The sequence below is a fragment of the Lithobates pipiens genome, unplaced genomic scaffold (genome assembly GCF_037356315.1).
Source record: "Lithobates pipiens isolate NorthernLeopardFrog02 unplaced genomic scaffold, aLitPip1_a1.2 Scaffold_71, whole genome shotgun sequence".
Lineage (NCBI taxonomy): Eukaryota > Metazoa > Chordata > Amphibia > Anura > Ranidae > Lithobates > Lithobates pipiens.
The window spans coordinates 1,795,823-1,865,622 of record NW_027507894.1 but is presented as its reverse complement, the minus strand read 5'-3'; the positions used below and the strand labels follow the sequence as shown (position 1 = coordinate 1,865,622).

At 48.7% G+C, this 69,800-nt stretch overlaps 1 protein-coding gene, 1 non-coding gene and 24 pseudogenes across 4 annotated transcripts; all 26 read right to left on the bottom strand.

Moving 5' to 3' along the window:
• Window positions 1-17,658: 17,658 nt before the first annotated feature.
• Window positions 17,659-17,777, bottom strand: LOC143959368 (5S ribosomal RNA; annotated as a pseudogene).
• A 721-nt stretch (window positions 17,778-18,498) lies between these two features.
• LOC143959369 (5S ribosomal RNA) lies at window positions 18,499-18,618 on the bottom strand (annotated as a pseudogene).
• A 107-nt stretch (window positions 18,619-18,725) lies between these two features.
• LOC143959373 (5S ribosomal RNA) lies at window positions 18,726-18,834 on the bottom strand (annotated as a pseudogene).
• A 108-nt stretch (window positions 18,835-18,942) lies between these two features.
• Window positions 18,943-19,061, bottom strand: LOC143959360 (5S ribosomal RNA; annotated as a pseudogene).
• Window positions 19,062-19,169: 108 nt separating this feature from the next.
• On the bottom strand, window positions 19,170-19,288 carry LOC143959363 (5S ribosomal RNA; annotated as a pseudogene).
• A 109-nt stretch (window positions 19,289-19,397) lies between these two features.
• Window positions 19,398-19,516, bottom strand: LOC143959375 (5S ribosomal RNA; annotated as a pseudogene).
• Window positions 19,517-19,623: 107 nt separating this feature from the next.
• LOC143959362 (5S ribosomal RNA) lies at window positions 19,624-19,743 on the bottom strand (annotated as a pseudogene).
• A 635-nt stretch (window positions 19,744-20,378) lies between these two features.
• LOC143959371 (5S ribosomal RNA) lies at window positions 20,379-20,496 on the bottom strand (annotated as a pseudogene).
• A 108-nt stretch (window positions 20,497-20,604) lies between these two features.
• Window positions 20,605-20,723, bottom strand: LOC143959366 (5S ribosomal RNA; annotated as a pseudogene).
• A 7,121-nt stretch (window positions 20,724-27,844) lies between these two features.
• Window positions 27,845-27,963, bottom strand: LOC143959378 (5S ribosomal RNA; annotated as a pseudogene).
• Window positions 27,964-28,070: 107 nt separating this feature from the next.
• Window positions 28,071-28,189, bottom strand: LOC143959380 (5S ribosomal RNA; annotated as a pseudogene).
• Window positions 28,190-28,297: 108 nt separating this feature from the next.
• Window positions 28,298-28,416, bottom strand: LOC143959374 (5S ribosomal RNA; annotated as a pseudogene).
• Window positions 28,417-28,524: 108 nt separating this feature from the next.
• Window positions 28,525-28,643, bottom strand: LOC143959361 (5S ribosomal RNA; annotated as a pseudogene).
• Window positions 28,644-28,756: 113 nt separating this feature from the next.
• Window positions 28,757-28,875, bottom strand: LOC143959359 (5S ribosomal RNA; annotated as a pseudogene).
• A 287-nt stretch (window positions 28,876-29,162) lies between these two features.
• Window positions 29,163-29,281, bottom strand: LOC143959365 (5S ribosomal RNA; annotated as a pseudogene).
• A 108-nt stretch (window positions 29,282-29,389) lies between these two features.
• On the bottom strand, window positions 29,390-29,508 carry LOC143959377 (5S ribosomal RNA; annotated as a pseudogene).
• A 559-nt stretch (window positions 29,509-30,067) lies between these two features.
• On the bottom strand, window positions 30,068-30,185 carry LOC143959364 (5S ribosomal RNA; annotated as a pseudogene).
• A 108-nt stretch (window positions 30,186-30,293) lies between these two features.
• Window positions 30,294-30,412, bottom strand: LOC143959357 (5S ribosomal RNA; annotated as a pseudogene).
• Window positions 30,413-30,521: 109 nt separating this feature from the next.
• Window positions 30,522-30,640, bottom strand: LOC143959376 (5S ribosomal RNA; annotated as a pseudogene).
• Window positions 30,641-30,748: 108 nt separating this feature from the next.
• Window positions 30,749-30,867, bottom strand: LOC143959356 (5S ribosomal RNA). The gene has a single exon (XR_013270212.1). It is a non-coding gene; the product is annotated as a 5S ribosomal RNA (ribosomal RNA).
• Window positions 30,868-31,384: 517 nt separating this feature from the next.
• LOC143959370 (5S ribosomal RNA) lies at window positions 31,385-31,503 on the bottom strand (annotated as a pseudogene).
• Window positions 31,504-31,612: 109 nt separating this feature from the next.
• LOC143959367 (5S ribosomal RNA) lies at window positions 31,613-31,730 on the bottom strand (annotated as a pseudogene).
• An 86-nt stretch (window positions 31,731-31,816) lies between these two features.
• LOC143959379 (5S ribosomal RNA) lies at window positions 31,817-31,935 on the bottom strand (annotated as a pseudogene).
• Window positions 31,936-32,043: 108 nt separating this feature from the next.
• On the bottom strand, window positions 32,044-32,162 carry LOC143959372 (5S ribosomal RNA; annotated as a pseudogene).
• Window positions 32,163-32,271: 109 nt separating this feature from the next.
• On the bottom strand, window positions 32,272-32,390 carry LOC143959381 (5S ribosomal RNA; annotated as a pseudogene).
• Window positions 32,391-38,624: 6,234 nt separating this feature from the next.
• LOC143959355 (uncharacterized) lies at window positions 38,625-44,618 on the bottom strand. Of its 3 annotated transcripts, XM_077468018.1 has the most exons (3): window positions 43,602-44,618; window positions 40,940-41,045; window positions 38,635-39,864 (listed from the first exon to the last, which is right to left on the bottom strand). In XM_077468018.1, exons 1-3 carry the CDS (start codon window positions 44,380-44,382, stop codon window positions 39,690-39,692), a joined length of 1,062 nt encoding a protein of 353 aa, XP_077324144.1. In that variant the 5' UTR covers window positions 44,383-44,618; the 3' UTR covers window positions 38,635-39,689. The 3 variants fall into 3 exon arrangements, with proteins under 3 accessions (XP_077324142.1, XP_077324144.1, XP_077324143.1); XM_077468016.1 differs by lacking the exon at window positions 43,602-44,618 and having other exon boundaries at window positions 38,625-39,864; window positions 40,940-43,581; XM_077468017.1 differs by lacking the exon at window positions 40,940-41,045 and having other exon boundaries at window positions 38,743-39,864; window positions 43,602-44,615.
• Window positions 44,619-69,800: the final 25,182 nt, after the last annotated feature.

Sequence of the window (69,800 nt, the reverse complement as noted above, 5' to 3'; positions counted from 1 at the left end):
ACAAAACCATCTTTTTAAAACCTTTTACACACTGCACATTAAGAATAATGCAACCATCTCTTGCTACCTCTATGCAATAGGATTCTCTTTCTGACTCTATTTTGTGTATTACTTCTTCTCCACATTAACTGTCACACTGATAACCATTTGTAACACATAACACTGGCAACACATTTTTTAACAGCAGCAAAATGTGAGAAAAGCAGTGGGACGGTTTACTTGATTGAGAAGTGGTTGCAGTAGCAAAGGATAGCAATAAAGTTTTATTACATTAATAACACATAATGCAACTATTTTACATTCACATCAAGCATACATCCTAATGTAAACTGTCTATCACTATTAATGTTCAGGGTTACTGATACATTATGCCGATAACCAGTGGAAACGGAAAACAGTCAGTGTAAGCTGTCTTCGTGCGTAACAAAATTAATGGAACGATTTACACGTTGGAATTTTCAAGCTACGTCAATTTACTCTTAAATAATGTATACCCTTTAGCTGCTTAGCTCCCACTTTGCTGTATGTAGCCACGTTAACTGTATTAATGGTTACATGTAAGTAACCAATGGGGATTGACATTTCATGTCTATCTCACATCTCTAATGCAATTTGTCTCTTTGCCATGTCATACTTTGCCAGTTATTATATTTTCTCATCCTTAAAGACACGTAAGGATCCTGAAAAACGACAGAAACCTAGTCACGTCGTTGCTGATATTTCATGATTACAGCAATCATCTCATCTAATTGCTATTCCGACATTCTGCCTTGGTATTACTTTGCAACACTCTATTGAACAATGTAAAGGTAATCTAGATATTTTGTGTATTTCCACTTAAACTCGACCTGTATATACTGTCTCAATATTATCCTTTCTAATTTTGCTAAATTAGATTATAGAGTTTGCTGTGTCTAAATCCAGGTTACCTACTCACCTTTTATTACGTATACTGCTAATTTTAGGATAATACAAAACCATCTTATTGCTTCTTTACACGCTGCACATATTAAGAGTAATACAATGCTACCGATGTGAACAGTTTAATTGCTCTTCTCACATTTAGCTGGTATCTCTCTGCTACAGGAAACTGAATTTGTACTACAATGATCACTCATCTAATATCAGTCCACTCAGTGCTACCGGGATAACTTTTACATTTAGAGTAATGAAATGATTTCTCAGTCATTTTGAAGCTACTGCAACTAACGTTCCAATCTCTTTTCAACTGCAATTCTTAATCTCTGCAATATTAAGTAATATTTAGCTGCTTAGCTCACACTTTGCTGTACGTAGCCGTGTTAACTGTATTAATGGTTACCTGTAAGTAACCAATGGGGATTGACATTTCATCTCTAATTCACATTCACATTTCTAATGCAGTTTGTCTTTTTGCCATGTCATCCTCTGCCAGTTATTATTCTTTCTCATCCTTATGCTATATTTGGGGTATATTCACTACATGATTAAAGACACACGTAATGAACCTGATTGATAAAAACCTACACGCGTCGTTGCTGTTATTTTGTGTATTTTCACTTAAACCCGACCTGTATATACTGTCTCAATATTAATCTGAGTTATTTTGCTATATTTATTATTAGAATAAACAAATTACTATCTCTAAATCCTGGTTAACCAACTCACACAAAACCATCTTATTTCTACCTTACACGCAGCACATATTAAGATATTAAAATTTAGCCGGTATCTCTCTGCAATAGTAAACAAAATGTGTAGATCACTCATCTAATATCAGTCTTCTCAGTGCTACCAGAACAAAATAAACCATGTACTGCCAAACCAATAACGGCCAATTACTTAACGTCTATCAGTCAATGACTTAACAAAATAAACTTAGCACTCTTTTGTTCTATTTTGTATATTTGTAGCTCTCCACATTAACTGTCACATTGATATCACCACTGACAACACACCACTGACCTTTTAACAGCACCAAAGAATGAAAAAAGCACTGTAACTCTTTACATGATTCAGAAGTAGTTGCATTATCAAAAAATAAAGTCCTGTCTTCTGTACACGCTAGCCTTTCTGTATACATTAATCTCTCTGTGTACACCAGCCTCTCTATATAGACTAGCCTCTCTGTCTTCTGTATACACGTGCCCATAATCTATATACACTAGCCTGCCTTCTTTTTACAATAGTCTCGGTGTCCCAGCCTCTCTGCATACACTAGCCTCACTGAATTCCCCAGACTGTCTTCTGTATACACAAGCCTATCTGTACACACTAGCCTCTCTGTATACACTAGCCATTCTTCTGTATACACTAGGCTCAGGGGAATAACATTAGCGTATCTGTATTACCTTGTTTGACTTTTCTGTTTTCTGTTTCTTTTCTAGGGTGTACCTCGCCGTATACCCGATCCAATCTTATTACCCCAGTCTCATTCCAATTATAATAGCCTCACTGTATACCCCAGGCGGTCTTATGTATACCCTAGCTTGTCTTTTATACAACTAGTCTCTCGGTATACCCCAGCCTTTCTGTATACATCTTTATACACTAGCCTCTCTGTGTACCCTAGCCTCTCTGTATAATCTTGCCTCTCATTATACCCCAGCCTGTATTCTGTTTACCTAATTTTGTCTTTTATATAAACTAGCCTGTCTACTGTATAACCTAGCTTCTCTTTATACCCCAGCCTCACTGTCAGCTTGTCTCTGTACACTAGCCTCTCTGTTTTCCCTAGTCTCTCTGCATACACTAGCCTCTCTGTGTAAAACGGCCTCCATCACTGCATACCCAGGACGTTCTTCTGTATAATCTAGCCTGTCTTTTGTACACATTAGCCTCTCTGTATAAACTAGCCAGTCTTCTGTATACACTATTCCGTCTGTATACACTAGCAAGTCTGTGTAACCCAGCCTCTCTCTCTGTATATCATAGCCTCCATCTCTGCATAACCAGGAAGTTTTTCTGTATAATCTAGCTTATCTGTATACACTAGCCTGTCTTTTCTACTCATTAGCCTCTCTGTATAAAGTAGCCGGTCTTCTGTGTACACGAGCCTCTCTGTATACCCTTGGTTGTCTTTTGTATACACTAGCTTCTCTTTATACATTAGCTCTCTGTATACCCAAGCATCTCTGTATACACTAGTCCGTCTGCATACACTAGCAAGTCTGCAAACTCTAGCCTCTCTGTGTAACAGTCTCTCTCTGTGTACCCTAGCCTCCATCTTTGCATACCCAGGACCTTCCTCTCTATGATCTAGCCTATCTGTATACACTAGCCTGTCTTTTGTACAAATTAGCCTCTCTGTAGCCGGTCTTCTGTATACACGAGCCTCACTGTATACCCTTGGTTGTCTTTTGTATACACTAGCATCTCTTTATACATTATCTCTCTGTATACCCAAGCCTCTCTGTATACACTAGTCCGCCTGTATACACTAGCAAGTCTGCATACACTAGCCTCTCTTTGTAACCCAGCCTCTCTCTCTGTATACCCTAGCCTCCATCTCTGCATACCCAGGACGTTCTTCTCTATAATCTAGCCTATCTGTATACACTAGCCGGTCTTCTGTAGACATTAGCCTCCCTGTATAAACTAGCCGGTCTACTGTATACACTAGTCCGTCTTTATACACTAGCAAGTCTGCATACACTAGCCTCTCTGTGTAACCCAGCCTCTCTCTGTATACCCTAGCCTCCATCTCTTTATACCCAGGACGTTCTTCTCTATAATCTAGCCTATTTGTATACACTAGCCTGTCTTTTGTACACATTAGCCTCTCTGTATAAACTAGAAAGGTCTTCTGTATACACAAGTCCGTCTGTATACACTAGCAAGTATGCATACTCTAGCCTCTCTCTCTCTGTATACCCTAGCCTCCATCTCTGCATACCCAGGATGTTCTTCTGTATAATATAGCCTATCTGTATACACTAGCCTGTCTTTTGTACACAATAGCCTCTCTGTATAAACTAGCCGGTCTACTGTATACACTAGTCCATCTGTATACACTAGCAAGTCTGCATACTCCTGCCTCTCTGTGTAACCCAGCCTCTCTCTCTGTATACCCTAGCCTCCATCTCTGCATACCCAGGACGTTCTTCTGTATAATCTAGTCTATCTGTATACACTAGCCTGTCTTTTGTACAAATTAGCCTCTCTGTATAAACTAGCCGGTCTTCTGTATACCCTCCTTCCCTTCCCTCCCACCTTTCCCTCCCCTTTCCCTCCCCTTTCCCCCCTCTCCCCTTTTCCCCCACTTTCCCCCCCTCCCCTTTTCCCCCCTTTTCCCCCCTTTCCCCCTCCCCCCCTTTCCCCCTTTTCCCCCTTCCCTCCCCCTTTTCCCCCCGGGGCGTGGATGGGGGAGAGGGGGTAAGGAGAGGACAATCTGCCAAAGGGAGAAATGCATTTGTTCGGGGACTGCATGTACTTTTGGGGTATGGGGCGGGGGGTGGTGGATCCCATTCTGTGATGCCTTTTCTGTTGTGACGGGCTCCCTCATGCATGCCTACGTTTAGGGCGAGCCGAGGAGACCCCTCAGTGCTGATAGTTATATGCTCTACCTCTGTTTTGATTATACTATTGTTTTTTGGTTCTATGATGTTACTGATTGTCTTTTATTTGCATACCGGTATCAGACGTGACATTTACCACTGCCGGGACTGGGGGGACTGGGATCCGGGGGCTCTCTCTCCGACCTGTCTACCCACCAACCCAAGTAGGACGGCGCTTTAAACCCAGTGTACATCTGGTAAGTGCTATAGCATAATTGTGCTGTTTTGGTATACCCTTTCTGTACTGTTGAGTGCGGACAACCCTTAATTTCCCTCTCCCCCTGGGGTTGAGGTGCCCGGCCTCTTTTTCCCCTTACCATTTGCCCTTCCTTTCTCCCCCTTAGTTCCCGCCATCCATTACCTACCCAATACCTACCTTGGTTCAACTTTCTTTGCTTTTCTCTGACGTCCCCCTCCCCCTCCCCAAGGAGCGATGGCAGACTCAGTCAAGGTCACCTCTCTAAACGTTAAGGGACTGAACTCCCCTGAAAAACGGAGGATCCTCCTGTGAGAACTGAAGACTTCCTGTACTGATGTGGCCTTTATACAAGAAACACATTTTAAAACTACTAGCCTGCCCTTTCTATGGTCGAGATCCTTCCCTAAGGTCTACCCCTCTACTAACCCCTCCTCTAAGACCAAGAGAGTCTCCATTCTGATTTCTAGCAGGCTCCGCTGGGTTCTCCAGGATTCTCTGGTGGACCCTGGGGGTCAATATCTTTTTCTTAGGGGCCACATTGGAGAGCTCCTTTTTACATTTGCCACTGTGTACGCTCTCAATGATCACCAAGACACGTTTCTCAGAACTACCCTGCACAGATTATGTGACTTTCGGGAGGGCCAGTTGATATTAGGTGGGGACTTTAATGTCCCCTTTCGCCATCAGTTGACACTTCTGCCTCTTGCTCCTCGCTCCCCATTTCCTCTAGAAAGCAGATTACTAAGTGTTTACTGAATGACCAATTAGTTGATGTCTGGCGTCTGCAACACTCCGGGGAAAGGGACTACTCTTTTTGCTCTTCCCCTCACAAACCATACTTGAGGATAGACTTCTTCTTGATTCCACATGACTAACTGCACTTGGTGAGCTCTTCCTCCATCGGCCTATTACTTGGTCCGACCACGCTCCTGTAGCCCCTACCTGCACCCTCTCTAGGTCTCTATTCTGGCACCTTAATGAGAGCCTCCTCCAAATACCGGAAGTTTTAGCAGATGTGACCAGGGAATTGGATCTTTATTTCCAAGAAAACTAAACGCAGGACTGCAACCCGGGGATAATTTGGGAGGCTCACAAGTCAGTACTCCGCAGGGTACTTATCAGGCATGGGGCGCACATCAAACGAACATGGAAGGAACAGCTTGTTAATCTGTTTCGTGAACTTGCCTCTGTGGAAGGGAAACATAAACATGCCCCCTCATGGCCCTTAGCCCTTGTACACATGGTCAGAGATTCCGACAACCAAATCCGTTGTGTATACAGAGAGTCTAGTGGATACAGAAGACAGGCTGGTGTATTCTAGCTAGTTTTTACAGTCTAGTGCATACAGAAGACAGGCTGTGCTATACAGAGGGTTTTTTTTTTAATTGAAAAACAAACTTTATTGAAAGGAGCAGAAAACAGGGTAAAAAGCAGACATAGCAAACATGCCATCGGTACAGAGGGTAACATAGGCCAACATGGCCAAGGCAGTATTGCCTATATGAGTACATTAGATTAGCTGTGCTGTAGAAAAATAAACACTCATCATTGGCAAAATCATTATAGAGCCATTGTGTATCAGCTGGGGAAGGGGGAGTAAGCAGAGAAAAAAAAAAAAAAAAGAGAAAATTAATACAAAAGTAACTGAAAAGGGGGGGGGGGGAAGGAGGAGGAGGGGAAAATAATAAGAGGAGGCCCAATGGGTGGAAGATACACAGAAAGGGAGAGGCAGAGGGGGGAGGGGGGTAAGGGATCAATATAGCAGCAAATCAGGTACATGTCTCCCAATCTTCCAACCATCTACCCCAGATCTGCTCATATTTAAGTGGACATCCTCTATGTGCATAAATCAATTTCTTATATGGAAGGGTATCGTTAATCTCCTTCTTCCAGCACTGGACAGTGGGGGGGAGGGCCTGCATCCAGCCACGAGCAATCCCTTTTCTCGCCAGGAACAGCGTTTCATGTAAAAAGGTGCGAAGAGGTTTGTCAGCGTCTAACTCCGGCAACAGACCAAGCAGGCACATCTTCGGGTCAAGGCTAGCAGGAGAGCCCATCTGATCATGGAGAAAGCGAATCACCTGTATCCAGTATGTTTGGATAACCGGACAGGACCATATGAGGTGATAGAAGGTGCCTGGGGTGTGGTCGCATAAGCGGCATCCCGGATTATACATTGTTTTAAACCGTGCTATCCTCTGGGGAGTCAAGTATGTCCTATGAATGATGTACAACTGCGTAAGGCGGTCCGACAGCTTGGGGGAAACTCTCTTCACATCCCCCAAGACTTCATCCCACTCCTCATCCTCAATTATTCCAACATCCACCTCCCATCGGGTCTTAGCAGCATATGCCAATTTCAAGGTGCCTGGGAGACGGATGGTGGAGTAGAGGGCGGAAATCAACCTGGTTGGCTCATCACCTTTAATTATATCAACTATAGGAGGGACTGTCAGGGTTGGGTTGGAGCCGGCGAATTGAGTCTGTAAAGCATGTCGGAGCTGTAAGTACCTGAAAAGGACATGGTTAGGGAGTGAGAATTCTTCCTTTAACGTTTGAAATGATTTGAGCCCAGCGTTAGTCATAGTTTGGTGCACGTATAGGATCCCATAACGTATCCAGACTGCGGGATCTGGAACGGACAACAGTTCGGGCAAATGAGTGTTAAACCAGAGAGGTGTATAGGAATGGACCTGCGGGGTCCCGATTTTTTTCAGGGCCTTCCGCCAGATCCTCCGGTGATGTGTGAGCATGTCTACTTTGTGATGGGGGGAATGTCCTGACAATGGGGCCCGAAGGACCGACTGAAGTGGGGTATGGGCTGGGTCGCCCGGACGTTGGCAAAGTAGTGTCTGGTATCTTGGTAGCTCGCTCTTGTCAAAATGATAAAAGTGGGACAATTGGGAGGCAAGATAGTAATCCTGGAAATCTGGAAGAGCAGCCCCTCCCAATGTCGTTGGATTCTTCAGAATGTTCCAAGACAATTTGTGTCTGCTGTGACCCCATACGAATGAATTAAGAATTGACTCGATTGTTTTGAAAAACTTTTGTGGTATGTATAGGGGTGCATGCCACACCAAATAAAGTATCTTAGGTAGAAGTATCATTTTGACCAGACTGATGCGTCCCATAACACCTAGAGGTAGTCTGGCCCAGGTTTGTGTCTTGTTCTTGATCAGGGTATACAGGGGTTCAATGTTTAGAGGCACGTAGTCTGTCAGTGATCTAGTGACCTGCACTCCTAGATACTTGATCACAGAGACTCTAGGGAGATTCAGAGGAGGGGAAGTGGGTACAGGGGGGAAATGATCGAGTGGGAGGATCTGCGATTTGGACCAGTTGATACTCAGACCCGAGTGACTACCAATACTGTCAATGGTGTGAGGGGCTGCAAGAAGGGAGGGACCCGAATCGGCTAAGTAGAGGAGTGTATCGTCAGCATACATCCCGATCTTTTCCTCCAGACTCCCTATCTTAAGGCCACGGATTCTGGTGTCTGCGTGAACCATAATAGCAAGTGGTTCCACAGCCAAAGCATATAGCATGGGAGAGAGGGGGCAGCCTTGTCTGGTCCCTCTCTCCAGCGGGAACTGGTCAGAGAGCCAGCCATTTACTGTTGAGTGCGGACAACCCTTAATTTCCCTCTCCCCCTGGGGTTGAGGTGCCCGGCCTCTTTTTCCCCTTACCATTTGCCCTTCCTTTCTCCCCCTTAGTTCCCGCCATCCATTACCTACCCAATACCTACCTTGGTTCAACTTTCTTTTCTTTTCTCTGACGTCCCCCTCCCCCTCCCCAAGGAGCGATGGCAGACTCAGTCAAGGTCACCTCTCTAAACGTTAAGGGACTGAACTCCCCTGAAAAACGGAGGATCCTCCTGTGAGAACTGAAGACTTCCTGTACTGATGTGGCCTTTATACAAGAAACACATTTTAAAACTACTAGCCTGCCCTTTCTATGGTCGAGATCCTTCCCTAAGGTCTACCCCTCTACTAACCCCTCCTCTAAGACCAAGAGAGTCTCCATTCTGATTTCTAGCAGGCTCCGCTGGGTTCTCCAGGATTCTCTGGTGGACCCTGGGGGCCAATATCTTTTTCTTAGGGGCCACATTGGAGAGCTCCTTTTTACATTTGCCACTGTGTACGCTCTCAATGATCACCAAGACACGTTTCTCAGAACTACCCTGCACAGATTATGTGACTTTCGGGAGGGCCAGTTGATATTAGGTGGGGACTTTAATGTCCCCTTTCGCCATCAGTTGACACTTCTGCCTCTTGCTCCTCGCTCCCCATTTCCTCTAGAAAGCAGATTACTAAGTGTTTACTGAATGACCAATTAGTTGATGTCTGGCGTCTGCAACACTCCGGGGAAAGGGACTACTCTTTTTGCTCTTCCCCTCACAAACCATACTTGAGGATAGACTTCTTCTTGATTCCACATGACTAACTGCACTTGGTGAGCTCTTCCTCCATCGGCCTATTACTTGGTCCGACCACGCTCCTGTAGCCCCTACCTGCACCCTCTCTAGGTCTCTATTCTGGCACCTTAATGAGAGCCTCCTCCAAATACCGGAAGTTTTAGTAGATGTGACCAGGGAATTGGATCTTTATTTCCAAGAAAACTAAACGCAGGACTGCAACCCGGGGATAATTTGGGAGGCTCACAAGTCAGTACTCCGCAGGGTACTTATCAGGCATGGGGCACACATCAAACGAACATGGAAGGAACAGCTTGTTAATCTGTTTCGTGAACTTGCCTCTGTGGAAGGGAAACATAAACATGCCCCCTCATGGCCCTTAGCCCTTGTACACATGGTCAGAGATTCCGACAACCAAATCCGTTGTGTATACAGAGAGTCTAGTGGATACAGAAGACAGGCTGGTGTATTCTAGCTAGTTTTTACAGTCTAGTGCATACAGAAGACAGGCTGTGCTATACAGAGGGTTTTTTTTTTAATTGAAAAACAAACTTTATTGAAAGGAGCAGAAAACAGGGTAAAAAGCAGACATAGCAAACATGCCATCGGTACAGAGGGTAACATAGGCCAACATGGCCAAGGCAGTATTGCCTATATGAGTACATTAGATTAGCTGTGCTGTAGAAAAATAAACACTCATCATTGGCAAAATCATTATAGAGCCATTGTGTATCAGCTGGGGTAGGGGGAGTAAGCAGAGAGAAAAAAAAAAAAAAGAGAAAATTAATACAAAAGTAACTGAAAAGGGGGGGGGGGGGGAGGAGGAGGGGAAAATAATAAGAGGAGGCCCAATGGGTGGAAGATACACAGAAAGGGAGAGGCAGAGGGGGGAGGGGGGTAAGGGATCAATATAGCAGCAAATCAGGTACATGTCTCCCAATCTTCCAACCATCTACCCCAGATCTGCTCATATTTAAGTGGACATCCTCTATGTGCATAAATCAATTTCTTATATGGAAGGGTATCGTTAATCTCCTTCTTCCAGCACTGGACAGTGGGGGGGAGGGCCTGCATCCAGCCACAAGCAATCCCTTTTCTCGCCAGGAACAGCGTTTCATGTAAAAAGGTGCGAAGAGGTTTGTCAGCGTCTAACTCCGGCAACAGACCAAGCAGGCACATCTTCGGGTCAAGGCTAGCAGGAGAGCCCATCTGATCATGGAGAAAGCGAATCACCTGTATCCAGTATGTTTGGATAACCAGACAGGACCATATGAGGTGATAGAAGGTGCCTGGGGTGTGGTCGCATAAGCGGCATCCCGGATTATACATTGTTTTAAACCGTGCTATTCTCTGGGGAGTCAAGTATGTCCTATGAATGATGTACAACTGCGTAAGGCGGTCCGACAGCTTGGGGGAAACTCTCTTCACATCCCCCAAGACTTCATCCCACTCCTCATCCTCAATTATTCCAACATCCACCTCCCATCGGGTCTTAGCAGCATATGCCAATTTCAAGGTGCCTGGGAGACGGATGGTGGAGTAGAGGGCGGAAATCAACCTGGTTGGCTCATCACCTTTAATTATATCAACTATAGGAGGGACTGTCAGGGTTGGGTTGGAGCCGGCGAATTGAGTCTGTAAAGCATGTCGGAGCTGTAAGTACCTGAAAAGGACATGGTTAGGGAGTGAGAATTCTTCCTTTAACGTTTGAAATGATTTGAGCCCAGCGTTAGTCATAGTTTGGTGCACGTATAGGATCCCATAACGTATCCAGACTGCGGGATCTGGAACGGACAACAGTTCGGGCAAATGAGTGTTAAACCAGAGAGGTGTATAGGAATGGACCTGCGGGGTCCCGATTTTTTTCAGGGCCTTCCGCCAGATCCTCCGGTGATGTGTGAGCATGTCTACTTTGTGATGGGGGGAATGTCCTGACAATGGGGCCCGAAGGACCGACTGAAGTGGGGTATGGGCTGGGTCGCCCGGACGTTGGCAAAGTAGTGTCTGGTATCTTGGTAGCTCGTTCTTGTCAAAATGATAAAAGTGGGACAATTGGGAGGCAAGATAGTAATCCTGGAAATCTGGAAGAGCAGCCCCTCCCAATGTCGTTGGATTCTTCAGAATGTTCCAAGACAATTTGTGTCTGCTGTGACCCCATACGAATGAATTAAGAATTGACTCGATTGTTTTGAAAAACTTTTGTGGTATGTATAGGGGTGCATGCCACACCAAATAAAGTATCTTAGGTAGAAGTATCATTTTGACCAGACTGATGCGTCCCATAACACCTAGAGGTAGTCTGGCCCAGGTTTGTGTCTTGTTCTTGATCAGGGTATACAGGGGTTCAATGTTTAGAGGCACGTAGTCTGTCAGTGATCTAGTGACCTGCACTCCTAGATACTTGATCACAGAGACTCTAGGGAGATTCAGAGGAGGGGAAGTGGGTACAGGGGGGAAATGATCGAGTGGGAGGATCTGCGATTTGGACCAGTTGATACTCAGACCCGAGTGACTACCAATACTGTCAATGGTGTGAGGGGCTGCAAGAAGGGAGGGACCCGAATTGGCTAAGTAGAGGAGTGTATCGTCAGCATACATCCCGATCTTTCTTCTCCAGACTCCCTATCTTAAGGCCACGGATTCTGGTGTCTGCGCGAACCATAATAGCAAGTGGTTCCACAGCCAAAGCATATAGCATGGGAGAGAGGGGGCAGCCTTGTCTGGTCCCTCTCTCCAGCGGGAACTGGTCAGAGAGCCAGCCATTTACTATCACCTTGGCCTTAGGGGATTGATACAGGAGTTGGACCCATCGAATAAAATTGGGGCCAAGTCCAAATCCCGAAAGGCACTCCCACAGGTAGTTCCACTCCACGGAGTCGAAGGCCTTGGCAGCATCTAGAGCCACCACGACCCGCGAGCCGACTTCATCATGGGATCCCTGAATATTCATGAGTAAACGGCGGATATTCATGGTGGTGTTTTTTCCTGGCATAAAGCCAGTCTGGTCTGGGTGGATCAGTGAAAGGATGACCTGGTTAAGGCGGGAGGCAAGAATCTTAGCCAATATTTTAATGTCGACCTGTAGTAGGGAGATGGGTCTATATGATTCCGGATAGTGTGGGTCCTTCCCGGGCTTGGGAATTACTACTATTTGAGCTTCTCTCATAGAGGGGGGTAGGAATCCCGTGTCAAATATCGATTCATATAGATTGCGAAGTTTAGGGGTCAAAATTTCAGAGTAGGTGGCATAAAATTCAAGCGGTAGACCATCCAGTCCAGGTGCTTTAGAGGTGGCCAGAGAGGAGATAGCCCCGGAAATATCCTCCTCAGTAATGGGGGCCTCTAAGAGCTCGCGTTGGGCATCTGTCAGTTTGGGAAATGTAATTCTCGCTAAGTAGTCTATGGTGTCTTGGGGGGTATGAGTGACCCGGGTGGCGTAGAGTGCGCGATAAAATCTCGCAAACTCCTCCGCCACTTGTTGTGGATCAGTAACATCATTCCCCTGGATGTCTTTCAGTGATACCACAACTGGGGGACGGGAATCTAAGTGGGCGAGGTAAGCGAGTAGTTTGCCCGATCTTTCTCCGTACTCAAATATCCTTTGCCTACAGAAAAAAATGCGCTGCTTGGCCTTCTCCGTATGCAGTTGGGAGACCTGCCGTAACTGAATCTTAAGATTATTGGCTGTGTCATGTGAGGGGTCTCGATGAAACGCCTCCTCTAGTCTTTGTAGGTGATCCGTAGCCTGTTGGACAAGAAGGGTGGACGACCGCTTAAGTCTGTTAATGCGCGTGGTGAGCAGGGAGCGGGCGTAAAGCTTAAACATCTCCCACACTATGTCGTGCGTAGCGGAGTCCCTGTTAACGGTAAAATAGTGTTGCAACTCCGTCGGGATGTCTTCCTGCTCCCGCAGGGTGGTCAACCAAAATGGGTTAAGCCGCCAAGCAGGAGGGGGAGAGGCCTTCAGGAGCCGCATCGTGATCCAGTAGGGGGCATGGTCCGAGAGGATTCTTGGAGCGAAGCCCAAATCTCCCAGTCTGGGTGTCAAGGTCTGTGAAATAAGGATGAAGTCGATCCGGGACATCGTGTTATGGCTAGCAGAGAAGCACGAATATGCTTTAGCATGCGGATACCTGTGTCGCCAAGTATCCACAAGGGCAAAGTCGGTCCATATACGATGTAGTCTAGTATGGGCTGGCGGGTCAGTAGGGGAGTCCGGTGTGCCCATTCGGTCCAGAGCGGGAGTGAGGGTCATATTAAAGTCCCCCATCCACACTGCCGGCACCAAGGGGTATTGTGCCATAAATGCGAGGCCCTCCTTAATTACAACCGTATTATAGGGAGGGGGGACATAGCAGGCTAGTATCAAAATAGGGGATCCGTTAATGGTGGCGTGTAGAAACACATATCTGCCCTGCCGATCCGTCTGGAGCAGCACTAGGTCAAACGGCACCCTTTTAGCAATTAGGACCGAAACCCCCCTGGAGTATGAGGTGTGGGTGGCATGGTATGCCCAACCTATCCATGGCTTTTTGAGAGAGGATTGAAGATGGCCAGTAACATGGGTCTCAACGAGCGCAATTATGTCAGCACGCTGGGACTTAAGGAATGCCAGGGCGGCGGTTCATTTTATCTTATTCCGCATACCTCTGACATTCCACGTAAAGAACTTTAGAGAGCTCATGGCGGATGCAGGGCGCATACAATAAACCAGAGGTGTACTAGAGTCAGCAGAGCAGTCACGGCTATATCAGTTAGCATAAAACACAATAGCAGCCAATACCCATAGTGCATGTAAAATTTTAACATAGTACCTTCAGCATAAACAAACGTTTGTAAACATAATGGTGTAAGAAAAATAGAAACCACAACATTCCCTCCCCCACCCAGTCCAGCGCCACCCCAACACGGCTTGGACATCAAACCCCATAACCGGGTACCAACAGGGGACATCCAATGCGTAGGACCCATTGGAGGCATGGAACTTGATTGCAGGGGGGCATAGATACCCATGGCAACAAAGAAAAAAACAAAGGGGGGAAAAAAAGAGTCAAACGGGGGAGGAAGAAGTACACAAAAATCCCAAAAATCCTAGGGGGGCGACTTCTTCTCTGAAGGGTGCTTGGGGAGTAGGAGCCAAAAAGGTGTAACACCATCATGGCTGAGCAGGGGGTAGCTCCGCCCGCCATAGGGATGATTGCTTAAAGTATAGTAGAAAAGGTGTGGACGTCGTGTAGCCCACGGTCCTCCCCAGGCGCTCCGCAGGTATAAAGGAGGCAGGGAGCGCATGTCGGCAAGGTCGCCTGGAGTCGATAAGCATGCTGTAAGAGCCGGAACTAGTGTTAAAGGAATTTCCGGGTTAGCCCCCAGCTTCCGCAAAGGGCCGTCAGTTGTAATGGGCCCATCAACGGCTTAATCAAAAAGTCGTGGGCGCCCAGGTAGGGTAGCATGTTCAGTCTCGATGTTCCCTCTGGTCAATCCAGGTGGACGCCAGTGCAGGATCTTCAAAAAAGATGGTTCGGCCTTCGTATTCCACGCGAAGTTTCGCAGGATACAACATTGCGTATTTAAGGTGTAGAACCCGAAGGCGTCGTTTAACATCCTGAAACCTGGAGCGCTGCCGCTGTACCTCGCTGGAGAAGTCTGGAAATACTGCCACATGCGTATTGGTATGAGGGATATTACCCCTTTCTCTGGTCAGGCGGAGGATTTTGTCGCGATCCCGGAAATTAAGAAATTTCGCTATCAAGGTGCGCGGTGGGGCTCCCTGGGGAGGAGGACGAGCAGGAATGCGATGGGCCCTCTCCACCGCGAACATCACCGAAAATGCCTCTCTGCCGAAGGTGGAGGTCAGGAGATTTTCAAGGAAACCCGCCGGGTCGCTGCCCTCAGCCGACTCAGGGAGGCCAATAAAGCGGAGATTGCACCTCCGAAGGTGGTTCTCCATGTCGTCCTGTTTTGCGCTAAGCTGTTGCAGCTGGCGGTGTACCTCATCAGTGGTGTGTTGCAGGGGGTGTATGATGTCCTCAGCTCTACTGATGCTGGTCTCTGTCTCCGCCACGCGGTCCCGGAGGGTGGAGAGGTCTTGCCGGATGAGGGACACATCAATTTTAACCTCCTCAATTTTGGAGGTGAGCGTGCTCTGGCACAGGGCGATGGCATCGAGGACTTGGTTAGTGGCTGACGCAGAGTGGTCTGCGTCAGAGGGAGCTCCGGCGCCATCCCTGACCCGGTGCTCCTCCTCATGGCAGCGGTACCTGGCAAGCTTGTCAGCGGCCTCGGCTGACTTTTTAGGTGGGGACATGGTCCGGAAGTGGTCCGAGGTGTGCCAAGATGGCTGCTGTGTATTAGGCCAACCTCTTAAATTCCCCGCTCACAACAGCTGTACAGTGCCGCAATTAAGGTTATGGACCGTGTTCAAGAGGATCAGCGGCTGCAGCGGGAATTAACCGGGGACAGGACAGTCAGGGGGTTACAGATCACCGGGCACAGTACCTCAGCGGGTATAGCAAGATGGCCACTGCTCCTAGGCCCAGGCCGGTCCCACAGGCTGTCCCACCGGTCGCAGGGGGATAAAGGGGCACTTCACAGGTGGTAGAAAGCAATCGGTGGCCACAGCAGAGAGATGTAAGTTTGCAGGCAGTCATAAAGGTCTGTGGAGGCCGCCTCGGGTGTAGCAAGATGGCCGCCGGCAGAGGGACCAGGCCGAAGCCGCGGACTGTCCCACCAGTCTTCGTCCGAAAAATAGGTCCCACACCCGCGGCCGAGGGCGATCCGGCAGCCGGGGGTGCTGCGGGGCAGCTCCGGAGTAGTCTAGAGGGCTGGGGAGGCCCAAGAGCCGCCGCCGGGTGTAGCAAGATGTAGCCTAGGCCGAAGCCGCAGACTTTCCTACAGGCCGTCCCCGAATGGGGAAATCCCACCAGAACGGCCCCGCACAGCGCCCGAGCGGGCGGATGGCTCCAGGAGTATTGCGGGGGAGAAGGCAGGGACGTCCAGGCACAGCACCAAGGCAGGATGTTGCAGGATGGAGGTTGCAGGAGTGTGGACGAGCGGAGCTCCTACTGCAGACGTCCTACTCCATTGCACCTCAGGCCACGCCCCCCTATACAGAGGGTTTAGTGTATTCAGAGAGTCTAGTGTATACAGTCGGCGAGTGTATACATAAGACTGGCGCATGGAACATGCCTTTCTGCCCAGATAAGTATGCGATTCACCTCTTTTTGCGCAACCAGACTCCTGGTACCGCCCTGGTGATTGATATAGGCCACTGCTGTGGCATTGTCGGACTGAACCCGAACAGGGAGACCCCGTAGTCTGAAAGACCAGTTTATGAGAGCCATATAAACTGCCCGGATCTCCAAGACATTTATGGGCAATAGCTTCTCGATTGCAGACCATTTCCCCTGCGAGCACCTCTCCTCCAACACTGCTCCCCAGCCTGTCAGGCTGGCATCTGTCGTAATTATCTTCCATGGAAGAGAAAGAAAAGTTTTGCCTTTCAGCAAATTCTCGGTTTGTAACCACCAGACGAGACTCTTGCGTGTCCCTGGGGATAGACGCATAGGAAGATCCAAGGACTGGGGCTTCCTGTTCCAAGCCGCAAGGATGCATCTTTGCAGAGGCCTTGAGTGGAACTGTGTAAATGGAACGGCCTCGAAGGAGGCGACCATTTTTCCTAACAGTCTCATGCACAACCGAATGGGGAAAGATCTTCTGCCCAGAATTAGGCGCACCAGATCCCCAATGGCCAAGGCTTTTGGCCTTGGTAGAAACACCTTGCCCTGAGCGGTGTTGATAACCATACCCAGGTATTCCAACCTGGTAGCAGGCTGTAGGGATGACTTTTCTAGGTTTATAATCCAACCTAGGCGTTCCAGGTGTTCTAGCATTCTGGTAACACTGTAGTTCAGGAGCGCTACTGTTTTCTCTATGAGAAGCAAATCGCCTAGATAAGCCATGACGGCTATACCCTGAGCTCTTAGGTTTACCAAGAGAGGGTCCAGAAACTTTGTGAAGACTCGAGGGGCCGTAGCGAGCCCGAACGGCAAGGCCACAAATTGAAAATGGCGCTGCTCTACCGCCAACCTTAGATACTTTTGGTGTGCGGGAAAAATTGGCACATGGAGATATGCATCCTTGATGTCTATTGATGCCATAAACGCTCCCCCTTGCAGGGAGGAGACCACAGTGTGAATTGACTGCATTCGGAAGGACCGAATGCGTAAAAACCGGTTCAGATCCTTCAGATCCAGGATAGGTCTGACACTTCCATTTGGCTTTGGAACGGTGAAGAGATTTGAGTAAAACCCTGAACCCTGTTCTTTTGGGTCCACTTCTACTATCACCCCCTGGGATAGTAAGTGATCTAAGGCCAGAAATAGCGGTCTTTGCTTTACTGGGTCCCTGGGGATCCTTGACCTTAGAAAGCGAGAAGGTGAAACTCCAGCTTGTAACCCAGAGATACCGAAGAGACCACCCAAGGTCGTCGACGCAACAACATATTAAAAAAAAGCCTACAGCACCTGGAATTCCCAGGCGGTGTCCCATCCAGGTACTAAGCAGGCCCGACCCTGCTTAGCATCCAAGATCAGATGAGATCAGGCGCATTCAGGGTGATATGGCAGTAGGCAATCTTGCTGCCAACTCTCAACCCTCTTGACAAACGCCAAGATGGTCACCTCAGCAAACAAGCAGAAAAATAAAACAGGTCGCCGACGCCAACAGCATATTAGAAAAAAGCCTACGGCACCTGGCATTCCAAAGCGGTCTCCCATCCAGGCCCGACCCTGCTTAGCATCCGAGATCAAACGAGATAGGGTGCAATCAGTGTGATGTGGCCATTGGTGATCTTGCTGGCCACTCTCAACCCTCTTTACCAATGCCAAGCAAACAAGCAGAAATTAAAACGGGTCGTCGATGCCAACAACATATTAGAAATGTGCCTACGGATCCTGGTATTCCCAGGCGGTCTCCCATCCAGCTACAAAACCAGGCACGACCCTGCTTAGCATCGGAGACCAGATGAGATCGGGCGCATTATGGGTGATGAGGCCGTAGATGATCTTGCTGGCCACTCTCAACCCACTTGACAAACGCCAAGATGGTCACCTCAGCAAACAAGCAGAAAAAAAAGGTTGTCGATGCCAACAACATATCCTATTCAGGTACTAACCAGGCCCAACCCTGCTTAGCATCCGAGATCAGACGAAATGGTGCGCATTCAGGGTGATGTGGCCATAGACGATTTTGTTGGCCATTCTCAACCCTCTTGACAAATGCCAAGATGGTCACCCCAGCAAACAAGCGGAAAAATAAAACAGGTTGTCGACGCCAACAACATATTAAAAAATTGCCTACGGCACCTGGTATTCCCAGGCGGTCTCCTATCCAGCTACTAACCAAGCCTGACCCTGCTTAGCAATCCGAAATCAGATGAGATCGGGTGCATTCAGGTTGATGTGGCTGTAGGCAATCTTGCTGGCCTCTCTCAACCCTCTTGACAAACGCCAAGATGATCACCTCGGCAAACAAGCAGAAAAATTAAACAGGTCGTCGATGCCAACAACATATTTAAAAAAGCCTACGGCACCTGGTATTCCCAGTCGGTCAACCATCCAGGTACTAACCAGGCCTGACCCTGCTTAGCATCCAAGATCAGGCGCATTCAGGGTGATGTGGCCATAGGCAATCTTGTTAGCCACTCTCAACCCTCTTGACAAAGGCCAAGATGGTCACCTCGGCAAACAAGCAGAAAAATAAAACAGGTCATCTACGCCACCAACATATTAAAAAAAAGCCTACAGCACCTGGAATTCCCAGGCGGTGTCCCATCCAGGTACTAAGCAGGCCCGACCCTGCTTAGCATCCGAGATCAGACGAGATCGGGCATATTCCAGGTAATGGGGCTGTAGGCGATCTTGCTGGCCACTCTAAACCCTCTTGACAAACGCCAAGATGTTCACCTCGGCAAACAAGCAGAAAAAAAAAACAGGTCGTCGACGCCACCAACATATTAAAAAAAAGCCTACGGCACCTGGTATTCCCAGGCAGTGTCCCATCCAGGTGCTTACCAGGCCTGACCCTGCTTAGCATCCGAGATCAGACGAGATCGGGCGCATTTAGGGTGATGTGGCAGTAGGCAATCTTGCTGGCCACTCTCAACCCTCTTGACAAACGCCAAGATGGTTACCTCGGCAAACAAGCAGAAAAATAAAACAGGTCGTCGACGCCAATAACATATTAAAAAAAAAGCCTACAGCACCTGGTTTTCCGAGGTGGTCTCCCATCCAGGTATTAACCAGGTCTGACCCTGCTTGGCATCCGAGATCAGACGATATCAGGCGCAATCAGGGTGATGTGGTCGTAGGTGATCTTGATGGCCACTCTCAACCCTCTTGACAAATGCCAAGATGGTCACCTAGGCAAACAAGTAAAAAAATTAAACAGGTCATCGCAGCCAAAAACATATTAAAAAAAGCCTACAGCACCTGCTATTCCCAGGCGATCTCCCATCCAGGTAACTAACCAGGCCCGACCCTGCTTAGTATCCCAGATCAGATGAGATTGGGAACATTCAGGGTGATGTGGCCGTAGGGGATCTTGCTGGCCACTCTCAACAAACGCCAAGATGGTCACCTCGGCAAACAAGCAGAAAAATAAAACAGGTCGTCGATGCCAACATATTAAAAAAAGACTACGGCACCTTGTATTCCCGGGCGGTCTCCCATCCAGGTACTAACCAGGCACAACCCTGCTTAGCATCCAAGATGCATTCAGGGTGATGTGGCCGTAGGCAATCTTGCTGGCCACTCTCAACCCTCTTGACAAATGCCAAGATCAGATGAGATTGGGAACAGTTGGCAGTGTCCCATCCAGGTGCTTACCAGGCCTGACCCTGCTTAGCATCGGAGATCAGACGAGATCGGAGACATTTAGGGTGACATGGCCGTAGGCGATCTTGATGGCCACTCTCAACCCGCTTAACAAACGCCAAGATGGTCCCCTCGGCAAACAAGCAGAAAAATAAATCAGGTCGTCGACGCCTACAACATACAGACCCAACCCTGCTTAGCATCCGAGTTCAGACGAGATCAGGCACATTCAGGGTGATGTGGCCGTAGGCAATCTTGCTGGCCACTCTCAGCCCTCTTGACAAACACCAAGATGGTCACCTCGGCAAAAAAGCAGAAAAATTTAAGAGGTTTTTGACGTCAACAACATATTAAAAAAAAGCCTAAAGCTCCTGGTATTCCCATGCGGTCTCCCATCCAGGTACTAAACAAGCCCGACCCTGCTTAGCATCCGAGATCAGATGAGATCGGGCGCATTTAGGGTGATGGACAGTAAGCGATCTTTCTGGCCACTCTCAACCCTCTTGACAAATGCCAACATATTCACCTCGGCAAACAAGCAGAAAAATAAAACAGGTCGTCGACGCCAACAACATATTTTAAAAAAGCCTACGGCACCTGGTATTCCCAGGTGAAATCCCATCCAGGTACTAAACAGGCCCGACCCTGATTAGCATCCGAGATCAGACGAGATCGGGCAAATTCAGGCTGATGTCGTCGTAGGCGATCTTTCTGGCCACTCTCAACCCTCTTGACAAATGCCAAGATGGTCACCTCGGCAAACAAGCAGAAAAATAAAAAGATATTGAAAAAAGCCTACGGAACCTGGTATTCCAGACAGTCTCCCATTCAGGTACTAACCAGATCCGACCCTGCTTAGCATACGAGATTGGGGCTCATTCAGGGTGATGTGGCCATAGGCGATCTTGCTGGCGACCATCAACCCTCTTGACAAACGCCAAGATGGTCACCTCGGCAAACAAGCAGAAAAATAAAACAGGTCATCGACGCCAACAACATATTAAAAAAATTTCTACGGCACCTGATATTCCCAGGCGGTCTCCCAACCAGGCCCGACCCTGCCTAGCATCTGAGCTCAGACGAGATCGGCGCATTCAGGGTGAGGTGGCCATAGGTGATCTTGCTTGCCACTCTCAACCCTCTGGAAAAACGCCAAGATGGTCACCTCGGTAAACAAGCAGAAAAATAAAACAGGTCGTCGACGCCAACAACATATTAAAAAAAGCCTACGGCACCTGGTATTCCCAGGTAGGGATGAGCCGAACACCCCCCGGTTCGGTTCGCACCAGAACTTTCGAACGGACCCCAAATTCGAAAGAACTTTAGAACCCCATTGAAGTCTATAGGACTCGAACGTTCGAAATGAAAAGTGCTAATTTTAACGGCTAATATGCAAGATACTGTCCTAAAAAGGGTTTGGGGACCTGGCTCCTGACCAAGGGGACATGGGTCAATGCCTAAAATGTTTTTAAAAATGGACGTTTTGGCGGGAGCACTGATTTTAATGACGATTAAAGTGAAAAAAAAAGTGAAATATTCCTTTAAATATGGTGCCTGGGGGGTGTCTGTAGTATGCCTGTTCAGTGCCACGTGTTTCCCGTGTTTAGAACAGTCCCTGCACAAAATGACATTAAACGGAAATAACACCATTTAAAACTGCTTGCGGTTTTAATGTTATATCTGGTTCCTGCAATATGGTTGAAAATCATTGAGAAAAATGGCATGGGTAGCCCTCCCTGCCCATTACCAGCCCCTTTAGGTCTTGTACGCATATTAAGGGGAACCCCGTACCCATATTAAAAAAAGGAAATGCGTGTGGCCCCCAGGCCCTATATACTCAGAACAGCAGTATACAGGCGGTGCAAACAAGACAGGGACTGTGTAGGTTTGTTGTGTTAAGTTGAATCTGTTTGTAATTTTCAACTGGTACATTTTTAAAGTGTAGCTCCAGTCAAAAAAACTATTTTTAAGCTTTTTGGAAAACATAGGGAAGGGTTATCACCCCTGTATAATTTGTTTTGTCGTCCATCTTTTTTCATCTCACTTGCTGTTGTCTCCTTCCGTTTGCAAGTAGGAGATGTTTGTAAATTGGATGTTTGAAAGTAGGGGCCTGCCCTATATGCTCTGCAGAAATGGCCGAACAAGGTGTTGGTTTTGCCACAACATTGTAAGCCCTCAAAGTGACTCTTGGTGGGCGCTGGAGCGCCCTGCTGTGAACGATTATATCAAGAATTGTAATTACATGCCATTGTTGAACAGTGGTAGAAAAATTGACCTTTGGTGGTTGTGGTGCTGGTGCCACAACACTATAAGTCCTCACCGTTACTCTGGGTGGGCACAGGAAGGGGCCCTCCTGTGAAATATTATATCAAGAATTGTAATTACATGTCCCTGTTAAACAGGGGCAGAAAAATTGGGCCTTAGGCACTGCTGCTGGTGCCACCACACTGCAACCTCTCCCATATACTCTAGTTTTATTGCAGGAATTAGCCCTGCTGCAAAGCATTGCATCAAAAATTGTACTTAAACGCCCCTGTTAAACAGGGGCAGAAAAATTGGGCCTTAGGCACTGGTGCTGGTGCCACCACACTGCAACCTCTGCCATATACTCTAGTTTTATTGCAGGAATTAGCCCTGCTGCAAAGCATTGCATCAAAAATTGTAATTAAACGCCCCTGTTAAACAGGGGCAGAAAAATTGGGCCTTAGGCACTGGTGCTGGTGCCACCACACTGCAACCTCTGCCATATACTCTAGTTTTATTGCAGGAATTAGCCCTGCTGCAAAGCATTGCATCAAAAATTGTAATTAAACGCCCCTGTTAAACAGGGGCAGAAAAATTGGGCCTTAGGCACTGGTGCTGGTGCCACCACACTGCAACCTCTCCCATATACTCTTGTTTGATTGCAGGAATTAGCCCTGCTGCAAAGCATTGCATCAAAAATTGTACTTAAACGCCCCTAAAAAACAAAAAAAACAGGGGCAGAAAAATTGGGCTGATGGCATCAACCAGAACCAGAAATGTTCTTCCAACATATCAGCGGAGGAGGAAGAGGATAGACAATCAACATAACAGGACAGTCACTCAGCATCAGCATAGGCAGTCTTGAAGGGATGTGATATTTAAAAAAAAATTATTCTGTTACATCAGCTTCAGGTGCTTGGTAGCTGTGGGTGATCCAAGACTGATTCATCTTGATGAAGGTCAGTCGATCAACTGATTCGGTGGACAGACGCACCCTGTGATCGGTAACAAAGCCACCAGCAGCACTGAAGGTGCGTTCTGAAAGAACGCTGGATGCAGGACAGGCCAGTAGCTCAATTGCATACTGTGCAAGCTCTGGCCAGTGATCCATCCTCAAGACCCAGTAAGCCAGAGGATTTTCGGTGGGAAAGGTGTCCAAGTCTGACCTTGCCCCTAGGTATTCCTGCACCATGTAAATCAGACGCTGGAGATGGGTGCTGGAACCGATCATACCTTGGGGCTGCGGACTAAAAAAAGGTCTGAAAGAATCAGTCAGACGGCCACCTTCTCCACTGCTCCTTCTGACCGATGCCTCAGCAACACGTTGTCCAGGACCAGGAGTTTGTAACCTCCCAGTCTCTGGGAACGCGTTGCACAGACCTTTCTGCAAGGCCTCCCGGAGATGTCTCATCCTCTGCTCCCTCTGCGATGGCAAGATAAGGTCAGCAACCTTACCCTTGTACCGTGGATCAAGGAGAGTGGCCAGCCAGTAATGGTCCCTCTCCTTGATCCGAAGAATACAAGGATAATTCCGCAGGCTTTGCAGGATCAGGGAGGCCATGCAGCGTAGGTTAGCTGAGGCATTCGGTCCGGAGTCCTCTGGGTCACTAAGGACAACATGATCCGCAGCTACCTCCTCCCAGCCACGTACAAGTCCACGTGTTTCTTGGGACTGTAAATCATCCCTATAAGACTGCTGCTGCTGATGCTGAGTGCCAGCCTCCACCTCCATGCTGACACAATCATCCTCCTCCTCCTCTTCCTCCTCCTCATCATCCTCTTCCTGTGTGATGGGTGGCACAGCAGGAACACTGTCTGGATAAAGGGGGCCTTGAGAGGCAAGGAAGTCCTCCTCTTCCTGCCTCTGTTCTGCCTCAAGTGCCCTGTCCATTATTCCACGCAGCGTATGCTCCAAGAGGTGGACAAGAGGTACAGTGTCACTGATGCATGCACTGTCACTGCTCACCATCCTTGTGGCCTCCTCAAACGGTGACAGGACAGTGCATGCATCCCTGATCATGCCCCACTGGCGTGGTGAGAAAAAACCAAGCTCCCCTGACCCTGTCCTGGTGCCGTAGTCACACAGCTACTCATTGATGGCCCTCTGCTGCGTGTGCAGCCGCTGCAGCGTGGCCAATGTTGAGTTCCATCTGGTGGGCATGTCACATATAAGGCGGATCTTGGGCAGGTTCAACTCCTTTTGGAGCTCAGCCAGCTGAGCACAGGCATTAAATGATCGGCAGAAATGCACACAGACTTTCCTGGCCTGCTTCAGGACATCCTGTAAGCCGGGGTACCTGCCAAAGAACCGCTGCACCACCAGGTTAAGGACGTGAGCTACACAGGGCACATGGGTCAGTTGTCCCTGTCGGAGGGCGGAGAGGAGGTTGGTGCCATTGTCGCAAACCACCATTCCTGGCTTAAGCTGGCGTGGCGTCAACCACCTCTCGGCCTGCCCCTGCAGAGCTGACAAAATATCCGCCCCAGTGTGGCTCCTGTCCCCCAAACAAACCAGCGCAAGCATGGCATGGCATCGTTTTCCCTGCGTACTTGCGTAGCCCCTGGAACGCCTACGGAGCACCGCTGGTTCTGAGGACAGAGCACTGGAAGAGGCCATGGAGGAAGAAGAAGAGGAGGGGGTGGAGGAGAGAGGTGTGTCACAACCAATAGTAGCATTTTGGAGGCGTGGTGGCGGAACAACCTCCAACACTACTGCACCTTGTCCTGCATCCTTCCCAGCTGCCAGAAGAGTGACCCAATGGGCCGTGAAAGACAGGTAACGTCCCTGTCCATGCCTGCTGGACCATGAGTCAGCGGTAATATGCACCTTACCGCTGACCGCTCTGTCCAGCGAGGCAAGGACATTGCCTTCCACATGCCGGTAGAGAGCCGGAATCGCCTTCCGTGAGAAAAAGTGGCGTTTGGGGACCTGCCACTGAGGAACCGCACATTGTACAAACTCACGGAAGGGGGCCGAGTCTACCAACTGAAAAGGCAGCAGTTGAAGTGCTAGCAATTTAGCCAAGCTAGCATTCAACCACTGGGCATGTGGATGGCTGGGAGTGAACTTCTTTCGCCGGTCCAGCAGCTGGGGCAGGGACATTTGCCTGCTATAATCGGACGTGGGTGTACCGCTAGCAGAGTTCCCGGAAGCACTTGGCTGTGACACATCTAATTCTACACCTTCATTCCTCTCAGAGCAGGTTTCAGAGAGGACTGAAGGTCTAGTGGGGTTGGAGATGTCAGCTGATGAGGAACAAGGAGAGGTCCCCTTTGTTCTTTGGTGTGGGTCTTTGAGGTACGCTTGCCAACGAGCTGCATGGCAGGTCAACATATGTCTGGTCAAGCATGTGGTGCCCAAGCGGCTGATGTTTTGGCCACGTGAGATACGCTTGAGACATATGTTGCAAATAGCAGCGGTGCGATCTGATGCACTCGTCTCAAAAAAGGCCCACACCAAAGAACTTTTAGAATAACGCGCAGAGGCAGCGCTCTGCACAGGTGGAGCTCTGCGGTGTGATTCAGTCGGTGTGCTGCACCTAAGCTGGCCCCCGGAGGGCATCCTGCCTCATTTGACATGTGCCTCCTCCTCCTCCTCCTCCTCCTTTCTCCTTCCAGGCACCCACGTGGAGTCAGTGCCCTCATCATCCCCTCCCTCTTCATCGCTGTAGCAAACCTGGCAGTATGCTGCAGCTTGTGGAACATGACTGCCAGATTGCTGTCCTTCTTGAGCATCCCCTCTCTCTGCGCTCACGCTACTGCCTTCCTCTAGCTGAGTGTCATCATCAGAGCCCACAAAACACTGGGCATCCTCCTGGAGCATGTACCCAACACTGTGCTCAAAGAGTTCAGGAGACTCCTCAGGAGGACGTGGTGGGTCTAAGGAAGGAGTCACTGATGATGACATTGAGAGGAGGGAAGACGATGCGTTGGCAGCTGCTTTGCTAGTACCCTGAGACTGGGTGAGAGAGGATGAGGAGGATGAAGAGGGCTTGGTCATCCACTCTACCAAGTCGTTGGCATGTTGCGGTTCAACATGTCCAGCTGCCGAAAAGAAGGACAAGCGTGTCCCATGGCCACGTGCTGATGACAATGCACCGCGTCCACGACCAGCACTGTTGTCTCTAGACACAGAGCCTGCTTGCCCTCTTTTATCGGCTCGCGCCTGTCTGCCTCTCCTTGCTGGCCTTTCAGACATGGTAATGGCCTGAAAGGAGTTGGGTAAAAAAGCAGTTGGGTAGTGTATATTGTGCTAGAGGCACACAACACCCACTAACTCCTGCAGATGTCTTTATTATAGAACACCAGAGATAAAGGGGTATATACAGATGTATACTGTGTTGTGCTGGAGGCACACACAACTTCCAATAACTCCTGCATATGGCAAGTGGGCTCAAATAGAGAACAGCTATGTAGGTGGATATAGCGGTATGTACTGGGTACAGAGCACGCAGACAGCACGCACTATCTCCTAACACTACTGACTGCAAGCTCTATTATAAAAGATAGGTCACTATATAGGTGAGGTGAATATAGCGGTGTATACTGCGGTCAGGGCACGCAGACAACAACCACTACACAACAGCAAGATCGAAAATCGTCCGAAAACGATCGGTATGTACTGTGTTGAAGGTACACAGAACACCCACTAACTCCTGCAGATGCCTTTATTATAGAACACCAGAGATAAAGGGGTATATACAGATGTATACTGTGCTGTGCTGGAGGCACACACAACTTCCAATAACTCCTGCAGATGGCAAGTGGGCTCAAATAGAGAACAGCTATGTAGGTGGATATAGCGGTATGTACTGGGTACAGAGCACGCAGACAGCACACACTATCTCCTAACACTACTGACTGCAAGCTCTATTATAAAAGATAGATCACTATATAGGTGAGGTGAATATAGCGGTGTATACTGCGGTCAGGGCACGCAGACAACAACCACTACACAACAGCAAGATCGAAAATCATCCGAAAACGATCGGTGTGTACTGTGTTGAAGGTACACTGAACACCCACTGCTTCAGACGCCAACACACTACACAAGGCCGCCACGCTGGCGGCCTTATATAGTGTGGGGCGTGCACTACACAGCCTGAGCTATGATTGGCCACAGGCATCCTGCCTGTGGCCAATCATGGCTCTCCTCGCTGCTGGCGCTGCGATTGGCCAAGCATGCGGGGTCACAGTGCATGCTTGGCCAATCATGAGCCAGCATTGCACTGCGCCATCGCAGTGCATTGTGGGCCGTGAGCGCCACACGAATTTGGCGCGAACGGACCAAAATGTTCGGACTTCGCCGAACGGACGAACAGCCAATGTTCGAGTCGAACGTATGTTCGACTCGAACATGAAGCTCATCCCTATTCCCAGGCAGTCTCCCATCCAGGTACTGACCAGGCCTGACCCTGCTAAGCATCCGAGAACAAACAAGAACGGGCGCATTCAGGGTGATGTGGTCGTAGGTGATCTTGCTGGTCACTCTCAACCCTCTTGACAAACGCCAAGATGGTCACCTCGGCAAACAAGCAGAAAAATAAAACAGGTCGTCAACGCCAACAACATATTAAAAAAATGCCTACGGCACCTGTTATTCCCAGGATGTCTCCCTTCCAGGTATTAACCAGGCCCGACCCTGCTTAGCATCTGAGATCAGACGAGATCGGGCGCATTGAAGGCATGGTGGCCGTAGGCAATCTTGCTGGTCACTCTCAACCCTCTTGACAAACGCCAAGATGATCACCTCGGAAAACACACAGAAAAATAAAACAGGTCGTTGACGCCAACAACATTTAAAAAAAAGCCTATGGCACCTGGTATTCCCAGGAGGTCTCCCATCCAGGTACTAACCAGACACGACCCTGCTTAGCATCCAAGATCAGAAGAGATTGGGAACATTCAGGGTGATGTAGCCATTGGCGATCTTGCTGGCCACTCTCAACCCTCTTGACAAACGCCAAGATGGTCACCTCAGCAAACAAGCAGAAAAAAAAACAGATCGTTGATGCCAACAACATATTAAAAAAAATGAATACGGCACCTGGCATTCCCAGGCGGTCTCCCATCCAGATATTAACCAGGCCCGACCCTGCTTAGCATCTCAGATCAGATGAGATCAGGAGCATTCAGTGTGATGTGGCCGAAGAGGAATTTGCTGGCCACTTTCAACACTCTTGACAAACGCCAAAATGGTCACCTCGGCAAACAAGCAGAAAAATAAAACAGGTTGTCGACGCCAACAACATATTAACCAAAAGGCTACGGCACCTGATATTCCCAGGCGGTCTCCCATTCAGGTATTAACCAGGCCCGACCCTGCTTAGCATCTGAGATCAGACAAGATCAGGAGCATTCAGTGTGATGTGGCCATAGGTGGTCTTGCTGAAAAAATCTCAACCCTCTTGACAAACACCAATATGGTCACCTCTGCAAACAAGCAGATAAACAAAACAGGTCGTCGACGCCAACAACATATTAAAAAAAAATAAGCCTACATCACCTGGTATTCCCAGGCGGTCTCCCATCCAAGTACTAACCAGGCCTGACCCTTCTTAGCATCCAAGATCAGATGAGATCGGGTGCATTCAGGGTGATGTGGCCATAAATGTTCTTGCTGGCCATTCCCAACCCTATTGACAAGCAAGCTAGAAAATAAAACAGGTTGTCGATGCCACCAACATATTAACAAAAAGTCTACGCCACCTGGTATTCCCAGGCGGTCTCCTATCCAGGTACTAACCAGGCCCCAGCCTGCTTACCATCCCACATTAGACGAGATCGGGTGCATTCAGGGTGATGTGGCAATATGCGATCTTGCTGGCCACTCTCAACCCTCTTGACAAACAATCAAAAAAATAAAACAGGTCATCGACGCCACCAACATATTAAACAAAAGCCTGCGGCACCTGGTATTCCCAGGTGGTTTCCCATCCAGGTACTAACCAGGCCCAACCCTGCTTAGCATCTGAGATCAGATGAGATCGGGTGCCGTCAGAGTGATCTGGCTGTTCATGATCTTGCTGTCCACTCTCAACCCTCATAACAAACGCCAAGATAGTCACCCCGGCAAACAAGCAGAAAAATAAAACAGGTCGTCGACGCCAATAACATATTAAAAAAAAGCCTGCGGCACTTGGTATTCCCAGGTGGTCTCCCATCCATGTACTAACCAGGCCTGACCCTGCTTAGCATTCAAGATCAGACAAAATCGAGTGCATTCAGGGAGATGTGGCTGTATGCTATCTTGCTTGCCACTCTCAACCCTCTTGACAAATGCTAAGATGGTCACCTTTGCAAACAAGCAGATAAACAAAACAGGTAGATGCCAACAACATATTAAGAAAAAGCCAACAGCAGCTGGTATTCCCAGGCGGTCTTCCATCCAGATACTAACCAGGCCCAATACTGCTTAGCATCTGAGATCAGATGAAATCGTGAACATTCATGGTGATGTGGCTGTAGGGGATCTTGCTGGCTACTCTCAACCCTCTTGACAAATGCTAAGATGGTCACCTCGGCAAACAAGCAGAAAAATAAAACAGGTCGTTGACGCCAACGACATATTAAAAAAATGCCTTTGGCACCTGGTATTCCCAGGTGGTCTCCCATCCAGGTGCTAACCAGGCAAGACCCTGCTTAGCATCTTAGATGAGACGAGATCGGTCGCATTCAGGGTGATGTGGCCTTAGGCAATTTTGCTGGCCACTCCCAACCATCTTGACAAACGCCAAGATGGTCACCTCGGAAAACACGCAGAAAAATAAAACAGGTCGTTGACGCCAACAACATATTAAAAAAAAGCTTACGGCACCTAGTATTCCAAGGCGGTCTCCCATCCAGATACTAACCAGGCCTGACCTTCTTAGCCTCCGAGATCTGATGAGATCGGGCGCATTCAAGGTGATGTGGCCATAGGCGGTCTTGCTGGCCACTCTCAACCCCCTTGACAAACGTCAAGATGGTCACCTCGGCAAACAAGCAGAAAAATAAAACAGGTCGTCGACGTCAACAACATATTAAAAAAAAGCCTACGGCACCTGGTATTCCCAAGCGGCCTCCCATCCAGGTACTAACCAGGACCGACCCTGCTTAGCATCCAAGATCAGACGAGATTGGGAACATTCAGGGTGATGTGGCCATTGATGATCTTGCTGGCCACTCTCAACCCTCTTGACAAACGCTAAGATGGTCACCTCAGCAAACAAGCATTAAAAAAAAAACAGATCGTTGATGCCAACAACATATTCAAAAAATGAATACAGCACCTGGTATTCCCAGGAGGTCTCCCATCCAGGTACTAACCAGGCCCAAACCTGCGTAAAATCCGAGATCAGGCAAGATCGGGCGCATTCAGGGTGATGTAGCCATAGGGGATCTTGCTGGCCACTCTCAACCCTCTTGACACACGCCAAGATGGTCAACTCGGCAACCAAGCAGAAAATAAAACAGGTCGTCTACGTCAACAACATATAAAAAAAAAAGCCTACGGCACCTGGTATTCCCAGGTGGTCTCCCATCCAGGTACTTACCAGGCCCGACCCTGCTTAGCATCCGAGATCAGATGAGATCGGAAACATTCAGGGTGATGTGGCCGTAGGGGATCTTGCTGGCCACTCTCATCCCTCTTGACAAATGCCAAGGTGGTCACCTCGGCAAAGAAGCAGAAAATTAAAACAGGTCGTCGATGCCAACAACATCCATCCAGGTACTAAGCAGGCCCAACCCTGCTTAGCATTCTAGATCAGAAGAGATCGGGTGCATTCAGGGTGATGTGGCTATAGGCAATCTTTCTGGCCACTCTCAACCCTCTTGACAAACGCCAAGATGGTCACCTCGGCAAACAAGCAGAAAAATAAAACAGGTCGTCGACGCCAACAACATATTAAAAAAAAAACACGTCACCGGAAATCCCAGGCGGTGTCCCATCCAGATATTAACCAGGCCCGAACTTGCTTAGCATCTGAGATTAGACAAGATCAGGAGCATTCAGTGTGATGTAGCCAAAGAGGATTTTGCTGGCCACTTTCAACACTCTTGACAAACGCCAAGATGGTCACCTCGGCAAACAAGCAGAAAAATAAAACAGGTTGTCGACGGCAACAACATATTAACCAAAAGGCTATGGCACCTTGTATTCCCAGGCGGTCTCCCATCCAGGTATTAACCATGCCCGACCCTGCTTAGCATCTGAGATCAGACAAGATCAGGAGCATTCAGTGTGATGTGGCCATAGGCGATCTTGCTGAAAAAATCTCAACCCTCTTGACAAACACCAATATAGTCACCTCTGCAAACAAGCAGATAAACAAAACAGGTCGTCGACGCCAACAACATATTAAAAAAAAGCCTACGTCACCTGGTATTCCCAGGCGGTCTACCATCCAGGTACTAACCAGGCCTGACCCTTCTTAGCATCCAAGATCAGACGAGATCGGTGCATTCAGGGTGATGTGGCCATAGACGTTCTTGCTGGCCATTCTCAACACTATTGACAAGCAAGCTAGAAAATAAAACAGGTTGTCGACGCCACCAACATATTAAAAAAAAAAGCCTACGGCAACTGGTATTCCCAGGCAGTCTCCCATCCAGGTACTAACCAGGTCCAACCCTGCTTAGCATCCGAGATCAGATGAGATCGGGCACACTCAGAGTGATGTGGCCGTAGGCGATCTTGCTGCCAACTCTCAACCTTCTTGACAAACGTCAAGATGGTCACCTCGGCAAACAAGCAGAAAAATAAAACAGGTTGTCGACGTCAACAACATATTAACAAAAATGCTACGGCACCTGGTATTCCCAGGCGGTCTCCTATCCAGGTACTAACCAGGCCCCAGCCTGCTTACCATCCCAGATTAGACGAGATCGGGTGCATTCAGGGTGATGTGACCGTAGTGGATCTTCCTGGCCATTCTCAACCCTATTGACAAACGCCAATATGGTCACCTCTGCAAACAAGCAGATAAACAAAACAGGTCGTCGACGCCAACAACATATTTAAAAAATAGCCTACGTCCCTTGGTATTCCCAGGCAGTCTCCCATCCAGGTACTAACCAGGCCCAACCCTGCTTAGCATCCGAGATCAGATGAGATCGGGTGGATTCAGGGTGATGTGGCCATAAGCGATCCTGCTGGCCACACTCAACCCTCTTGACAAATGCCAAGATGGTCACCTCGGCAAACAAGCAGAAAAATAAAACAGGTCGGGGGCGTGGCCTGCACCGGAGGAAGATGGCAGCATAGTCTGAGAGCTCCGCCACCCAGGCCTCCTAAGTGTAGTGATATATTTTATGTAGTTGGTAAATGATTAATTCGTTATTATAAGTACTCTTCCGCAGCAACCCAATTCTTCCAGAGAGATGCACTTTATTGACTTCCAGCACAGAACAAAGTCTTGCAACAGATCACACAATCCAACAGAGTAGATCTTACAAATCTAGAACATATTCAGAGCTCCATGTTCCTTAATCCTTGGTGCCTTCATAACTACACACCCAAACAAGACTGAATGCCATGTTATATATACTACGCATTGAATGGCTGAGCAATTTGATTGGCCCTTTCCATTAAATGCTTTGATCTCCTTGTGTCTTTTTTCCAGAGTGACAAAAGATTACCCCTAGCCGTGAACAGCTGTAGTCATAAACTGCCCTAGTTTGCATTCTTGCATATTAACACCAACAAGTTTCCTTCAATATGCGCAATTCGATTAACAGATACCACCTTAACAACCTTTTGGTGTATAGAATAAGGCCTATCCCCAATCTAAATTCTTGCATATTAACACCAGCAAGTTTCCTTCAATATGCGCAATTAGATTAACAGATACCACCTTAACAACCTTTTGGTCAACAAGTCCCCTTTGATATGTGTAATTGAGTTGGCTCCGACAAGTCACTCAACAAGTCAGTCAACTGAAATCTGGCCTGGTCAATCTTGTACTGTATGTGTCCATATAACACTATATATAAAAAATACATGGACACACACACACATATACATTATATATATATATATATATATATATATATATATATATATATATATATATATATATATATATATATAGATATACATACATACACACAAAACCCACTACATCTGTCAAATCTTTTTTCTCTGTCGAATATTTTCTCTATATAATCTTGGACTAATAGAGGTAAGGTTAGGCACATTCGACCACAGGTTCTATAGACACAGATTGTTATTGTCAGAGTCACGTTGAATGTCCTATTCTATATCGAACTGTTGTAACAACGAAAACGAAAATAAAGCATTTATTTATGTCGGATCTGTAGTTTTTCGGATTCTGTGCTTTCGTTATCGTTTGACAAAATGAAAACGAAAATACCTGAAATTCGGATGAAAACGAATGCATGTGTCTACTCCTTTCTCGTTTCAGTAAGTCTCTGATCAATTTGAATACATAATTTAATAAAAGCTTCGAGGTCATCAGGACTTTCTACTCTGGCAAGCTCATCTTTTACTTGTTCCGAGAGTCCTTGACTCTTTTGTGCTGCTGGATTCCAAGTGATATCTGAGATCCAAGGTCAGAATTGAGTTGTGTACTCTGCAACAGAGCATCTTCCCTGCCGTAAATTGTGCAATTTTGCCTCAGCAGTAGCACAGCGGTTAGGATCATCGAAAACTTGGTTCATCGCAGTCACAAAAGAATCAAAATTATCCAGGATGACATCTTTCTCCACATAAGGGGAGGCCCAGGCTAATGCTTCCTCAGTCAGGAGGTTGATAATAAACAGCACCTTTTTCCTGTCAGAAGTGAATGCAGCAGGTTGCATCTGAAAGTATATACGACATTGATTAAGGAACCCTCTATAATGGCAGCGGTCTCCGCTAAACTTGAGTAGTAGGGGCATTCGTGCATTAGTATCTATGGCAGCAGTATCTCGGGCATGAAAATCCTGCAATTGTTTATGTAGATCAAGGATTTCCTCTTGTAGACCTTTCACTTCAATTTGTAACTCAGAACATTTTTCCTGGTAGTTAACACCAAATGTCTGCAACTCAGCGATTTGAACCCTGAGAGGAGCCACGGCAGCTGCTACAATGACCTCCATGTTTTTGGCCAGAATATTCTGTCACGGTCGGCAGTCAGGCTCGGTCTGGAGTCAGGCTCAGAGGCCTGAGCAGGTATTCACACAGGTCACCCTGGCTGATGACACGGGTTCACCTGAGGTGCGGGGTCTAAGCACTAACCGGTATTCACCAGAGCTCCTGAAGGTGGAGATGAGCTTTGCTGCGTGTTAGTGCCAGGTCACAGTCCTCAGGATAGCCCCACCAGGAGGTTAGCAAGCCGGGGTCTGATAGCAGATATACCAGATAGGGATCAAGCAGAAGCGTAGTTGAGAAACAAGCCAAAAGTCGGTAACAAATAGTTGCAGGTTGGGATTCAGCAGAAACTAGTCCAGGAACAAGCCAAATGTCAGTAACGAATGGTAGTGGGGATACAGTCCGCAGCAGGAGAGACAGGAGCAAGATATTGGCTGGTGAAGGCACAATATTCTGGCAACCAGGAAGTGCAGAGACATGGCTTAAATCAGGAAGTTCATGGGAGGAGCAAAGGGTTCAAGGTTCAAGGCAAACAAGATTCAAGACAAGATCATTCAAGGAATTGTCTAAGGAATTGTCTAAGGAATTGTCTAAGGAGCTGTCTAAAGAGCTGTCTAAGGAGCTGTCTAAGGAGCTGTCTAAGGAGCTGTCTAAGGAGCTGTCTAAGGAGCTGTCTAAGGAGCTGTCTAAGGAGCTGTCTAAGGAGCTGTCTAAGGAGCTGTCTAAGGAGCTGTCTAAGGAGCTGTCTGGCATTCCATGTGGCTCAGCAAGCAGAGTCACTGCCAGACACACCAGGTCCCAGGTTCAAGCCCAGGTCCTAACAGTATGCTGTTTGAGTGGAGATATGAACCCGTGGCATATATCTGGTACCCAGAAGCAGTGGGCAGAACGCAGGAATGACATCATGCCCCTCCAGGAAGTTGCTTGTACTGCTGCTAATTTCTTCCCACCACTATGCCCCGCTCACTGTTTTCTGAGGAAGAGATGATCCTTATTTGCAATTTAAGATAATTTTAAATGTATTTTTACATGGGGTGGTGTTTGTGTGGGTCATGTGTGTATGTCTAAACGATTTGACCTCAAAACACACACTTACTTCCTGTGAACAAATTCACTTCCTGGCCAATGTATATTGATTCCTGCTTCAGTGTGTGTGTGTATGTGTATATATAGATATCGCTATATACTGTATATAGCTATATCTATAGATGTAGGTTCTTGTGTCCACCAGCAGAGAGTAGTTGGATAGATGCCACACTCTCAGTTCTGTGTGTAGTTCCACAACAGCTGGAGAGCCGTAGTTTGAAGATTCCTGACAACTCTAGCATGTCTTGAAAAAAGGTGTTTTTTCATGTGCCTTGCATAATGCCTAAGCCCCCGTACACACGGTCGTACATTCCGGCAACCAAATCCGGCGGAGTTATTCCAACGGATTAATTCCGGAAGAGGTCCGGAAGTGATGTTGCATACACACAGTCAGACTCAGTTGTTGGAATTTCTGGTTGCCAAGAACGCGGTGACGTAAGCCGCATACGGCGGCACTAGAAAAAGGAAGTTCAGCACCACGTCCGGCACCCTTTGGGCTCCTTCTGCTGATCTTGTGTCTATCGCGTGTTAGTAGAAGTTTGGTGAGAGACAATTCGCGCTTTTCAGATTTGTGCTTCAGTTCGGTGCTGCTCTTCAGTTTGTGCTTGTCTTTGCGTATCTGATTATCAGTGCGTGTAGTCAGTAAGCATTTTTTCTCATTGTGGACTATATCTTGGTATAGTACGCGTCGATTTGCATTGCTTAGTGTCTGCTTGCTTCTGCTTTTCAGGTCGTTCTTTCAGGCATTGCTGTTTATCGGTGCTTTCTGTTGTCCGTTCTGACCAGCCGACCATTTTCAAACCATAGAAATAAGTTGGTCCACACTATCCCAGAGACACATTACTGTTAAAGGTACCTCATCCCCCAATAATTCTATAAATATTATATCCACAAATAGGAAAAAGGGAGGGGGGGGGCAGGGGATTTTTTAACGGTACATTAATTAAAGAGACAGAGATTTCTTAAAAAAGAATTCATAGCTTTAATGTTGGAAATATGTTAAAATTATTTTGGAGAAACCAAAATAGCAAAAATATAATATCAAATACACATTTTATACAAAAAGTTACATGACACAAGATATAGGGGATCCTGAAATTGTTAGTTGCTGAGAATGATCATATATCCTCCCGACATGTTTCGCGTTTTTGCTTCTTCAGGGGAGTATGCAACTAACATGAACATAAACATAAAGAGAGGTTTAAGAATACAAAAAATACAATTATGCCATACACTTAGATACACATAAATTTCAGAACATTAGGTATAAAGTTGGTCTCAATTTGCTCAGTCCAAATGCTTACCCAGATATACTCATTTCCTGCATCGCAACCCACAGGCCAACAGAAGGTGAAATAGATGACAAGAATTAGGTGACAGGATCAAATGCTAAAAACAACCCAGCCTCATGCAGGGCATAGATGGAGGTAGACAAGCGCTACAAAGATCAAAAAACAAAATCCAGAGATAAATACCAAGTATGACAAGTCCAGCACAGGTATTAAAAAATGTTAGTTTGTAACAAAATGGGTAAGTAAATATCAATCCCTAAATTATAAAAGGGAAATGGGGCTGAGAAACATGCCTCCATAGTAGGATATGAGATGCTTATTATCAGAGGGATGGAACAATTAATTTTAATTAAGCCTAATTAGTAGAAGGGTTGAAAGAAGTGGCTGCTGGGGATATACTACAAAAATACTGTTAAAGAGAGTAGAAGGAATAAGAATTATTTTTACCTGTAGATAGAATCAGAGATGAAAGAGTTAATTCCATATGATGGTATTGGTGCAATACAAATGCAACAAGTTACAAAAAAGGAATCAATTGATTCATTATGATGATTTATAAGTTGCAGAGTGCAGCGATATGCTGCCACTGCCAGGCTGAACCTACAAGTAAATAAAAAGAAGGATGACTAGATATAGATATGGAAAGATGAGAGGCGGTATTATAACAGTATAAAATTCAGCTAAAGAAATATATTTACCAAGAGGAAAAGTTAGCGTGGCGGTAGTATCTGTGCTGAACCTGCGCTACAGATGAAGTGACAGCGCTGCCTATTTATATCCCCCATCCATCGAGCCGGCGTCTGACGTCACCGGCTCGATGCGGACAGCCATAGGTGGAAGCAGTGAGCATGTGCAGAGCCTTTCAAAACGGCGTATGAACTACCAACCCCATAATGCCTCAGTGCTAACACGAGGTTAATTTGGACAAATGCTGATGGAAATGGGGCTAAGCTGACTCTCCGCCCTTGCAGGGGGCGGGAAGACACAAGTCAGCATAGAGGGCAGAAGAAACGACGGTTATCATGGCTTTTAACCCTAGAGGGGATTACATGCTCCATGCCACCTCAAAATCGGGCGCAGCCTGGGGATGATACCCAGCTGCGCCCTTGGGTGTCCATATGCCCTTGCATACTTGGAGCAAGGGAAGATAAGAAGCAGAGTATCAAGTCCAAATCAAAGAATATATGGCTCTGGATTGCGGTGCAGGGAAGGAGGGAGAAAGCAAAGCTCCTCAATGTGGGTGGGACTCATAGAGAGCAACAGAGATCCCAAATGTGCAAACCATGAAACCCACCTTGGGCCAAGCAAAGCGAGACATTAGACGGTATATATTACCGGTACAACGTTGATAATAATTGATAATGACATTAATTGATGTACAAAGGTATTTTTTTGATATAACATACACATAAGAAGAAAATAAAATAAAATAAAATATTTTATTGAAAACAAAAAGACAAAAAGAAAAAGAAAAACCAATGACTTGGGGAGGGGGTGGGAGGGAAGGAAGGGAAGGGGAAAGGGATGAACAAAAAGGGGGAAAAAAAATTTCAAACCATGTTTCATGTACGAACTCGTCGTAGAGTTTGTGTTGTGCAGGGGCTTGGTGTTGGGCTTTTAGCTTTCACACAAGCCCGGTCCATGAACAGGGAGAGGAGGCGTTTGTGGACCAAGAATTGGTTGCGTCAGCGTGACCAGTTCTCGCACATGCCTTTGCTCCGTGAAATCCGGGAGAATAATCCTGATGATTTCAGGAATTATCTCTGGATGACGGACCCCGTTTTTCACCGTCTGCTGGCTTTGCTGTCCCCTTATATCACCAGGCAGGATACCTGCATGCGGCAGGCTATCACTCTGGAGCAGATGCTCATCGCCACGTTGCGCTACTTGGCGACAGGGAGAAGCCTTCAGGACCTCAAGTTCTCCACAGGCATCTCCCCCCAGGCTCTGGGGATCATTATTCCAGAGACCTGTTCTGCCATCCTTCAGGTCCTGCAGAAGGACTATATGAAGGTAAGTTTGAGGCCTTTAAAGCTTCTCCTCCATGACCTGCGTAGCCCAACAGTCCCCCTCTCAATAATGTCCCATACCAGCCCTTATATATCTATAATAATGAGACCACACCTTTTCTTTGGAGTAAAATGGCCACAACAGCCTTTTATTAAACATAACCAAAATATTTTACTCCCTCCAAAATATGTATATAAATATATAAATATATAAATATATATCTACAACTGTAAACCAAAACCTTGAACAACTTTTATCAACTCCAGTCTGGTGATCTCTGACGGTGACCCACTTTAATTCCAAAAACACCAACCTCACTGCTTTACCTTTTTACCATACCAGGCCTCACGCTGTGACCGCTCAGAGACAAACAATTCCTGCAGTGAAAAACCTCCCAGTATTCCGTCCACCGTTCGGGAATACAACTGAGGGGCCCATAATACCAATGAGCCCCCCCCACCCTTTTATATCACCTCTGTTTTACCGCCACCGTCAAAGACCACCAGAAATCTCACGCCACAGCCTGAAAAGGGTGACCACCTTACCCTTGAGGGCAACCCCACACCCTCAAAGCTTGTTGGATCCCCCCCTGTAAACCCAAAGACCACAGGTCAATCCCGACATCCGTGAGATGAACCCCATCCCCCCTTAGGTACAGACCCACATTGGACTCCAGTTCCCTGTGCCTGATCACCAGCCCTCCATTCTGAATCACGAATCTCCCCACCACCTTATTCACCCGGATCCTCGTCTTCTGAATGCTGGCCACTGACCTTGCCCATCTCCACTGCGTCCGGGCGACAATATCCGACCACAGCAGGATCGTACTGGGAAACCTAGCACGCAGCTTCAGAAAATCCGCCTTAATGTCATTCAGTAAATCCCGGACTTTCCGGGCTCCCAGGTCATTCCCCCCAGCATGCAGAACCAACACATCCGGGGGCCCATGCAGCCACACGAACCTTTCAACCACACTCACCACCCTCTCCCACCGCATTCCTGGTATCCCCAACCATCGCAATTCCGCTTCTGCCCTGGAAATCCCCAGTTGCCTCCCCGCAGGTCTCATGTCTCCTCTCCTGGCCCCCCAACACACGTAGGAGTGGCCCACGATCCAAACGAGGCGCGGTGAACCTCCATCTGAAACGAGAAACCAAAACCTGCTGATCCCCGAAAAACAATAACCCCACAGCAAAACCACTAACCACTGCCCTTACCACCCCACGGAGATCCCAACCCTACCCCCGTGGAAAAAACTCCATCAGTCCCAGGAACGGTTCCTGTATCGCATTCCGTATTACCAACCAACCAGGAATACAACTAAGGGCCATCCCACTCCCTGGACCGCCCAACCGCTAACTGAGGTCGAACGTATGACCTAAACCTACGCGACTCCCAACGACCAATCCTTCGTACCGCCGCCTCATCCAACCCGCACCGGGCCGCCTCTGTGGCCGCCCCGATGCGGAAGGAGTGTGAAGCATATTCCGACTCCTCCCAACCATTAAGCGCCAAACTTCGCCGGAAAACCGCCACGAACTGGAATCTGGACAGGAAAGACCCGTCCGCGTGGACAAGGAATGGACCCGGACTCCCCGGCCTAACCGCTCGGTAACTCCGAACCGCTTCTACAGGGCAAACCTGTGACCCTGCCAAACTGAATAAGCAAATGTTCACACCCCTACCCCGTTGGTCCGTCTTCGAACGCCTAAGAGTTATCTCCACCACTGATCCTGCCACCCGAACATCATGATCCCCCAGCCCCCCAGGAACTTTCCGGGACGGGCTGACCAACTCCCCAATCCGAAAAGCCCCGTAAAAAGCCAATGAAAAGGCCGCCGTGAACAACCGCACCTCGAACGGAGACGTGCAAACCGAAACCAATGTACCACAAATGGCCACCAAGACCCCAAACGTCACCGGACGTCTCGTGTCCCCCCTCTTCGACTGCTTCCGAAAACCCTTCAGCATCTGACGTATCCAAAAACCCTTCGACCAATCCTCCGACCCCAACAACTTAAAAAGGAATGACAAGCCCGCCAGTTTCCGATCGATCACTGCCGCCGAGCGCCCACTCTCCACGTTCCGGACCACAAAATAAAGTGCCAGCAAGCGCCCATCCCCGGCTCCCCCAGTTCCGTCCACCTCTCGCACCAACTCCTGCCATTCCCGCCATACCTTCACGTATGCCGTCCAGGTAGCCCCACTTACAGACCTGCGTATCCAGCCCGCGGCGACTCCAAGGGCAGCGCCCAAATCCACCCCGGGCACGGAATCCCGACTGCCTCCGCGCCAGGTGCCAGTTCCCGGAACTTGTCCCACTGGAAACGAGACAGGGAGTCAGCTAAGGCATTCTCCACCCCAGGTATATGCACAGCATACAAAAACACATTCAAACGCAGGCACCTAAGGACCAATTGGCGCAACAGTCTGATAACAGGAGGGGAGGAGGCAGACATGCGATTCACCACCTGCACCACACCCATGTTGTCACAGTTGATGCGCAGCTTCAAATCCCTGCAACTCTCCCCCCACAGCTCCAGAGCCAACACAATCGGAAAGAGTTCCAGCAACACCAGGTTACCCAGGAAACCCGCTTCCTTCCACGAGCGCGGCCAAGGTTCCGCACTCCACCTGCCCTGGAAAAACGCACCATAGCCCGTAGACCCTGCTGCGTCGGTGACCAATGCGACATCGAAGTTGCTCACCGGCCCCGACATCCACACCGCCCTGCCGTTATAGGAGGACAAGAAATCATGCCACACCCCCAAGTCGTCCCGGTGCTCCTCCGTCAACCGAATGAAGTGCGTGGGCGCCCGCACCCCCGCCGTCGCCGCCGACAGCCGCCGGCAGAACACCCGGCCCATCGGGATGATGCGGCACGCAAAGTTCAGTTTGCCCAGCAAGGACTGCAAGGTCGTCAGCTGAACCTTCCGACGGCCCTGGATCTCCCGAATCGCCCGCTGCAAATCCGCCAACTTGTCATCCGGCAACCTGCACTCCATAGCCGCCGAATCTATCACTATACCCAAGAAACTCAACACCCCCACTGGGCCCTCCGTCTTTTCGGCCGCCAATGGCACCCCAAAAACGCCTGCGATGTGCTGCAACGTGGACAAGAGAATCGCACACACAGCGGAGGCATGGGGGCCGATGCAGAGAAAATCGTCCAAGTAGTGAATGATTGACTCAATGCCGGAAACATCCCGCACCACCCACTCCAGGAACGAACTAAACTGCTCGAACACGGAGCAAGAAACGGAGCAGCCCATAGGCAAACACTTGTCCACGTAGAACTGCTCCCGCCAGTGACAACCCAACCACCGAAAACTGTCCGGGTGCACCGGCAGCAACCGGAAAGCCGACTCAATGTCCGCCTTGGCCATGAGCGCTCCCCGGCCGTAGCGCCGCACCCACCGAACAGCCGCGTCAAATGACGTATACGACACCGCACAGACGTCCGGGTCAATGAAATCATTGACCGAACCCCCCTTTGGAAACGACAAGTGGTGTATGAGCCGAAACTTGCCCGGCTCCTTCTTGGGGACAACCCCCAAGGGGGACACCACCAGCGAGTCCCACGGCTTAACCGTAAACGGCCCCCCCATCCGACCCAGCGCCACTTCCTTCCCCAACTTTTCGTCCACCACCGTAGGGTGCTGCAAGGCCGACCTGAGGTTTCGCGCCACCGGCGGCACCACCTTCAAGTCACAGGGAATCCGGAAACCCTCCCGGAACCCCTCGGCCAGCAGCCGCGCAGCCACCCTGTCCGGGTACCTACTTAGGAAAGGAAGCATCCTTTCCACCCTCACCGGCGTCTTCCCTCTTGTTAGCAGCGTCGCCGGGACGCTTTCCCCTTTTAAAGCAGCGAGACAGGGCGTGAGCCCCCCCGCAGCCGGAACACTCGTGCTTGAACCGGCACGCACTTCCAAACTTGCAGGCACCCTCGTTAAAAGACCAGCACACCCCCCACTTCTTTCCGGCCGACAGTCCTGAGGAGGGTGTACCCCCGGCCCCCCCCTGAAAAAACTGAGGCGGGGCCCGGGCGGAGGACATCAGCCTCATCCAGAGGCTGATGTCCTTGTGATCCCACCGCAACTCCTGACGCACCGCCTTCCGCTGCCGGAACTGTTCGTCGTACCGGAGCCATGCCACCCCCCCGTACACCCGGTGTGCCTCCCCAATGGCGTCCATATAGCAAAACAACGCCGAGCAGTGCTCGGGGTTCTTTTCGCCGATGACGCTCGCCAAAATCGCGAACGCCTGCAACCAATTCGCAAACGTACGCGGTATCAGCCTATAACGCCTCTTTTCCTCATCGTCTTTTTTCGTGTCATTGGGCTTGACCCGATCCAAATTGAATTTTTCCAGTGGGAGCAGCGAGAATATCTCCACATACTCACCTTTTGCAATTTTCTCCCGCACCTCCGGCTTCAGGTGCGCCCCGAGCGGTCCCTCGAAGCAGACGTACACCTCACAACGCGCCGCATCCCCAATCCGAACCACATCAGTACGGCTGGGTGTCGCGGCCGCCTCCTCCCCACCGGACCCCCCGCCCACCACCGGCACCGCCGTTGCGGACGCCGCGGGTTCCCCACCCGCAGCCGGCGGGACCCCCGCCGCCCCCGCTACCTTACCAGCCCCCCAAGGCGCCGTCAGGGCAGGAGATCCCCCATCCCCCCCAAACCTGTCCACCAAAGCCCGCAATCCCTCCAACAAACCCTGCATGGGCGGCGCGGGCCCCGGGTCCACCTGACCCGACCCCGCCACCGACACCCCACCCAGCGGCGCCGGAGGCGCCGCTGAACCAGCCGCCCCTTGCACCACCCCCAGCAACCCCTGCAAAACATCAGAGAAAACAGTAGGTACTGACTTACCGGGCCGACCAGGAACACGTCCCGCAGCCGCGTTGCCGCTCTCCACCGCCGGGGGAACCACGTCGTCTTCAGCGGACAGTTCTCCCTCCGACCGGTCCTCCTCTTCCCTCTCCGCAGGCGCCAGAAGCCCCCTGGGCGATCCGCTCCCAGAGGCCGCAGCAAGCAGGTGGCTGGGAAGATCCTTCACCACAGGGGCCTTGCTCCCAGACTGGCGTAGAGAACCAGACCTAGGGCGCCCCCCCGCACCACCCCTGGGCGTCAGTCCTCCAGTCTGTCCATCAAGTAAGCCCGCATCCGCCCGGCGCCCCCCACCCACCGCCCGTGCCCCCCTGTAGGCCGACTCCGTCCGTCTTGCAGAACCCTCCGCACCGCTGGCTGTCCCCCTGCTCGTGCAGGGCCCCCCACAGGGGTCCCCCACGCGAACGGTCGCCGGGCTGGACGGCGGGGAGCCGGCGCCATCGTGGCCCGTGGCCCCGCCCCCCGGGGTAGGCCGGCGGCGTGCAGACCGCCCCAGGCCCCGATCATCCTGCTGTCTCCGTTTTGCGGGGGGGACCGACCTGTCCGCCCCCGGGCTCCGCCGATCACGAGGTGGCCGAGGGGCGGGTCCCGGCGAAAAGCGCGCCGGAGGCCGAGACCTCCGGGCCCGCAGCACCGGCTCCCCGCTACTCGTGCCTGCCTCCGTCTCACCCATCCAGCGCTCCACCTGCTCGGTTAGCCACTCCGAACCCCGCACCTCCGCTTGAGCCCGCAGCCGCTCCAACACGTGCTCGATCGCCGCCATTTTGCCCAGAGAGGAGCAGCGCTGGAAAGCTGCCTCCTCTGATGTCTTCCCCTCGAGACTGGTCCCGTTCCGGCTCCGCCCCCCTTTTATATGGCTCCTCCCCCTTGCGTGTTTCTCTTCCTCCACCTATCCTCTGTCTTGGTGTCTCTAGGCACCCGGTCATGCCCGCCCCTCCATTACCCCTCCCCTTCAGTACGTGTCATTCCGGGGCTCCCTGGATCGTGACGTTTCAGGCTCGGGGCTTTCCTCGCCCTCCTCGTCAGTGGAACTCTGATTGCGCACCTGCGTTCTGTCCGCCATGTGCTCTCCCCACTGCGCCGAAAGAGAAGGGGCAGGGAATAGTCTAGAAAGAACATCAGGGGCAGGCGGAGTTTCACGCATGCGCACTGTATATAAATCGCACGTATGATCTGTGAACAGAGGGAGAAGCTGACGCGACGATAGTGCAAACTAAGGTACAATTTTTAACTTGGTACATCACTAGCCTATACTGCTTCTAGATTGAGGCCTGCATTAGTGGAGTTTAGCCTGACATTAGGGTTTGTCTTGTGTTGGGTCTTGCATAGATTATGGACGGTTTCAATGACCACAGTTTCCTCCCTCTGTTCATCGATAAATACAGGGAGCTGCCCTGCCTGTGGCAATCGACGCACCCACATTACAGTAACAAACTAAAGAGGCAGGCAACGATGAAGAAACTGGTTGAGTTTGTGAAGTCGGTGGTCCCCAGGGCAAACATCCAATATTTAAAAGTGAAAATTGGTGGCCTGAGGAGTACATATCTGAGGGAGCGGAACAAGGTGCTGAAGTCCATGCAATCTGGAGCTGCAGCAGATGAAGTTTATGTCCCCAGGCTGTGGTATTATGACAGGATGCAGTTTCTGTCAGACCAGGCTGATGACAGGGAATCACTCTCTACCCTTCCTTCCACGCATCCTTCTATGCTACATTCCACACCCGCTGAGTCTTCCGACACCCAACCTGGGCCTTCCACTCAGGAAGAACTGGAGGAGCCCAGCTTGAGCCAGGTATAGTATTGTTGTACATATTTTGGGAGTAAAAATGAATGATATTAAATTGTTTTTTGCTCTCTAATTGCTGATTTTAGAAAGTGTTTCACATATCAATAGACAGTAGTAGCCAAAACCTTTGGGTCTCCAAGCCACCCCCTACTATCAAGAGGCCTTTGCCGCCTTAGCTGCATGTAAACTTCAGCAAATGGAGGAGGGGCAAAAGATCTTGTGTGAGGAGCTAATTCTCCACACCCTCAACAAGGGTCTGTTGGGCCAAATCACACAAGCAACACACTTGTGTGATTTGGCCCATGCCCCTCCTCCTCCTCCTCCTCCTTCTGCCACACCTCCAGCACCACAGCCAAAGCCTGGAAGGAAGCATGGAAGGAAGACCAGAGTGTGATAACCTGGGGTCAGTCTGGTCTGACAGAAGATGCAGCCTCTTCTAGTACCACAGCCTGGGAACATAGATGTCATCTGCTGCTGTTCTGGGTTTTTTGGACTTCAGGACCAGACTTCCCTCCCTCAGACATGTACTCCTCAGGCCACCAATTTTTGCGTTTAAATAGTTGATGTGTGCCCTGGGGGCCAAAGGTTTCGCTAATCTCCCAAGTTTCTCCAGCGCTGCCTCCCTCTTTATTTGTTACTCACACCTAAATAAAGGTTTTTTTGTTTGAAGAAATACTTGCGTATGTGTTTTACTTCAAAAAGGACAGTTTATTTGTGAGTAGGCAGGTACATTTCAAAAATACAAAGTGAAATTAATAACAAGGGGCACCAACACCAAACAAACTCCTGTAGATTAAAAAAGAAAAACAAAATACAAAAAAGATAATAATGGTGTTGTGGTAAGTTGACACACAAAACACACCCAAAAAAATGCAAAGATGAGTAAACTGTCAAAAAAGGAGATGTTGAGTAAAAAAAAACATCCACAAAATAAAAAATAAAAAAATACAACAAAAAAAAAGATTGTGTAGATGTGATGATTTAAAATATTGTATTGCTGAAATTAGTAAAAAGCCTAAAGAAATACGTTCGGGAGAAGTGTGTGTGTGAATATGAGCATCAAAACAAGTTCATTCTTGCAGCATTGTTAAGAACAAGATAATGCGCTGCATGAAAGAATTTTTAACATTGCAGTGTGACGAATGTGCTATAATCGATTACGAGCAGTAGTTTTACCTGAGCGAGCGCTTCCGAATTTGATTGTGAGCATGCGTGGCACCTTGTCTGTCGGAGTAGGCTACACATGATCGGACTATGTCCGATCGGAGCATGTTGTCAGAAAATTTTATAGACAAGTTGGAAAACTTGGTCCGTTGGATACTCCGACGGAAACAGTCCGATGGAGACCACACACAGTCGGATTATCCGACAACACGGTCCTAGCCATAGACTGAGTATAGCCTCAAATACAAAATATACGTAATACATATAACAGTACCATCATCCCAATTGATAATTGTCAAGAATTGGGAATTCTAAGGATATTGGGGCAGTTGCTGAGGCTGCTCCCTTGATATCCACACCCAAAAATGTTTGTTGAGGGGACTATTGCGGTACTAAATAAATCATAAAAGACTTTGTTATAAAAAAATTACAAGTAATTTAATAAGGACAAAAAAATGAAATCCATCAAAACTTTCATATTGCTAAAATCATATACACCACAATTTAATAAACTACCGACGGGTAACCCCGTAAGGTTTCTATTGAAGAGGGGTACAGAAACGTTTCCTCTACCGGTTTCGCGGCGAACCGCTTCTTCAGGAGGATAGTCTACAGAGTAAATAAAAATATTTGCAAATAATCAAATAGCAGCGAATCATATAATGACATAACAGAAGAGTTACAATAATTTAAATAGCGAGGGGATCAGCTCACCCACAAAGGAGGAAGCAGTAGATCACAGGACCCATCGGTTTCCTCCCACGGCAGATGCGGGGGGTTGTAAAGGACTCTTCAAATTTAAACAGATATATATGATATGAGAGTTAAAGTGAGATGAGACATTAACCTATACACACCTAAAGAGCGATATATAGGTGAAGAGGGATGGAAAATAGACTGTGTATAGGGGCTGTAAAAAGAGCCTATAAAAAGGAAGTGCTTAATTGTGCATCCTAAGGTGTCCTAAGCAAGCAAAACATTACCAAAGAAATGTGACCAAATTGGGAAGAAAAGGAAAAATAAATAAGGAGTCTGTGGAAAAGGGCAAACCACCACAAAATATAGGGTAAAAAGGATATAAGTGAAACAAGTGTGAAAGTAAAAGCCAAACATACCGTTTGTGCTATATTATCCAGTGCACACCACCCATGTTCATAGAGGGAGATCGAACAGGGCAACACCATAGTAGCCAAGGAATGCAAATGTATAGTGTGCAGGGCAGGTATCACCTACTATATATATAATACACTCCCCAAAGGGAGGAACTGGTAAGCATGTATGCACAGGTTGCTGTTGTAGATGGACACCACAGGTGTATTGCAGGTTAGCACACCAGGTAATCATGATAATTAATATGGTAATTCATTAGCCAGGAAACAAACATGAACCTGGGTATTGATCGCCATCTGTGGGGGTACACACAGAGCAATCACTTTAAGCACATATGAAAAAAGGCATAAAGTAAGATAAGACCAGGAGACCTAGGGTACTAGAGGTCCTAGTCATCGGGTACAAAAACAGCAATACTCTAACCTGTATAGACATGTCCAACAGCGCAACCCGGCATGTGGAGTCCTGAAAACTGCTCAACAGTGGTCTAACACAGACCACTATTTAAGCCCCCAACCCTTCCGGCATCAGCGCACGCCGCTAAACGGCGGCGTCTGATGTCACGGGGGTCCGCCCACCCACACCGCGCACTCGCACGGCCATGCAACCATCGCGCACGCTGATGCGGACGCACTGTGCATGGATGTGCGCACAGCGCATGTGCGTGCCGGAGGGGCCCATGGACCAAAGGTCCGGGCGCATCCAGCACAAGAAGGACCCAAAATAAGGGACCCACCAGGGCGAGCGCACATCTGCCAGACAGGAGAACACAACAAAGGATCCAAGAAAAGACCCAAGCTTCCCCCTGGGGGGAGCGGATCTCCTTTACAGCAACACTATTCACAAAATACAAAAATAATATATAAACAATAATACTACAAACATCGTATAATCAAGGTAATAATGTAATAAACAAAGCATGGGAACAACCATACTTCAGTGTCACCGACGGCATAAGGAATGACAATCCCACTAGCTATCGTGGTGAAAAAATAAGTAAAGTAATGTATATCTAGATACAAAAAATAGAGGCACTCAAAAGAGACACCCACCACTGTTGCTGTTCAGAGGTTGGTGCCTCTTAAAAACGGGTGTGTTATCCACCCTGGGTGTATTATCCACCCCATGAATATAGCCATAGACTGAGTATAGCCTCAAATACAAAATATACGTAATACATATAACAGTACCATCATCCCAATTGATAATTGTCAAGAATTGGGAATTCTAAGGATATTGGGGCAGTTGCTGAGGCTGCTCCCTTGATATCCACACCCAAAAATGTTTGTTGAGGGGACTATTGCGGTACTAAATAAATCATAAAAGACTTTGTTATAAAAAAATTACAAGTAATTTAATAAGGACAAAAAAATGAAATCCATCAAAACTTTCATATTGCTAAAATCATATACACCACAATTTAATAAACTACCGACGGGTAACCCCGTAAGGTTTCTATTGAAGAGGGGTACAGAAACGTTTCCTCTACCGGTTTCGCGGCGAACCGCTTCTTCAGGAGGATAGTCTACAGAGTAAATAAAAATATTTGCAAATAATCAAATAGCAGCTAATCATATAATGACATAACAGAAGAGTTACAATAATTTAAATAGCGAGGGGATCAGCTCACCCACAAAGGAGGAAGCAGTAGATCACAGGACCCATCGGTTTCCTCCCACGGCAGATGCGGGGGGTTGTAAAGGACTCTTCAAATTTAAACAGATATATATGATATGAGAGTTAAAGTGAGATGAGACATTAACCTATACACACCTAAAGAGCGATATATAGGTGAAGAGGGATGGAAAATAGACTGTGTATAGGGGCTGTAAAAAGAGCCTATAAAAAGGAAGTGCTTAATTGTGCATCCTAAGGTGTCCTAAGCAAGCAAAACATTACCAAAGAAATGTGACCAAATTGGGAAGAAAAGGAAAAAGAAATAAGGAGTCTGTGGAAAAGGGCAAACCACCACAAAATATAGGACATTGTCCATCCGAATGTCCGACCGTGTGTACAAAATACTGTTTGGAAAATACAAGTAGGTCATGGCACATCTACATTCCAAATTTGGCACTTAAGATGGTCATGCACTATGCAATCTGATTAGCAAATCTCTGTACAACTTGATATTTAGGCAAAATAGGTAATGGGAAGATGCACTTGAACAATTAATTCAAATTATAGGAAATCAAACAGGCTGTTTCACTAAATCAACTTTATTTAAGATCTAACTGATTGCAGTGTATGGTCACCTTTAAAGATCAATATTTGAAAATATTAACCACTTCAGCCCCGGACCATTTTGCTGGCCAAAGACCAGACCACTTTTTGCGATTCGGCACTGCGTCGCTTTAACTGACAATTGCGCAGTCATGCGGCGTGGTTCCCAAACAAAATTGACGTTCTTTTTTTCCCACAAATAGAGCTTTCTTTTGGTGGTATTTGATCACCTCTGCGGTTTTTATTTTTTGCGCTATAAACAAAAATAGAGCGACAATTTAGAAAAAAACGCATTATTTTTTACTTTTTCTTATAATAAATATCCCCCAAAAATATATAAAAAAACATTTTTTTTCCCTCAGTTTAGGCTGATACGTATTCTTCTACATATTTTTGGTAAAAAAAACACAATAAGTGATTATTGATTGGTTTGCACAAAAGTTATAGCGTTTACAAAATAGGGGATAGTTTTATGGCATTTTTTATTAATAATTTATTTTTTTATTAGTAATGGCGGCGATCAGCGATTTTTATTGTGACTGCGACATTATGGTGGACACATCGGACATTTTTGACACATTTTTGGGACCGTTGCAGTGATTCCTGTGTAAATGACACTGGCAGTGAAGAGGTTAACCAGTGGGTGGCAGTGTAGGGGTTAAGTGGTCCCAGGGGTGTGTTACTAACTGTTGGGGGCTGGGGTTTCATTTAGTGAACACTGATCTCTGCTGTAATCACATGGAGCAGAGATCAACGTCACTTGATGCTAGGCAGAACGGGGAGATGCTATTTACAATGGCATCTCTCCATTCAGCCACCCCGTGAGGCGATCGAGTCCGCGGGACCCGCGACCGGACTCATGGGGTCCCGACAAGCCGGCGCCGCACTTGCAATGGCAGAGCGGCATTAAAGATTGGATGTACCTGTACGCCAATATGCCTGCCTGTGCCATTCTGCCGACATACATCGGTGTGCGCTGGTCAGGAACTGGTTAATTTATTGGGTTTAGAAACTCTTCTCTGTTCTTTGTAATGCATTGAAAGATTTGGGTAAAAAAAAAAAAATGTCAAAGATATATAAGAAGTGATAGGAATGAGATCAGCATCAAAGGGGGTAATTACCGTATTTATCAGAGTATAACAGACGTTGGTGTATAACATGCACCCCAATTTAAGAGGGAAGTTTAGGATTTTTTTTTAAAATAAACCACTTTGAAGCAAAATAATGGTCAGTGGCAGGGGCAGACTGATAACTCATGGGGCCCCCGGGCAATAGGAGATCATGGCCCCCCCATGTCCCTGCTACACTGCCCACATTACATACATTGGTCTCTATCCCCCTTTAGCTGCAGAGGCAGCAGCTGAGGATGTACACATGCTGCGGCAGGAATTATACTCCCTGATGCTTTTGTTGGGTGATTGTGACCCAATAAAGTGACTATGAATAGGGCCACTCTGCAAACACCTAGCAACCATGTGTAATGCACGCAGTAGCAGCATGCTAGTGTGGGATCCAAGGGGTTAAAGCAGGTGAAGTGATGAGGCAATACAACGCCTCCTTATAGCCTGCTTTAGCCACTTGGTCGCTGTACTGCATAAGGTTGCACAACCTTTGCAGAGCAAGCCCCATGCCAAGCGTGACAGGGTGTATAATTTCTGCTGAGGCTAAAAAATGTGTACACCCCTGGACCCCTAGGATGGGGGCACAGAGGGGCCCCCTGGGGTGGGGGCAGAGAGGGGAAAGTAGCAACTCATTGCTTTGGGAAAGGGGGGGTTTGTTTTGAAATCCCCTCTACTAGCACGTGTCCTCTTCCCTCAAAGACCCCCCCCAGCACATTTTTTCCTATATTCCCCTTCTCCATGCATTACCTGCCCCAACCCCCTCCCCTATCCACAAACTATACACAGACCTCAGAATCAGCACAGCTCCTGCAGTGTAAGATCTCTTCTCCCCGGCTCCTCCGCCTCCTGTCTGTGTACTGTGGAGCTGAGGAGGAGGATCCTCAGTGGGCTGTGTTCAGGCTCAGGAGGGAGAGATGTCGGCTCAGCTGCTACAGTCAGAGGGGAATCACTGCGGGAGGGAGCCCAGGTACAGAAGATATCCTGACTCACTGCATGACACTAGCAAACCCCTGTCAGCCTAGTTACCGGAGCTCAGTGCTGGGACTTGACTAGTGTTGCTAATCCCTAGAAGTGAAATTTAATGGCAGAAGGACAAAATTTACAAACGGCACCAATTTTTTACTGGCAAAAAATCATGAAATTTACTGGCAGATCCACATTCTTTGCCGGCACTACAAAAAAGTACCTAAAATAACTGTTTTTAGTGCTAAACAGAGCAAATATCAATATTTGAGCTATAAACACATAGCTAATGTTATCAGCTATGTGTTTAAGTTAAACAAAAGTCAAAAACATATTTCTCAATTTACAGAAGGTCAGGTTACTATAACCCCGCCAGCGCAGAGTAACCCCTTACATCAGAGTCTGCAGGATTCCCTCTTATGCCGTGTACACACAATCAGATTATCCAGCGGACTTAGTCTGCTGGACTTTCCGAACGAGCGTACCTGTCCACACACAACCAGACTTTTCTGGTGGACTAGGTCCGCCGGACTATGGCGGGAGTCCGCTGGACTTTTGAAATGAATGGACGGAGAGTTCTTTCATTTTGAACGAGGCTCCAGGTAGACAGGACTAGCGCAGGAGGTCAATGTCGCTGCCTCCATGGGCGAGATTGACACGACCTGGTATGGACTTAAAGGGGAAGCCCTACGCTGAAAAAACGGTGTGGGGGTCCCCCCGATATCCATATCAGACCCTTATCCGAGCATGCAGCCCGGCTGGTCGGGAAAGGGGGTGGGAATGAGCGAGTGCCCCCCTCCTGAGCCGTACCAGGCCGCGTGCCCTCAACATGGGGGGGTGCTTTGGCCGTGCGCCCCCCCACCCCAAAGCACCTTGTCCCCATGTTGATGAGGACAAGGGCCTACCCCTACCCATTCACCTGGTGAAAAAAATGTAAATAAAACACAACACAGGGTTTCAAAAAATGTATTGCACGGGCTCCAGGGGTCTTCTTCCGTCTTGGGGGGTCTTCCCGCTGGACTCCTCCGCTATCTTCTTCATCACCGCCTTGGGGGTCTTTTTACGACTTCGGGGGTCTTGTCCCCCTCGTCGGGGGTCTTGTCCCGCTCTTCGGTTCTTCTTGCCGGGCCTCTGCTTTCTTCCTTTAGCTCTTTTACTAGCGGTGGCCCGGTCTTCTGTCGCCGCCGCCACTTCTTCTGACTTCGGGGGTCTTGTCCCCCTCTTTGGTTCTTCTTGCCGAGCCTCCGCTCCTTCTTCCAGCTCTTTTACTAGCCGTGGCATCAATTCAGACAGCTTAACTCAATGAATAAACTCACTGTATGGAAAGGCAGACGATCAATCCTCTTGAATGTTCCGTTTAATGATGGATATTTATAGGTAGAAAAAACATTGTAAGCCACATGTAAAGATGTTACAGCATGGGTTATATGGTGCACAATGACTCAGAGAGAGGAAGGGGAGTAGAATATACAGAACTACGGTGGGAGAGAGAGTTCAGATAGACAGAAGGAACAAATCTTAAAGACACAGAGCATAATAATTCACATTACACATTAATTCACAACACTCCCCACCTGAAATCTTTAGATTTCATAACCATAAACAATTATATATATTCTATAAGTCCAATACTGTAAATGTCCTGTAACCTGTAATGAAAAATATGCAACAAGCAAGAATAAACGTAAGTCCAACAGGATTGAAGAACATATAGTCCAACGTATGACATCTTCAAGAATTCCAAAGTTCAGAGTAGAACCTGTAGATAGCAGCAATGTATTCCCCGCCGTGCCAACAGCATGGCTAGTCCTTGTGTAAGTCACTCACCTAGCAAAAGGAGTACTAACTCTGTAATTGGTCAAGTAAAGGTTTGTGTCGATCCTCCCTTGGTTACCTTGACTTCTACCTTCCGGACCCTGTTATCGTCACTGGGCATAACTTTAGTAATAAGGCCACTCATTCTGACAAACTTACTTGTCTTTTAGAAGGACGAGATCTCCAACCTTAAGATTAGGCTTAGATGTTTGCCATTTGTTACGATCTTGAAGGTGATGAAGATAATCCTTCCTCCAGCGATGCCAAAACACATTGGCTAGATGCTGCACATACTTCCATGTGTAGATATCCTTGGGTGCTGCAGCAGTTACAGTCGGTGTATTGTGCCACCTGCACAGTGTACACCTGAAGCTGCCCAAATTGCTGGTGTTGTTCTGGTCCTATACCACAGGCAGCTGCAGCAGTTACAGTTGGTGTATTGTGCCACCTGCACAGTGTGCTCCTAAAGCTAACCCAATTGCTGGTGTTCTTCAGATCCCATACCACAGGCAGGCAGCTGCAATAATTACAGTCGGTGTACTGTGTCATCCCCACAGTGTGCACCTAAAGCTACCCCAAATGCTGGTGTTCTGCTGATCCTATACCACAAGCAGCTCCAGTAATTACAGTTGGTGTATTGTGTCATGTGCACAGTGTGCACCTAAAGCTACCCCAATTGCTGGTGTTCTTCAGATCCTATACCACAGGCAGGCAGCCCAGTAATTACAGTGTACTATGTCATCTGCACAGTGTGCACTTAAAGCTACCCCAATTGCTGGTCTTCTGCTGATCCAATACTGCAGGCAGCTCCAGTAATTACAGTTGGTGTACTGTGTCACCTGCACAGTGCGCACCTAAAGCTACCCCAATTGCTGGTGTTTTTCAGATCCTATACCACAGGCAGGCAGCTCCAGTAATTGCAGTTGGTGTATTGTGTCATCTGCACAGTGTGAAACTAAATCTACCCCAATTGCTGGTGTTCTGCTGATTCTATACGGCAAGCAGCGCCAGTAATTACAGTTGGTGTATCGTGTCATCTGCACAGTGTGCACCTAAAGCTACCCCAATTGCTGGTGTTCTGCTGATCCTATACCGCAGGCAGCTCCAGTAATTACAGTTGGTGTATTGTGTCATCTGCACAGTGTGCAGCTAAAGCTACCCCAATTGCTGGTGTTCTACTGATCCTATACCGCAGGCAGCTCCAGTAATTACAGTTGGTGTATTGTGCCATCTGCACAGTGTGCACCTAAAGCTAACCCAATTGCTGGTGTTCTGCTGATCCTATACCGCAGGCAGTTCCAGTAATTACAGTTGGTGTACTGTGTCAGCTGCACAGTGTGCACCTAAAGCTACCCCAATTGCAGGTGTTCTGCTGATCATATACCGCAGGCAGCTTCAGTAATTACAGTTGGTGTATTATGTCCTCTGAACAGTGTGCACCTAAAGCTACCCCAATTGCTGGTGTTCTGCTGATCCTATACCACAGGCAGGCAGCTGCAGTAATTACAGTTGGTGTACTGTGTCATCTGCACAGTGTGCACCTAAAGCTACCCCAATTGCTGGTGTTCTTCAGATTCTATACCACAGGCAGGCAGCTGCAGTAATTACAGTCAGTGTACTGTGTCATCAGCACAGTGTGCACCTAAAGCTACCCCAATTGCTGGTAGCTGCAGTAATTACAGTAGGTGTACTGTGTCATCTGCTCAGTGTGCACCTAAAGCTACCCCAATTGCTGGTGTTCTCATCTCCCTGCAGGCCATTAGTATGTCTGGAAGGCTAACAAGGAGAGGCAGACAGTCACGGGCCAATAAAAGAGAGCAAGCAGGCTCTGTGTCTAGAGGCAACAGTGCTGGTCGTGGACATGGTGCATCCTCATCAGCACGTGGCCGTGGGACAAGCTTGTCCTTTTGTTGGCAGCTGGCCGTGTTGAAACATGTCGAAGACTTGGTAGAGTGGATGACCAAGCCATCCTCATTCTCCTCATCCTCTCTCACCCAGGCTCAGGGTACTTTGTCTGGCAAAGCAGCTGCCAACACGGCCTCTTCCCTCGTCTCAATGGCATCAGTCCCTCCTTCCCTAGCCCCACCATGTCCTCCTGAGGAGTCCCCCAAACGGTTTGACCACAGTGTTGGGTTCATGCTCCAGGAGGAGGCCCAGCGTATTGAAGGCTCCGATGTTGGTACCCAGCTAGAGGAAGGCAGTAACGTGAGCCCAGAGAGAGGGGTTGCCCAAGAAGGACAGAAATCTGGCAGTCATGTTCCTCCAGCTGCAGCATACTGCCAGATTTGCTCCAGTGATGAGGAGGGAGGGGATGATGAGGTCACTGACTCCACATGGGTGCCTGATAGGAGAGAGGAGGAGGAGGAGGAAGAGAAGGCACATCTCCAATGAGGCAGGATGCCTTCCAGGGGCCAGCTTAAGGGCAGCACACCGACTGCATCACACCGCAGAGCTCCGCATGTGCAGGGCAATGCTGTCTCCAAAAGTTCTTTGGTGTGGACCTTTTTTGAGATGAGTACATCGGATCGCACCACTGCTATTTGCAACATATGTCTATACATACGTATATCGCGTGGCCAAAACATCACCCGCTTGGGCACCACATGCTTGACCAGACATATGTCGACCTGCCATGCAGATTTTTGGCAAGCGTACCTGAAAGACCCGCACCAAAGAACAAAGCAGACCTCTCCTTGCTCCGCTTTAGCTGGGATCTCCAACCCCACTAGGCCTTCAGTCCTCTCTGAAACCTGCACTGAGAGGAATGAAGGTGTAGAATTAGGTGTGTCACAGCCAAGTACTTGCGGGCACTCTGCTAGCAGTACACCCACGTCTGATTGTAGAAGGCCTGTGTGGCTCATGTCCTTAACTTGGTGGTGCAGCAGTTCTTGGACAGGTACCCGGGCTTACAGGATGTCCTGAGGCAGGCCAGGAAAGTCTGTGTGCATTTCCACCAATCCTTTAATGCCAGTGCTCGGCTGGCTGAGCTCCAAAAGGAGTTGAACCTGCCCAAGAACCGCCTTGTATGTGGCATGCCCACCAGGTGGCACACGCAGCAGAGGGCCAGCAATGAGTACCTGTGCGACTACGGCACCAGCACAGGATCAGAGGAGCTCGGGTTTTTTTCACCACGCCAGTGGGGCATGATCAGGGATGCATGCACTGTCCTGTCACCATTTGAGGAGGCCACGAGAATGGTGAGCAGTGACAGTGCATGCATCAGTGACACTGTACCTCTTGTCCACCTCTTGGAGCATACGCTGTGTGGAATAATGGAGAGGGCACTTGAGGCAGAACAGAGCCAGGAAGAGGAGGACTTCCTTACCTCTCAAGGCCCCCCTTTATCCAGACAGTGTTCCTGCTCTCCCACCCATTACACAGGAAGAGGAGGAGGAGGATGCTTGTGTCAGCATGGAGGTGGAGCCTGGCACTCAGCATCAGCAGTCTTTTAGGAATGATTTACTGTCCCAAGAAACACGTGGACTTGTACGTGGCTCTGAGGAGGTGCCTGCGGATCATGTTGTCCTTAGTTACCCAGAGGACTCCGGACCGAATGCCTCAGATAGCCTATGCTGCATGGCCTCCCTGATCCTGCAAAGCCTGCGGAAGGATCCTCGTATTATTCGGATCAAGGAGAGGGACCATTACTGGCTGGCCAGTTCTCCTTGATCCATGGTACAAGGGTAAGGTTGCGGACCTTATCTTGCCGTCGCAGAGGGAGCAGAGGATGAGACATCTCCGGGAGGCCTTGCAGAAAGGTCTGTGCAACGCGTTCCCAGAGACTGGGACAAACTCCTGGTCCTGAACAACGTGTTACTGAGGCTTCGGTCAGTCACAGAAGGAGTGATGGAGAATGTGGCCGCCTGACCGATGCGTTCAGACAATTTTTTAGTCTGCAGCCCCAAGGTATGATCGGTTCCAGCAACCATCGCCAGCGTCTGATTTACATGGTGCAGGAATACCTAGGGGCAAGGTCAGACTTGAGAACTTGTAAGAACATTTTTGGTTCTGGGTGATGCCGCCAGCCCAATTTTTCAGCCCCTGTTTAACAGGGGCATGTAATTACAATTTTTGATGCAATGCTTTGCATCAGGGCTCATTCCTGCACTCCAAATAGTGTACATTGGAGAGGTTGCAGTGTCGTGGCACCAGTACCAGTGCCTAAGGCCCAATTTGTCAGCCCTTGTTCAACAGGGGCATGCAATTAAAATTTTTGATGCAATGCTTTGCAGCAGGGCTCATTCCTGCACTCCAACTAGAGTATATGGGAGAGGTTGCAGTGTCATGGCACCAGCACCAGTGCCTAAGGCCCAATTTTTCAGCCCCTGTTTAACAGGGGCAAGTAATACAATTTTTGATGCAATGCTTTGCAGCAAGGCTCATTCCTAGACTCTAACTAGAGTATATGGGAGAGGTTGCAGTGTCGTGGCACCAGCCCCAGTGCCTAAGGCCCAATTTTTAAGCCCCTGTTTAACAGGGGCGTGCAATTACAATTTTTGATGCAATGCTTTGCAGCAGGGCTCATTCCTGCACTACAACTAGAGTATATGGGAGAGGTTGCAGTGTCGTGGCACCAGCACCAGTGCCTAAGGCCCGATTTTTCTGCCCTTGTTTAACAGGGGCATGTAATACAATTTTTGATGCAATGCTTTGCAGCAGGGCTCATTCCTGCACTCCAACTAGAGTATCTGGGAGAGGTCGTGGCACCAGCAAGCAGTGCCTAGGGCCCAATTTTTAAGCCCTTGTTTAACAGGGGCATGTAATTACTAGAGATGGCCTTGCGGTTCGCCTGGCGGTTGGTTCGTGGCGAATTTTGCTCGTTCACGATTCGCCAAACTGGTGGACTTCTGCCGCTGTTCACGGTGGCCATGTTTGTTTACATTGTGAAGAACTTTGACCCATGACACATCCATCATTGGGTACAGGACAGCCAATTGAGACATTTCAGCACATGGACATTTGGACATTCCCCCTACCTTATAAATAGACCTGATCTGGCGGCCATTTTACATTCTGTCTTTTGTCAGTGTAGGGAGAGGTTGCTGTGTGGAGCAGGGACAGACTGTAGTGACACAAATCGCTAGCTATTAGGTCCACAAAAGTCCTTTGTATACTTACCTTTCCGTCATTTTCCTTTCCTGTCGCATCTTCATGGCAGCATACACTCTGGGTTGTGACTCTGCCCCCACAACCTGATAGGACCACATAGCTATAAGATGAAGATACGCCCCCCGCCCCAGTATTCTCTGTATATATGAATCACCTTTGTGGGTGGGATATTGTATGCTGCCATGAAGATGCGACAGGAAAGGAAAATTACAGAAAGGTAAGTATACAATTTTCCAGTTTCCTGTCGCATCATGGCAGCATACACTCTGGGGATTAACTCGCAGACTGGGTGGGAGATGCAAAGGTAAACGTTTATTAGCAAGGAATAGAAGAGTTTGCTTGAATAATGGACTTTCCAAATTCTACTGTTGATAGCCGAGCCGAGTCCACCTTGAAGTGAGAGATAAAGGTGTTCCTGGAGGACCAAGTGGCCGCTCTGCAGATGGTTTCCGCTGAGACCCTACAATACGCTGCCCAGGAGGTGGCCACTGCTCTGGTGGAATGAGCCCTCAGGGCTTCAGGAATTTGCAGCTCACTCAGCAAGTAGGCCTTTTTAATGGTCTTCACCAACCAGGAGGCAATGGTTCGGGCCGATGCTGCTTGACCTCTCCTAAGGCCGTAGGGAATGATGAAGAGGTTCTCCGATCTTCTAAAGGATTCAGACACGGAAAGATATTTTATGATGTTGCCCCTTACATCCAGAGGATGAGGGTCGCCCTGGTCTGTGTTAGGAGCTGGCAAGTTGATTTACTGGTTGAAGTGAAAAGAGGATGCCACCTTTGGGATAAAGCGATCCGAGGGTCTTAGAACTACCCTGTCCGGATGGATGATCAGATACGGCTCCTTAATCAGTAATGCTTGCATCTCTGAAACTCTCTTAGCTGATGTGATTGTGACCAGGAAGGCGACTTTTAATGTCAGGTGCCAGAGGGAGATGTTTTCCAGCGGAAAAAATGGTTCTTTGGATAGTACCTCTAAGACGACTGATAGGTCTCATGTTGGAAAGGAGGGCTTCCTAGGTGGTCTTAGTTTAAGACAGGCCTTCTTAAATTGCATAACAAGGGGATCGTGAGCCCATTTAACCCCTGTCAGGGCGGATAGAGCTGACACCTGAACTTTCAGAGTACTAGAGCTTTGTCTAAGCCTGATTGCAGGAACTCTAGGATCAGAGGAGCCGAAAAGGAGGACAGTTCCCGGCCAAGGTCCTGAGAGAAGGTAACAAACTTCTCCCAGACACTACGGTAGGTGCAGTTGGTGGTAGGTTTTCTGGCCTGGAGCAGGGTATCAACTACCTTCTGGGAGCAGCCCTGACCAAGATACCTAGCCCTCTCAGCCTCCAAGCCATCAAGTGCAGCCTCCCCGGATCTGGATGTAGTAGCTGGCCCTGGGAGAGCAAGTCGGCTGACAGGGGAAGAGCAAGAGGGTCTGCCGTGCTCAGTTGTAGGAGGGTGGTGAACCATGGCCTCCTGGGCGAAAAAGGAATCACTGCTATCACCAATGCTGTTGATCTCTTGAGCCTTCAGAGAAATTTCGCTATCAGGGGAGTCGGAGGGAACATATACCCGAGATGAAAATTCCAGGGATGCTGGAGGCAATCTGTCCCCTCCGCTGAGTGAAAGGGAAACCTCGACAGGAACCTTCAGCACTTGGAGTTTGCCGGAGTCGCAGCAAGGTCTACGTCTGGTTGACCCCAGGTCTGGCAGATTTGGGAGAAGACCTGAGGGCTCAGGAACCACTTGTTGTTGGAGGCAAACTCCCTGCTGAGCGTGTCGGCTAAGATGTTCTCAACCCCCGGGATGTAAGTCGCCCTCAGGTCTGACAGGTTCAACTGTGCCCATTCCAACACAGGGAGAACTTCCCGCATCATGGAGGGACTCCTGGTCCCCCCCTATCTGTTTATGTAGGCGACAGCAACCTTGTTGTCCATCCTTAAGAGGACCTGCTTCCTCCTTAAAAGGGAGCTGAAGGCCAGGAGAGCCTGGAGCCAGCACGTTCGATACCGAGTCCCGTACTTCGAAAGGCCAATGGCCCTGCGCTGCATGGGACTGGTAGTGGGCTCCCCAACCTTCTAGACTGGCATCCGTGGTCACTACCTCCTGAGGAGGGATGACTATGTGTTTGCAATTGTTTAAGTTGTGGGGATGAGTCCACCAACACAATGAGCGCCTGACTGTCTCCGAGATCCGGATCATCTGGGTCATGGATGAACCGTCCCACTGATGTAGGAAGGAGTTCTGCAGAGGTCTGGTGTGACACTGAGCCCAACGGACCATAGGAATGGTCACTGATAGGGAGCCTAGTAGGCTGAGGCATACTCTGGCCGACAGGGATCTTGCTAAAATGGCCTTCTTCACCTTCCAGACCAACAGGGAAGACTTCTCCGGAGGCAGCTGCACTGTATTCAACTGGGTATCTAGTTGGGCTCCTAAGAAGATCATTCTCTGGGTGGGCCGAGGCTGGATCTTCCCCCAGTTTATCAGCCATCCCGGATTCTGCAGAGTGGAGACGAGGATCTTCCGATGTTTTAACAGCGACTCCCGGCTGTCTGAGAGGAGGTGACTATCGTCCAGATAATGGTGGACTCGCATCCCCCTCTCCCTCAGATACGCGATAACGGGAAGAAGGACCTTTGTAAAGGTCCTGGGAGCCGTAGAAATTCCAAACGGAAGACTTCGGAACTGAAAGTGTCTGTGGTTTAGTGAAAAACAGAGGAACTTTTGGAGTTCTGAATGGATAGGGATATGGAGGTAGGCGTCCTGTAGATCTATGGAGAGCATCCAGTCTCCCAGATTTATGGCCTGGAGGATAGACTGGAGGCTCTCAATTTTGAATGCTTCTACCCGGATAGAGCGGTTGAATTTTTTTAGATCCAGGACCGGATGTAGGTCCCCTGATTTCTTTTTTACTAGAAATAGAGGGGAATAGAACCCCCGACCTCTTTGGGATGGGGGCACCTCCGTAATTGCTTCCTTTTGGAGCAGATCCTGAATGTATCGAGTGAAGGCTAACCTCTTTTGCCGGGATGACGGGAGGTTTGTTGGGCAAAAATGGTTCCCGAGGGAAGTCCCCTGAATGACCATCTGTGCCCGACGTGAATGGTGATTAACATCCAGGGGTCGCTTATCGTTTCCGCCCAGACCAGCGTGAACTTTGAGAATCTGGCCCCCACCACTGCTGGCTGGGCGGACGCACCTTCAAAAGGACTTCTGGTCAGTAGATGCCGGGGTCCTGGGCTTCTGGAACTTCAGGAAGGACGTTTGAAGGGCCTTCCAGTTCCTTCTGTACTCCCTACCAGGCCTGTAGGACTTGGCATCCCTGTACCTGTCCGGGAGGTTACGCTTAAAGGGAGGAGGCCTCTGAAGCTTTGGCTTCGTATCCGAGGGGATAAGCCCCGATTTTCCGCCAGTGACCCTAGAAATAGCAGAGTCCAATTTGGCGCCGAAAAGGTTCTCGCCATCATATGGGATGCGGCACCAATTGAACTTGGAAGCAGGATCTGCCGCCCAGGGTTTGAGCCAGAGAGTATGCTGTCAAGTTGCAGACAGAGTGACACCAGGGAGGAAGAGGAAACCGGAGACCACCGCAAGTACTAAGCCTGTTTAAGGCTTAAAGACCAATCTTTTTGTTATATGACTTCAGTATGTTTAAGGCTTACTTCCAACGGCTATAGAGGCAATGCTCTGTTTGCAGAGAAAAAGTATTCATACCCCTGAGATCACCAGAGTGGGGTTCCTTCCATTCCTTTAGAGGCTGTACCGGTAAGGACTTCCACCCAGGAGAGGCTAGAACCTAGCTGAGGCGAAGCGGTAAGAGGGTGATGATCCGTGCGGTCCCAACAGGTGGGGAAAAATAAGAGAATACCGGGGCGGGGGGCGTATCTTCATCTTATAGCTATGTGGTCCTATCAGGTTGTGGGGGCGGAGTCACAACCCAGAGTGTATGCTGCCATGATGCGACAGGAAAGTCAGTTTAATCACTAGCTATTACTATTAGGTTCACAAAGGTCCTTTTAAGGACTGGTATAGGTGTACAGTATATAGGGTTGTACACATATAGTATACTTTCTTTCAAATATAGAAAGTACATTATGGTGCACTGCTGACTGCTGTGCTGCTGAGTGCTGCCCGATTCTGCAGCTGTTTTTTATCAGTGTAGGGACTGAGGGACAGTTTGGTGTTCTGAGCAGGGTGAGTCTGCAAATCACTTTCTACTAGGTCCACAAAGGTCCTTTTATAGGTGTACAGTATATAGGCTTGTACACTTATAATATACTTTATTTCAAATATACAAAGTATATTATGGTGTGCTGCTGAGTGCTGCCTGATTCTGCAGCTGTCTTTTATCAGTGTAGGGACTGAGGGACAGTTTGGTGTTCTGAGAAGGGACAGTCTGCAAATCACTTGCTACTAGGTCCACAAAGGTCCTTTTATAGGTGTACAGTATATAGGCTTGTACACGTATAATATACTTTCTTTCAAATATACAAAGTATATTATGATGCACTGCTGACTGCTGTGCTGCTGAGTGCTGCCCGATTCTGCAGCTGTCTTTTATCAGTGTAGGGACTGAGGGACAGTTTGGTGTTCTGAGCAGGGACAGCCTGCAAATCACTTGCTACTAGGTCCACAAAGGTCCTTTTATAGGTGCATAGTATATAGGCTTGCACACGTATAATATACTTTCCACATACATACTGCACTTCTATAGAGACTTTTGTCACAGGGTCATTTAAAAAATGACAGGCAGAGGAAGAGGCAGGCCCTTCCGCAGGGGTGGTAGGGGTAGGGCAGGAGCAACAGACTTGAGCCAAAGTGGCAAATTGCAGAAGGCGCGTGCGATTACGTCAAAGGACGCACCAGACTTGGTTGAGTGGCTCACTCAGCCTTACTCTTCTGCACCCTCCACATCCTCTCGATCTGCACCCTCTTCTTCACTCTCTGCTGTGTGCACCCCCCAAGACACTACCACCAACACCACCACCACCATATACCTTCCGCTTGAGTCACAGGAATTATTTTCCGATCTATCGCAAGACATTGCCGATGCGCAGCCACTCTTGGCATTGGAACAAGGAGATAAGGTAGCAACAACCGCCACTCAGCAGTCTGACGACAGTACCTATATCAGCCCAAGGAGGAGGTTGGTCCCCGGAGATCTCTAATTATAGCGGTGGGGAAGGTGACGTTGATGATGACATGTCTAGTGATGTCACGTGGGTGCCCACAAGAGAGGAAGAGGAAGGGAGTTCAGAGGGAGATATGGACCAGCAGATAGGGAGGAGAAGCAGGCAGAACTTAGATTGCACAAGAGGGTCAAAGCAGACTGCTAATGTATCAGGAGCAAGGCATCAACCATGTACGGTCACATCTGGCACTCCCAGGACGCCGGCACATGGCTCCGCAGTGTGAGCTTTTTTTAACGTGTCCGCTGCTGACAATAGTGTTGTCATCTGCAGCCTTTGCAGCCAACGCATAAGTCGTAAGCCCAACACTCACCTAGGGTGGATTGCCTTAAGAAGGCACATGAGCTGCCATCACCGAGTCCAGTGGGAGCAACGGAACACGCAAAGCCACACTCCAGGCTCTCACCGTCCGGCCTCGTCTTCTACTTCTCCTTCTCCTCTCTCCTCACAATTGTCCTCCACTCCACCTTCCATCATGCCACGTCACGTTTTTCTGGAAAAAGGCAGGCTTCCGTGGGCCAAATGTTCGAGCGTAAAAAAAATATAACTCTCTTGCCCAATGGTTGACGGCTGGCTTGTCAGAACTGATAGCCCGCCAACTACTGCCATAAAAACTGGTGGACTCTGAGGCTTTTTGAAAATTTGTGGCCATTGGAACACCACAATGGAAGGTCCCAGGAAGGAAGTATTTCTCACAGAAGGGCATCCCAGAGCTATTTGGCCATGTTCAGCAGCAAGTGAATGTACAGTGGTGTGAAAAAGTGTTTGCCCCCTTCCTCATTTCCTGTTCCTTTGCATGTTTGTCACACTTAAGTGTTTCGGGAACATCAAACCAATTTAAACAATAGTCAAGGACAACACAAGTAAACACAAAATGCAATTTGTAAATGAAGGTGTTTATTATTAAAGGTGAAAAAAAATCCAAACCATCATGGCCCTGTGTGAAAAAGTGATTGCCCCCTAAACCTAATAACTGGTTGGGCCACCCTTAGCAGCAACAACTGCAACCAAGCGTTTGCGATAACGTGCAATGAGGCTTTTACAGCGGCCTGGAGGAATTTTGGCCCACTCATCTTTGCAGAATTGTCCTAATTCAGTTACATTAGAGGGTTTTCGAGCATGAACGGCCTTTTTAAGGTCATGCCACAACATCTCAATAGGATTCAGGTCAGGACTTTGGCTAGGCCACTCCAAAGTCTTCATTTTGTTTTTCTTCAGCCATTCGGTGGTGGACTTGCTGGTGTATTTAGGATCATTGTCCTGCTGCAGAACCCAAGTTCGTTTCAGCTTGAGTACACGAACAGATGGTCGGACATTCTCCTTCAGGATCTCTTGGTAGACAGCAGAATTCATAGTTCCTTTTATCACGGCAAGTCTTCCAGGTCCTGAAGCAGCAAAACAGCCCCAGACCATCACACTACCACCACCATATTTTACTGTTGGTATAATGTTCTTTTTATGAATTGCAGTGTTCCTTCTACGCCAGATATACTTGGACACACACCTTCCAAAGAGTTCCACTTTTGTCTCATCGGTCCACTGAATGTTGTCCCAAAAGTCTTGGGGATCATCAAGATGTGTTGTGGAGAAATTGAGACGAGCTTTGATGTTCTTTTTGCTCAGCAGTGGTTTTCTCCTTGGAACTCTGCCATACAGGCCATTTTTGCCCAGTCTTTTCCTGATGGTGGAGGCATGAACGCTGACCTTAACTGAGGCAAGTGAGGCCTGCAGTTCCTTGGACGTTGTTGTGGGGTCTTTTGTGACCTCTTGGATGAGTCGTCGCTGCGCTCTTGGGGTAATTTTGGGCGGCCGGGCCACTCCTGGGAAGGTTCACCACTGTTCCGTGTCTTCGCCATTTGTGGATAATGGCTCTCACTGTGGTTCGCTGGATTCCCAAAGCTTTGGAAATGGCTTTATAACCCTTTCCAGACTGATAGATCTCAATTACTTTCTTTCTCAATTGTTCCTGAATTTCTTTGGGTCTCGGCATGATGTGTAGCTTTTAAGGATCTTCTGGTGGACCTTACTGTGTCAAGCAGCTCCTATTTAAGTGATGCCTTGATTGTGAACAGGTGTGGCAATAATCAGGCCTGGGTGTGGCTAGAGAAATTGAACTCAGGTGTGGACAACCACAGTTATAGTATGTTTTAACAAGGGGGGCAATCACTTTTTCACACAGGGCCATGATGGTTTGGATTTTTTTTCACCTTTAATAATAAACACCTTCATTTACAAATTGCATTTTGTGTTTACTTGTGTTGTCCTTGACTATTGTTTAAATTGGTTTGATGTTCCGAAACACTTAAGTGTGACAAATATGCAAAGGAACAGGAAATGAGGAAGGGGCAAGCACTTTTTCACACCACTGTATCTCCGGCACACAGTGTCAGTGCCAAGATACATCTGACCACAGACACGTGGTCTAGCAAACACGGGCAGGGAAGGTATATCACTTTTACTGCCCGCTGGGTGAACCTTCTGACGGCCGTCAAGCATGTAATCTGTGGCACCCGTGTAGATTTGGTTTTACCTCCACAGATTGCATGCAGGCCTGCCTCTTCTTCTCCTCCTCCTACTCCATCCTCCTCCCTCTCCTCCCCGGCTGACTCCTCCTTTTCCACTGCTAGCGTCTCTTCCGCTGCGCCACCCAAGCTCCCCAGAACCTATTCGACATGCCAGGTGAAACGTTACCATGCTGTGCTGCATCTGTTGTGCCTGGAAGCAAAGAGCCACACTGGCCCTGCACTCCTTTAAGCTTTGCGTTCACAGGCAGATCAGTGGCTAACACCGCTCAATTGGACAGTTGGTAAAGTGGTGTGTGACAATGGTGCCAATCTGCTTAGTGCATTGAAACAAGGCAAAATTACGCACATGCCATGCATGGCACACGTCTTAAACTTGGTCGTGCAGTGATTCGTTGTCAAATACCCTGGGGTCCAGGACATCTTGCGGCAGGCAAGGAAAATCTCGGCCCATTTCAGAAGATCTTACATGGCCATGGCTCGCCTTGCCGACATTCAGCCGTGACACAATCTGCCGGTCAGACGTCTTATTTGCGATTGCCCGACTCAATGGAACTCAACCTTCTATATGCTTGATAGGCTGCTCCAGCAGAAACGTACAGTTAACGACTACCTGTACGAACTCTGCGACAGAAGAGGTTCTGGGAAGCTTGTTTTTTTTTCACCGCGCCAGTGGCTGCTCATGCGCGACACATGCAGACCTCTGCGGCCATTTGATGAGATCACCAAACTGGTCAGTCGCAGCCATGGTGCCATCAGTGACATCGTACCTTATGCCTTCTTTATGGAGCGCGCATTGCGTCGTGTCATTGTTCAAGCCATGGAGGAGCAGGAGCAGGAAGATGAGGAAGTCGCAATGCTGGATGAATTCCAGTCAACAACAGGAGTCTGAAGAGTCAGAGGAGGATGGTGCCAGGGCGGATGAGGAGGAGCAAGAAGAGCATGCTTTAAACCTTTCTGGGATCCCTATTGTTGTGCGTGGATGGGGAGAGGAGAACGAGGAGGATGACATTATCCTGGATGATGAGCAGGAGCCAGGCCACCACATCGCTTCCAGTTTAGGCCGCGTACACACGCGCGGACTGTTCGCCCAACTTTGTCCGTCCAACAGTTTCGGCAAACAGTCCGCTCAAACTTAGCATGGACGGACATGGCCACACACGACGGACGAACAGTTTGCTGAAACCGTGCGCGATGACGTGAACGGCACGTACGACGGGACGAAAAATACGACGTCCAATACACTGCAATGCAACCTTCCGACGTGGAAATCCTTTCTGAGCATGCGCGAGACTTAGTTGGCCGAACAAGCCTACACACGAGCGAACAGTCCGCTGAAACCTTGTTTCAGCGGACAGTTTTTCGGAATTTCCGTAAGACCTTGTTCGTCCAACTGTCCGCTGAAACTGTCCGCTGAAGCCCCACACACGAGCGGACTGTCCGCCCAAACACTGTTCAGCGGACAAGGTTGGGCGAACAGTCCGCCCGTGTGTACGCGGCCTTAGTGCAAATGAGGGCCTTCATGCTCCAGTGTTTTAACAGGGACCACCCTATAAAAAGCATAAGGGTCAAGGACCAGTACTGGGTGGCAACATACTTAGACCCCTGGTACAAACACAAAATGGCGGAAATGTTACCACCATCACAGAGGGCTGTCAGAATGGAGCACTTACAGACCTTGCTTCGACAACTGCTGCATTCTGCTTTTGCGTGCGCTGGCAGAGAAGGAATTCCCACTCCCAGAGAAAGAGTTGCGGGTACCAATCCCACAGCGCCTGCAAGAAGAGGACGGTTTAAAGATGTGTTGGTGACTTCTGATATGAGGTCATTCTTTTAGCCGACCCATCGACAGGTGTCATCCGGGTCCAGCATCAGGGAACGCCTAGACCGACAGGTGTCCGACTACATCGGGTTAACGGCCGATGTGGATGCTCTGAGGAGTGATGAACCCTTGGACTACTGGGTGGGCAGGCTTGACCTCTGGCCAGAGCTTGCCCAATCTGCAATGGAACTGTTGGCTTGCCCCTCATCCAGTGTCCTGTCCGAAAGGACATTCAGCGCAGCAGGGGGGGTCCTGACCGATAAGCGCACTTGCCTAGCTCATGACAGTATTGACTACCTGACATTTATAAAAATGGCATGGATCTCGGAGGAATTCAACACATGTGACCAGTATAACATGTATATGCATAACTCTATAAACAATTTATTTAATCGAGCACATGGACCTTTTTTCTACCTTTGGCTCACTTCCTTGTACAAAAAAAGCACACTGTACTATATGCCTGTACCCACCTGTTTGAAGAGGTTGACTGATGTCATATTTTTGGGTCCCGCAGCGAGTTGCTGGTATCAGTGCTGCTGTCAGTGCTCTCTATCTTGGTGCTGGTGTCAGTGCTCTCTCTCTCTATCTCAGTGCTGCTGTCAGTGCTCTCTATCCCAGTGCTGGTGTGGCGTCAGTGCTCTCTATCACGGTGCTGGTGTCAGTGCTCTCAGTCTCGGTGCTGGTGTCAGTGCTCTCTATCTTGGTGCTGGTGTGGTCTCAGTGCTCTCTATCTCGGTGCTGGTGTGGTCTCAGTGCCCTCTATCTCAGTGCTGGTGTGGTCTCAGTGCCCTCTATCTCGGTGCTGGTGTGGTCTCAGTGCTCTCTATCTCGGTGCTGGTGTGGTCTCAGTGCTCTCTATCATGGTGCTAGTGTGGTCTCAGTGCTCTCTATCACGGTGCTGGTGTCAGTGCTCTCTATCACGGTGCTGGTTTCAGTGCTCTCTATCACGGTGCTGGTGTGGTGTCAGTGCTCTCTATCTCTGTGCCGGTGTGGTCTCAGTGCTCTCTATCACAGTGCTGGTGTCAGTGCTCTCTATCTCGGTGCTGGTGTCAGTGCTCTCTATCGCGGTGCTGGTGTCAGTGCTCTCTATCTCGGTGCTGGTGTCAGTGCTCTCTATCTCAGTGCTGGTGTCAGTGCTCTCTATCTCAGTGCTGGTGTCAGTGCTCTCTATCGTGGTGCTGGTGTGGTGTCAGTGCTCTCTATCTCGGTGCTGGTGTCAGTGCTCTCTATCACAGTGCTGGTGTGGTGTCAGTGCTCTCTATCTTGGTGCTGCTGTCAGTGCTCTCTATCACGGTGCTGGTGTCAGTGCTCTCTATCATGGTGCTGGTGTCAGTGCTCTCTATCTCGGTGCTGCTGTCAGTGCTC

Excerpts from the sequence above, each read along its gene's own strand:
- LOC143959355 (XM_077468016.1), bottom strand. The coding sequence starts at position 42,521 with ATGCTTCCTTTCCTAAGTAGGTACCCGGACAGGGTGGCTGCGCGGCTG. Across the intron at positions 39,865-40,939 it reads GCCGCGGGCTGGATACGCAG|ATGGAGGTTCACCGCGCCTC; the intron begins GTCTGTAAGTGG and ends TTCTCGTTTCAG.